Raw genomic sequence first — 53,876 nt, 5'->3', positions numbered from 1 at the left:
GGAACTTTGTCGTCCTTATATCTGTGAACCTTTTATTATTTCTTTGGTATTTATGCTTTAAATCTGTAAGTTGTTGCACATGTTTGAATTTGTAGATTTTTTTTTTTTTTTTTTGGTGCCTTTTGTACTTTCCGACTTGCCATACCATTTATTATATTTACTTTTAACCTAAAGAAATGACTTTACCTACAGAAATTATTTTAGATATTCATGATACTGCAGCGAGCTATACATTCTTGCTGAAATACATTTAGCAGACCCAGAGCGTCCACCTACGATTTATTTTTTTATATAGAACCGGTAGATCTGCTTTGCAAAGACGATGTCCAACCTTTTCTAACCTATTGTGTCCTCTCCACAAATGATCAAGATAATTGTGCCTCTTTGTTCATCATTTTCTACTGTTCCACAAATGGCTGGGTTGCACTTTACCTGGAGCAGTGGCGCATACAAGCAGGTGGCCTTTAGCAGCCGTTCTTCAATGAACAAGTACGGTTTGAAATAACTCTTAATGACACACCGAGGTTTGCATTGTTCAACTTTAGATCTATATTAACCATGGAGCTCCAGGAAACTGCATAAATATTTTTCATTAGAGACCAAGGTAGGCAAGGTTTTAAACATGGCAACCCCTGTATAACACTTAAAGCGATGATAATCTTGAAGTGGTGGGCCTCTGCACATAATCAGTTTCCTTGATTTCTCCAAAGTGGTGCTACCGCACAGTTCCCTTTATATCACCGAAGGTTGAAGGGAGCACTAATTTGAGAGTGAGTTTTAAACAAACAATGCAAACAGCTGATAGGTTGTCACCACTCACCAGCCATGGTGCTGAATCTCAGACGTACTTGAGCTCACTCGAGAGCTGCCTCTCGGCTCCTGTTGCCATGTTTGCACGCTGCTTGGGAGCGTTGCAACTCTTTACCAGTTCCCAGAGAACTTCTCTGGACAGTGACTGATTTGCTTTAAGACCTGCGCTAGCCACTGAGGTATCAGTGCCAATAAGGCCTTGTCCTCAGTAATGGTCACCGACGACCATGTTTGAATTTGATTTGAAGTGGATTGGCCGGTGGTGGTGCTTTTTAATAGGATTATTTTTACTTTGGGAAAGGCATAGAGATCGGTTAGAGTCGCTAGGGCTGCTGGGCAGAGATCTCTCATCCCTGCACTGAAGTGTTGAGGTATGTACTCCTGCATGTGACGCATGCAGACCAATTCAATGATTACCAATGCCGCTGAGAAAATGGGTATAACCCTCTTTCCAAACACCATAAACACATCATATTCACACTGCAATGATATACATTTCCTTCCAAACTTGCCAAATGCATGGAGTGAGAGGGAAATGTACCTAACATTTATTTGTGGTTTTTGTAAGGTTAACTCCAAATTATGTTTGAAAATCCTTACAACTCTTGATGAGTTCTATTTAAAACCCATTCTAAAAACGACACAATTCCTGCCCTTGATGTAATGCTTCTGATGTTGTATGGTATTTAAATTGATAATTTAGCATGTAGTAGTGTGTGTACTCCCCAAGTGTAGAATATTTGTCACAGTAGGAGAGCTGTATGTCAATGCTAAATTCTCTGTAATAGATCTCTTGGTAAGATTCATAAGAAAATCTGCAGAAGTATATCTTGCTGAAACTAACAGTAACTTGATCCTATTAGCAATGTATATTTGTAGTTCAAATACATTATCTTGACAGTTGTCATATGTTTTAAATGTTGTGCTGGGTTTATACTTTTGTCGTACTCTTATTTTTTATTTTTGGAGGCACAAATAGTTGGAGAACTGTTATGGATAATAAGCCTTGAAAATGTACAGATGTGATTTTGGCTAGGTTCAATTGTGAACTGGCAGGGTAGCCTAATATTTAGTGTTGGGCCAGTAACCGGAAGGTTACTGGATCGAATCCCCGAGCTGACAAGGTAAAAAATCTGTTGTTCTGCCCCATAACAAGGCAGTGATCCCCAGGAGGCCGTCATTGTAAATAAGAATTTGTTTTTAACTGACTTGCCTAGTTTAAAAAAAATAAAATTGATTGGAAAATGGGTCTGCTTGTGTAATTGTGCCTCTTTTTTAAAATCTTTTTCACAGGTACCAACTCTGCTCAGAGTTTGTACCACAGTTTTGCGGTTTATGTTAGAGTACAGCTATGGACAGAAATGACGTTACGTAGCAGGTAAGGAGAATTCGGTAAGTGTAAGGGAAAATGCTACAGTTGTCCCCATTGCGACTCGAACATCTCACTTTTGGTCTGTAGCTGTATTCCATCTAGCCACAACCCAGTTTTGCTTGTAACCATGATAGTCTAAATCTACTATTGATTTTAATATAAAAATAATTTTAAAAACCTTTAGAAACCACAATTTGCTTAATGTTTTACAATTGTTTTATTTGTGTGATTGACACTGACGCACAGTCCAGACATCTGCCATAAGATGTTATTGCATAAGCATTGATGTTAGAGGCCGAATCCTAGAAATATAATCGCATTCTAGTTCTGTGGGCTGACTGACCTACTGTACTGACAAATGAGTTCAAATAGCCTGGCAGCTTCACTTTGCATTGTGATTCACATTTCCTTTTTCTGCCACTAACTGTTATGTCGCCTCCTGTATATTTATTTTCCATATTTCTTGTCTTGGATGAATGCCAGTATCATCTCAGATCTTGCTGGGGTGGGTGGAAAGAAAATGTTGCAGTTTTAAAGCTACTTTTCTTGCAATTCTTTACATTTTTCCATGTCTAATGTGTATTCATTTGATAAGAGTGACAAAAACCTACATTCAAAAAAAAGTTAGCTGTTGTGGGCTAGTTGATCTGGACATGTCTGACAAGTAATAAACAGCTCTCTAATGTATACAATGACTAACATGACAAGAGGAACTGATGATGCACTACCCAATTTCGAAATTGCACCTTGTGCATTCTACTATTAAACTTTCAAGAGTAGGTTTGAAGCCGGACTTAGTTTCCTAGGGGGCGCGCCTCACAGCTTGGGAACCACTGACTTAGGTAATTGTATTAGACTTGATTTGTGGTCAACTTACTACAACTCTAAATTTTCAATGAATTTCTTATTTCATGCAATTACATAGATACATGATGAGGCGTGGCTTAACGTGACCACGGCCCCCGAGTAGGGTACAGACGTTGGGTACTCCCATATTAAATTGCCTACTTCACTCAACCAGACAACAGCTGTATTCTTACTTTTAGTCTATAAACATTTTGGATATGCTTGGTTAGTCATTTTTTTAAATTTCCATGTCTTAAATGAAAAATTACATCATACCTAAAAACACTGATTCTAAATGTAAAAATGTTAGCATGAACAGAGACTGTCGCATGGAATGTAGCTACGTCAGCCAACAAGCCGATCCCAAATGACTTTCTTCAGATCGCGAACGTTAGCTAACTAACCCTGCTTTTATAGATAAAATGCAGAGAAGCTGTTGCGTACCATTTTGTTTGAAGAAAAGACCACCAAATCAAGTTTCATCAACTGCCCAGGTTAGACGAACCTCTCATGGTTTCAGGCTATAGGCCGCCATTGATGGAAATCTGTGGGTACCGGATACTCGATACATTTCAAGCACTTAATTCACTGTAAGTGGCTAGCTAACACTTTTATTTATTAATTTTTATTTCACCTTTATTGAACCAGGTAGGCTAGTTGAGAACAAGTTCTCATTTGCAACTGCGACCTGGCCAAGATAAAGCAAAGCAGTTTGACACATACAACAACAGAGTTACACAAGGAATAAACAAACATACAGTGGAAAAAGTCTAAATACAGTATGTGCAAATGAGTTAGGATAAGGGAGGTAAGGCAAAAATCGGCCATGGTGGAGAAGTAATTGCAATATAGCAATTAAACACTGGAATGGTAGATGTGCAGAAGACGAATGTGCAAGTAGAGATACTGGGGTGCATAGGAGCAAAATAAATAAATACAGTATGGGGATGAGGTAGTTGGATGGGCTATTTATAGATGGGCTATGTACAGGTGCAGTGATCTGTGAGCTGCTCTGACAGCTGGTGCTTAAAGCTAGTGAGGGAGATATGAGTCTCCAGCTTCAGTGATTTTTGCTGTTCTTTCCAGTCATTGGCTGCAGAGAACTGGAAGGAAAGGCGGCCAAAGGAAGAATTGGCTTTGGGGGTGACCAGTGAGATATACCTGCTGGAGCGCGTGCAACGGGTGGGTGCTGCTATGGTGACCAGTGAGCTGAGATAAGGCGGGGCTTTGCCTAGCAGAGACTTGTAGATGACCTGGAGCCAGTGGCTTTGGCCATGAATATGAAGCGAGGGCCAGCCAACGAGAGTGTACAGGTCGTAGTGGTGGGTAGTATATGGGGCTTTGGTGACAAAACGGGTGGCACTGTGATAGACTGCATCCAGTTTGTTGAGTAGAGTGTTGGAGGTTATTTTGTAAATGACATCGCTGAAGTCAAGGATCGGTAGGATGGTCAGTTCTTCGAGGGCATGTTTGGCAGCATGAGTGAAGGAGGCTTTGTTGCGAAATAGAAAGCCAATTCTAGATTTAGTTTTGGATTGGAGATGCTTAATGTCAGTCTGAAGGAGAGTTTACAGTCTAACCAGACACCTAGGTATTTGTAATTGTCCACATATTCTAAGTCAGAACCGTCCAGAATAGTGATACTGGACGGGCAGGTTGGTGTGGGCAGCGATCGGTTGAAGAGCATGCATTTAGTTTTACTTGCATTTAAGAGCAGTTGAAGGCCACGGATGGAGAGTTGTGTGGCATTGAAGCTCGTTTGGAGATTAGTTAACACAGTGTCCAAAGAAGGGCCAGAGGTTTACAGAATGGTGTCGTCTGCGCAGAGGTGGATCAGAGAATCACCAGCAGCAAGAGCGACATCATTGATGTATACAGAGAAGAGAGTCGCACCCCATAGAGACTGCCAGAGGTCCAGACAACAGGCCCTCCGATTTGACACACTGAACTCCATCAGAGAAGTAGTTGGTGAAACAGGCGAGGCAGTCATTTGAGAAACGAAGGCTGTTGAGTCTGCCGATAGGAATGTGGTGATTGACAGAGTCGAAAGCCTTGGCCAGGTCGATCAATACGGCTGCACAGTAATGTCTCTTATCGATGGCAGTTATGATGATGTTGTTAAAGAAGCAATAAAACTGACCTTTAGACTTGTTGAGTATCTGGCCAGTCTGAAATATGTATTTTCCTTTGCAACTCTGCCTAGAAGGCCAGCATCCCGGAGTCGCCTCTTCACTGTTGATATTGGCCACATACTCAACTAGTCTAAAGGTCAGTTTTATTGCTTCTTTAACAAAAAACACCCGTCGTTGAGACTGGTGTTTTGTGGGTACTATTTAATGAAGCTGCCAGTTGAGAACTTGTGAGGTGTCGGTTTCTCAAAGTAGACACTCTAATGTACTTGTCCTCTTGCTCAGTTGTGCACTGGGGCCTCCCACTCCTCTTTCTATTCTGGTTAGAGCCTGTTTGCGCTGTTCTGTGAAGGGAGTATTACACAGCGTTGTACGAGATCATCAGTTCCTTGGCAATTTCTCGCATGAAATAGCCTTAATTTCTCAGAACAAGAATAGACTGACGAGTTTCAGAAGAAAGGCTTTGTTTCTGGCCATTTTGAGCCTGTAAATCGAACCCACAAATGATGACGCTCCAGATACTCAACTAGTCTAAAGGACAGTTTTATTGCTTCTTTAATCAGAACAACAGTTTAACTGTGCTAACATAATTGCAAAAGGGTTTTCTAATGATCAATTAGCTAATCCAAGTAGATCATATTAAAAGGCTAACACAGGAGTGATAGTTGCTGATAATGGGCCTCCGTACGCCTATGTAGATATTCCATTAAAAAATTGTCTGTTCCCAGCTACAATAGTCATTTACAACATTAACAATGTGTAAACTGTATTTCTGATAAATTTTATGTTATTTTAATGGACAAAAAGTGTGTTTTTCTTTCAAAAACAAGGACATTTCTAAGTGACCCCAAACTTTTGAACAGTAGTGTAAGAAGGCTGTTCATTGACTATAGCTCAGCCTTCAACACTGTAGTACCCTCCAAGCTCATCATTAAGCTAGGGTACCTGGGTCTGAACCCCACCCTGTGCAACTGGGTCCTGGTCTTCCTGACGGGCCGCCCCCAGGTGGTGAAGGTAGGATGCAACACCTCCACTACGCTCATCCTCAACACAGGGGCCCCTGCGTGCTCAGCCCCCTCCTGTACTCCCTGTTATCCAATAACTGTGAAGCCACGCGCGCTTGCAACTCAATCATCAAGTTTGCAGATGACACAACAGTAGTAGGCCTAATTACCAACACTGACGAGACAGCCTACAGGGAGGAGGTGAGGTTCCTTGGCGAAGTGGTGCCAGGAAAATAACCTCCCCCTCAACGTCAACAAAATGAAGGAGCTGATCGTGGACTTCAGGAGACAGCAGAGGGAGCACGCCCCCATCCACATGGGATGGAAAGAAAGAGATTATGCTCTAAAAATAGCCCTAAGATCCAAATTAGAGCATAACAGACGTAGGTTTACCATGTTGAGAAATAAGGTGATGAAAAAAATCAGACTGGCCAAGGCAAACTTTTTTATTAACATAATTGGTGAAGGGAAATTCTAAATTGATCTGGGGAATCTAAAAAGAGTTAACAGGGAAAGACCATAGTAACACTGCAAAAAGACTAGAAATCATGGTGAATAACAATCTTACACATGATGCAGTCGAAATGGCACTAGCCTTCAATTCCTACTTTATTGACTGTCAGGGTACTGACACAGAACCCCTCCACTGGTTTCTTGGGCTCAGTGCTAGCTCAGCTCAGACGCTCAAACTGTCTTCATCATAAGGGTTCATCATAAGGGAGGTTTCTGAGTCAAAGGTGAACAAGGTGATTAGCTCACTAAATAACTCTAAAGCCAAAGATGTGTTTGGGCTGGACTCTACCTTTCTTAAAAACTACAAAGAGTCACTCATTGACCCCATTACTAAGGTCACCAACACATCTATTGGTCTCGCGGTGTTTCCAAGGGTATGGAAGTCGGCCATAATAACGGCCATCTTTAAATCAGGCAACCCTGCTGACGTGAGTAACTACAGGCCCATTAGTATACTACCTGTGGTGTCAAAGGTTGTTGAAAAGTGTGTAGCAGAACAGCTGATTGCCCACCTCAACAACAGACCCTTCACATTACACTCCATGCAGCTTGGCTTCAGAGCGAAACACTCCACAGAAACAGCCAACTGCTTTCTTCTGGAAAATGTGAAGTCCAAGATGGACAAAGGGGGTTTTGTTGGGGCTGTGTTTCTGGACCTAAGGAAGGCTTTTAATACTGTTAACCATGAGATTCTCATCACAAAAATGTCCAAGTTCAACTTTTCCCCCGATGCCTTGAGATGGAAGAAATCATTCCTTGAAGGCAGAACTCAGTGTGTCAGAGGGAGTAATGAGCTGTCGCCCACTCTTAGCTATGATGTGGGCGTGCCCCAAGGGTCAATACTGGGGCCCCTCCTGTTCAGCCTGTACATTAATGATCTACCTTCTGTCTGTACTGGGTCTGAAGTTAAAATGTATGCATATGATACAGTGATATATGTGCATGCAAAGAGCAAACAACAAGCTGCACAAGAACTCACTGAAAAAACTGTACTTCAAATTTATGATACTCCCCCACTTAACATACTGCTTGACTAGTTGGGCCCAAGCTTGCTGTACAACATTAAAACCTATTCAGTCGGTTTACAAACAGGCTCTCGAAGTGCTTGATAGGAAGCCTAATAGCCATCATCATTGTTACATCCTCAGAAAGCATGAGCTCCGGAGTTGGTAAAATCTTGTGCAATACACCGACGCATGTCTTGTATTCAAGATCCTAAATGGCCTGGCTCCCCCTCCACTCAGTATTTTTGTTAAACAGAAAACCCAAACATATGGCAGCAGATCCACAAGGTCTGCCATGAGAGGTGACTGTATAGTTCCCTTAAGGAAAAGCACCTTTAGTAAATCCGCTTTCTCTGTGAGAGCTTCCCATGTCTGGAATACACTGCCACCAGACACACATAACTGCACCACATATTACACTTTCACAAAATGCATGAAGACATGGCTAAAGGTCAATCAGATTTGTGAACATAATCCTTAGCTGTGTATTGCCACTTTCCATGTTGTCTGTGAGCTTGTGAGGTGTGGAAACACTTTGTTGCTTTTATGAATTTTGTCTTGCTGCTTTTTGTTCTATGTTGCTCTGTCTGTTTGACATCTTGCTTGTCCTATGTTGCTCTGCATGTGCTCACTTCTCAATGATTGTCTATATTGTAATTGTTTTTAAGAACCTGCCCAGAGACTGCGGTTGAAAATTAGCCGGCTGGCTAAAACCAGCACTTTTACAGAAACATTGATTAATGTGCACTGTCCCTGTAAAAACAAAATACACTCAACTCAACATCGACAGGACTGCATTGGGGAAGGTGAAAAGTTTCATGTTCCTCGGTGTACACATCACTGACAATCTGAAATGTTCCACCCTCACAGTGTGGTGAAGAAGGTGCAACAGCGCCTCTTCAACCTCAGGAGGCTGAAGAAATTTGGCTTGGTCCCTAAGACCCTCACACACTTTTACAGATACACCATTGAGAGCATCCTGTCGGGCTGTATCACCACCTGGTATGGCAAATGCACCACCTGCGTCCGCAGGGCTCTCCAGATGGTGGTGCGGTCTGCCCAAAGCATTACCGTTGGCACACTGCCTTTCCTCGAGGACACCTACAGCTCCCAATGTCACAGGAAGGCCAAAAAGATCATCAAGGAAATCAACCACCTGAGCCAAGGGCTGTTCATCCCGTTATCATCCAAAAGGTGAGGTCAGTACAGGTCAGGGTACTGGGACCGAGAGACTGAAAAACAGCTGTTATCTCAAGGCCATCAGACTCTTAAATAGCCATCACTATCCGGCCTCCACCCAGTACCCTGCCCTGAATTTAGTCACTGTCACTAGCCGGCTACCACCTGGTTACTCATCCATGCACCTTAGAGGCTGCTGCCCTATGTACATAGACATGGAATCACTGGTCACTTTAATAATGTTTACATACTGTTTAACTAATTGCACATGAATATACTGTATTCTACTGTATTATAGTCAATGCCACTCCGACATTGCTCGTCCTAATATTGATGTATTTCTTCATTTTATTATTTTACCTTGATTTGTGTGTATTGTTGTGACTTGTTAGATACTACTGCATTGTTGTAGCTAGAAACACAATCATTTCGCTAGACCTGCAATAACATCAGCTTAATATGTGTACGTGACTAATACAATTTGATTTGAAGTAGGTGTAGATATTGACATAGGCTACATTGGGCCATTTGGTAGGGTTGTCTGCACAGCTGGTCTCAGGCAAGTTGAAAGGACATATAGGCAAGTGAACAAGAATCAACTTTTCTAAATACCTAGACCGTTCAAGCTTAGGCAAAAACTGGAAGTAGTTATGCGGCATATCTAAAACTAGCGAAGCAAGCTAGACAGCAAGCTAACTAGGAAAAAGCTTAGGGTTAACAAACAGTGACGTAAGTACACTGCTCAAAAAATAAAGGGAACACTAAAATAACACATCCTAGATCTGAATTAATGAAATATTCTTATTAAATACTTTTTTCTTTACATAGTTGAATGTGCTGACAACAAAATCACACAAAAATGATCAATGGAAATCAAATTTATCAACCCATGGAGGTCTGGATTTGGAGTCACACTCAAAATTAAAGTGGAAAACCACACTACAGGCTGATTCAACTTTGGTGTAATGTCGTTAAAACAAGTCAAAATGAGGCTCAGTAGTGTGTGTGGCCTCCACGTGCTTGTATGACCTCCCTACAACGCCTGGGCATGCTCCTGATGAGGAGGCGGATGGTCTCCTGAGGGATCTCCTCCCAGACCTGGACTAAAGCATCCGCCAACTCCTGTTGGTGGATGGAGCGAGACATGATGTCCCAGATGTGCTCAATTGGATTCAGGTCTGGGGAACGGGCGGGCCAGTCCATAGCATCAATGCCTTCCTCTTGCAGGAACTGCTGACACACTCCAGCCACATGAGGTCTAGCATTGTCTTGCATTAGGAAGAACCCAGGGCCAACCGCACCAGCATATGGTCTCACAAGGGGTCTGAGGACCTCATCTCGGTACCTAATGGCAGTCAGGCTACCTCTGGCGAGCACATGGAGGGCTGTGCGGCCCCCCAAAGAAATGCCACCCCACACCATGACTGACCCACCGCCAAACCGGTCATGCTGGAGGATGTTGCAGGCAGCAGAACGTTCTCCACGGCGTCTCCAGACTCTGTCACGTCTGTCATGTGCTCAGTGTGAACCTGCTTTCATTTGTGAAGAGCACAGGGCACCAGTGGCGAATTTGCCAATCTTGGTGTTCTCTGGCAAATGCCAAACGTCCTGCACGGTGTTGGGCTGTAAGCACAACCCCCACCTGTGGTCGTCGGGCCCTCATACCACCCTCATGGAGTCTGTTTTTGACCTTTTGAGCAGACACATGCACATTTGTGGCCTGCAGGAGGTCATTTTGCAGGGCTCTGGCAGTGCTCCTCCTTGCACAAAGGCGGAGGTAGCGGTCCTGCTGCTGGGTTGTTGCCCTCCACGTCTCCTGATGTACTGGCCTGTCTCCTGGTAGCGCCTCCATGCTCTGGACACTACGCTGACAGACACAGCAAACCTTATTTTCTCAGCTCGCATTGATGTGCCATCCTGGATGAGCTGCACTACCTGAGCCACTTGTGTTGGTTGTGGACTCCGTCTCATGCTACCACTAGAGTGAAAGCACCGCCAGCATTCAAGTGACCAAAACATCAGCCAGGAAGCATAGGAACTGAGAAGTGGTCGGTGGTCCCCACCTGCAGAACCACTCCTTTATTGGGGGTGTCTTGCTAATTGCCTATAATTTCCACCTGTTGTCTTTTCCATTTGCACAACAGCATGTGAAATGTATTGTCAATCAGTGTTGCTTCCTAAGTGGACAGTTTGATTTCACAGAAGTGTGATTGAATTGGAGTTACATTGTGTTGTTTAAGTGTTCCCTTTATTTTTTTGAGCAGTGTATAATGTAGCAGCTTTACTAGCTTTATGGCACATTCATAACTACTCGGAACTGGGAAATCTCCGACTTCCTTTCTTTCAAAACTGGGAACTCGGGAATAAAACAAGCTCCAAATGGAAAAAAATATTTTGAACGGTCATCCAACTCGGAATTCAAACTCAGGACTCTTTCTAGAGCTCCGACTTGAAGATCACTCACAGTACCAGTCAAAAGTTTGGACACACCTACTCAAGCAAGGGTTTTTCTTTATTTGGACTATTTTCTACATTGTAGAATAATAGTGAAGACATCAAAACTATGAAATAACACATATGGAATCATGTACAGTAGTAACAGAAAAGTAACTAAACAAATCAGAATATACTTTTATATTTGAGATTATTCAAAGTAGCCACCCTTGACAGCCTTGACAGCTTTGCACACTCTTAGCATTCTCTCAACCAGCTTCATGAGGTAGTCACCTGGAATGCATTTCAAATTTGAGATTTTTGGTTCCAACCTCCATGTCTTTGTGAGATGCAGAGTAGGTGAACGGATAATCTTCAAGACTATTGGAAAAGCATTCCAGGTGAAGCTGGTTGAGAGAATGCCAAGAGTGTGCAAAGCTGTCATCAGGGCAAAGGGTGGCTACTTTTAATAATCTCAAATATGAAAATATATTCTGATTTGTTTAATTACTTTTCTGTTACTACATGATTCCATATGTGTTATTTCATAGTGTTGATGTCGTCACTATTATTCTACAATCTCGAAAATAGTAAAAATAAAGAAAAACTATTGAATGAGTAGGTGTGTCCAAATTTTTGACTGGTACTGTACGTCATGATCTTGATCTATTTTTCTGAATTCCCAGTTGTTTTGAACATAGCATTACTGTCAGTGTTAGCAGGTCGGGTAACACATTAGTGGAAATATGTATCATGCCAATAATTTGTTGTTGTGAGAGCCAAGTATGTTAATAAAGACACGCGAGGCTGATGAAAACGTTTGTTGAAACGACAGTGTCAGTAGTTTGCTTAGGATGACGCCAAAGATAGGCTAATTACATGGGAGTACCCTACCTAAAACACTGGCCAAAATAACAATTTTAATAGGATATCTGTGTCTAGTTTGCTAACGTTATTTGTGATCACTCAAATAAGCACCTTTTCATATATAGGCTATGCACTATATTATGCTATATATTATTTATTAGATGTGTCCATTAGTTATTTTGTCCGATTTATAGTGAATGATCACGGTCAACGTTTTCATAAAACAACGCGCTTCAAGTATTGCGCGATTTTTGGATTAGTGGTTTCGCCGTACAACAACAACAGAAATGGCGTCTTCCCAGGATGTCCACGTCCGTATTTGTGGACAAGAAATAATCAAATATGATCTCGAAATTAAAGCTCTCATTCAGGTACACCCATCTTAACAACTTTTAACTTATTTTTATTTATTAGGTTTACCTTGTGTAATTTCAATATGCGGTTGTGAGCCAAGATAGTGTACATTTGTCCAGCTGTCTAATCTAGCCTAGTTAATTTGGCTGGCTAGCTAACTAGCTAATTGCGGAGAGCAAGCGATGCAATATAGCCTGTTTCACGAATGTGTATTATATTGAATGGACAGTTACATAAAACTATATTCTCTTGATTAGGACATTAGAGAATGTCCGGGGCCACAAAGTGTGCTGATGGATTTCAACTCCAAAGTAAAAGAGAAATTAAATCAACTGCGACTGAGAATCCAGGTAGTTATGTAAATCAATGCTAATTTATTTTAGATCGCATTTATTGTGATTAGATAGCTAGGAAAAACTCATCTGAACTATACATTACATTCACAGAATATGGAACAAATGGCTAAGGAACAAGACAGAGAGACAGACAAACAAGCCATCCTGAGTGAGACAGAGAGTCATCGCAGACAGAATCTGAGGTGAGAGATTGGGATCCAGATTCCTATTTAACATGCCATTGACCTCACACCTTTTGGAATTCCCTGACTGAATATTTTCATATTATTATCTACAGTAACCAGACAGCTTGGAGGAAGGCAAACTTGGCATGTAAACTGTCCATTGACAACCTTGAGAAAGATCAACTTCTGAATGGTGGAGACTCTACTGTGAGACAGCGGTGAGTAGTGCTCTTCTCACCAGGCACAGCTGTTAGCTATTTTATTAATGCTCTATGTCCAGTTTCTTATTCCTACAATCATTATTCTTCACAGCCTGAAAAATCCTATTTTCAACACACCCTAATGTACAGGCTAAAAGATACCCCCTCTAACAGGGTGACAGGGACAGAAAGTTGAGATTGCATTGAATTTAGTTCTAGTGTGTCATCCCCTCTCTGTGTGCGTGTGTGTTCTCAGGAAAGCAACTAAGGAGAGTCTGGTCCAGACGTCTGGTGACATCACAGAGAGCCTGATGAGCATCAGTCGTATGATGGCCCAGTCGGTGTCTCAGAGCGAGGAGACCATCGGCACTCTGGGTAAGAGACTACTCATTCAGGAAGGGAGAACAGTCACAAAATGGGTGCCAGTGGTTAGTGCTTGAAGACACGATAACTTTGTCCATTCACATTTTTAAAAAAAAGTTAGCATACAAAATACACAATCAATACACCATAATACAAATAATGCAATACAAAAATGGCTGGAAAGTGAGAACACATTCACATAGCCTAGTCCCTTTGGCATACTGTCCTCAGTGTCCCTGGGTGGTTAGAGACTTCGTCCATTAGGCTAGAACACTTTGCATTTCCAGCACCTATTCTAATTCATGCAAGCCACTCTCTTATTAAGCTATGATAAATTACTGTAAAACTTTAATTAAACGCTGAGTCTCAAATAGTCGCCTGTGCCTTTTAATTAACCAGGCAACGGCACACATTTCAGCTAATAAACGCCGGTTTCAAATAAATGAATTCTAAATTACTTGTTTACGAGGTACCTATGAATTAACAATAATTGTTTCCGAGGTTTAATCTTTGATTTTTTACATTGCCATAATTTGAGTCACTTCTGAATTATTTAATCTGTTTTTATCGGCAGTAAGAAACTGCTACCTAAGTGGCAAGCACAAAAACAGAACTTCAGGGGAACAGACCCCCAGAAATCGTCAGATCGCCCACTAGTGGCGGAAGTAAGAATTGCCCGAAAATGCAGTCGAGAAGAATAATTATGTCCAGGAAAATATTTTTTTTTCCATAGAGGCCTTTTTGCCTTTATACAGATTACAACTTTTAATTTCCGACTAATTGAAAATGAAACTTTGTTTAAAGTATCACCCTTTCTTAAACAAGCCGTACAAAGCTGGTTACAATTTCATCCTCCAGAACAAATATTATGGTTAAACTTTTTAAATTATATGAACAAAAAAATTTCAATTTTATTTGGAATGGCAAGCCAGACAAAATTAAAAGGGCCTATTTATATCATGAATATGAATTTGTGGGGCAGAAATTATTAAAGCATTAGACCTCTCACTAAAAGGTATCAGTCATACAAAAGTAATATTTAAATCCAAAATGGTTCTCTAGTAAATTGGTAGGAATGTCTCACCCCATGTTCAAGAACGGCCTTTTTCCCTTTATTCAGATTACAACTGCTCACTTTCGGTTGTTTGAAAACAGAATCATCTCCAAAATATAGTTCTTTAAACAAGCCTTAAAGGTTGGTTGCAATTTTAGTTTAATCCACCTGAAAAAAACTGAACAAATATTGTGGTTAAACTCAAACATACTAATGGATAAAAATAACTTATTTTTCGATAAATTAAATAAATAAATATATTTTGTTGTAAATTATATCATAAATAGGACTGGTGGAGTTAGGTCACATGCAGCCAACACAGACATATGGAAATGTCTGCTCTACCCAAAAAGTAAGGAACTTGTCTGTCGGCCCTGCATTAAAGACCATAAATGGTTAAAGAAAATTGTGATAAATAAAAACCATATACAAATTTCATTTAAGGACCAAAACATTGACAGCTGTGCCATATAAATTGCAAAATAGTTAGGAAGAGTTTTTCGGTGTACCTATTCCATGGCACATGGTTTATGAATTGACACGCAAAACAACGGCAGATTCAAAACTTCGAATTTTTCAATTTAAATGATTATACAAAATTTTTGAAATTAATAGAATGTTATATAATTTATTTATTTTGGTACTATCCATATGTATCTCATTTTTGGTCACAGGTCCAAGAATGGCTGAAGAATTGCAGCATTTGCCTAGAACTAACGCTGCAGATAGCAATACTGGGTGATTTGAAAAGTCAGTCAGTCAATCAATCAATAATATAATTATTATTTCAGCAAAAAATGAGAAGCTATGAGAATAGAAAGGTTTAGTACTTCTGTGAAGCATCACAGCACAGTTGAAACATATATGGCAAATATAAATCCAAAAATGGATGGTGTTAAGAGATAGATGGGAGGGGTTGAATGGAGCTGAAGGGTGGGACTAATAACAAGATAACCAATGTAAAACATACGGGGTCTGTAAAATGTATACAGGTTCAGAAATGTTGTTAAGTAGCACAGTTACAAATAGAAATCAAACTGGATGGACATCAGAAATAGAGGAAGGACTAAAAACAAACAAAATATAACTATTGTAAAATGTGTGTAAACTGAAGGTAGAAGCCTAAGTGTTATTGTTTATTAGTTTACTCCAATTGGGGGAGGGTTTGCAAGGAATAATAAAGGTATATTCTAAAAAAAAGTATATGTATCTATGAATGTTTATGTGTATATATGTACAGTTGAAGTCAGAAGTTTACATACACTTAGGTTGGAGTCATTAAAACTAGTTTTTCAACCACTCCACAAATTTCTTGTTAACAAACTATAGTTTTGGCAAGTCGGTTAGGACATCTACTTTATGCATGATACAAGTAATTTTTCCAACAATTTTTTACAGATAGATTATTTCACTGTATCACAATTCCAGTGGGTCAGAAGTTTACATACGCTAAGTTGAATGCGCCTTTAAACAGCTTGGGTGGGGGGGGGGGGCTTTAGAAGCTTCTGATAGGCTAATTGGCATCATTTGAGTTAATTGGAGGTGTACCTGTGGATGTATTTCAAGGCCTACCTTCAAACTCAGTGCCTCTTTGCTTGACATCGTGGGAAAATAAAAAATCAGGCAAGACCCCAGAAAAAAATTGTAGACCTCCACAAGTCTGGTTCATCCTTGGGAGCAATTTCCAAACGCCTGAAGGTACCACGTTCATCTGTACAAACAATAGTACGCAAGTCTAAACACCATGGGACCACACAGCCAACATACCGTTCAGGAAGGAGACACATTCTGTCTCCTAGAGATGAACGTACTTTGGTGCGAAAAGTGCAAATCAATCCCAGAACAGCAAATGACGTTGTGAAGATGCTGGAGGAAACAGGTACAAAAGTATCTATATCCACAGTATAACGAGTCCTATATCCACATAACCTGAAAGGCCGCTCAGCAAGGAAGAAGCCACTGCTTCAAAACCGCCATAAAAAAGCCAGACTACGGTTTGCAACTGCACATGGGGACAAAGATCGTACTTTTTGGAGAAATGTCCTCTGGTCTGATGAAACAAAAATAGAACTGTTTGGAGGAAAAAGGGGGAGGCTTGCAAGCCGAAGAACAGCATCCCAACCGTGAAGCATGGGGGTGGCAGCATCATGTTTTGGCGGTGCTTTGCTGCAGGAGGGACTGGTGCACGTCACAAAATAGATGGCATCATGAGGGAGGAAAATTGTGGCTATATTGAAGCAACATCTCAAAACATTAGTCAATAAGTTAAAGCTTGGTCACAAATGCATCTTCCAAATGGACAAGACCCCAAGCATACTTCCAAAGTTGTGGCAAAATGGCTTAAGGACAGCAATTTCAAGGTATTAGAGTGGCCATCACAAAGCCCTGACCTCAATCCTATAGAACATTTGTGGACAGAACTGAGAAAGCGTGTGCGAGGAAGGAGGCCAACAAACCAGGCTCAGTTACTCCAGCTCTGTCAGGAGGAATGGGCCAAAATTTACCCAACTTGTGGGAAGCTAAAAAAAAAGCCTGTGGATACTATGCTATTAGAAAGGTTCAAAATTAATGTAGAACAGCACAATTTGAAAATATATGGCACAGGGAAACCAAACGAGGGTGGTCTATGTTGATGGGCAGAGACTGCCTAAGCGGTGGGATTAAAGAGTTTATGTATTATGTGATTGCTTTATATAAAAGTACCATGTATATAAAATGTATGTAGCAGAAAAGCTGTAAAAAAATAGATGTCCTCCGAAGAGGTGGATGAATGAATAAAAAAATAAATAAACACATTACTGCAGGAAATGTATTAATATGCTGGAATTAACTATGCAAATGAGCAAAAGCTGTGTCCGTTATGGAAATAGACACCTGGCTCATAAGCGCCTGTTGTGTTCAGTGATTTCAGCAAATAAACGCCCAAGCTATTTTTGAAATTTTACAGTAGTCATGCTTTGTAGAAATGCACATTCACTCATACAGTACTTGTCCTCTATATAGCTACATCTTCAAGAACAGTCCTGGAAACGGATGAAGAGTTCAAATCCATGACAGGAACCATACATTTGGGAAGGAAACTGATCTCGAAGTATAATCGACGAGAATTGACTGACAAACTACTCATCTTTCTAGCAGTAGCTTTGTTTTTAGCCACTGTCTTGTACATTTTGAAAAAAAGGCTGTTCCCATTCATTTAGAGGAAATTGTAAGCAATTGCCAGTTTTGTCCTTTGATATTACTCCCCAAAACGACATCTGTAATGTCACTGCAGTCATGCTGCATTTCTAACCTTTCAATGTCTTTCTTTCCCTACTACAGCCTTGTGCATGGCCATTTTGCATCTTCAAAACTGTCTGACATGCATTATCTATACCACAGAGGAATGACCTTTAATGGTAAACTCACCGCAGATGTTGAGATGAAAGGACTGCTCTGAGTATCTTGTGCACAGGTGCGCTTCACGCTGCTACAAAATGGAAGCTACAGGACCAAAACAGAGAAGTTTAGCCTTGCGGAAATTGATTCACTTTCGTGCATGCAACATCTCGTTGAGTATCTTTACTGGCAGGAATTCTTTTTTATTCCATTACCTTATTTTTACTGTATAGTATACCTCAAATGTACACCCTGGTGTTAGTCCATACGAGGACATGACAATGGTTACTGTACATCTGAAACAGTATAATAAAGTTTGGACGTAATGTCTGCCAATGGTTTTTGGATAGAGAACATTACATATGGCCTAAACGCACCAAAGGAGACTGTGCGTGTGTGTAATTTGAGAATACATTTTTGAATTATGACTCAATTGAAGCCGAGCGTGCGGGTTTTCCACTTTAACTCCTCGCTCAATTAAGTCTATTGTAAAGTTATTGCTGGTGCTGTTAGTCACAACAAAATGTGGTCAATTTCACTTTTTTTTTGGAAGAGGTAGCTAAGGGTTGAGGCTTTACCATACATGGTAAATTAGACCAATTCATCCACTTATGGAAACATAGCAATCCTGCTCTGCCTGTCCCGTCCTTTTCTGCTTGCTCCACCTTGTTCTGGTAAGTTCTTTGCATTAGTGTAGGAAATTGAGTTTACATTGAAGTTGAAAAACTATTGAATAAACAAATATTTCGTGTCTTATTGCTAGGTAGCGGAAAGATCTCTCCAATACGACTTCTAGTCTGTCCATTTTGGATTCCTCCAATACATGTTCTACATATTACCAGTAGATGGCAGTAAGCATCCAATGTATCATGGCCAGATTTGCCAGTTTTGTTTTAAAGAGCAGACCCTTTTTTCCCCCAAAATTTGCACCCGAAAGGACATATCCTTGCTATAGACAGTAAGATTGGGGTATGCATTCTTGGTACCATTTGAAAACACATTTAAGTGAGGAAATGTGAGAGGAACGTAGGATAATAACACACTGATTTGGTAAAAAGAAACGTTTTGTACCATCATCTTTGAAGGCCATAATGTATTATTCCAGCCCAGGTGGCCACTAGATGGCAGTGTACGTGAAGTTTTAGGCAAAGAACCATTGCGTTTGTTCAAAATGTTGTATGAAGACTGCCCAATTTGTTCAAAACTGTACATAGCATGGTATTCTTTCACTGTACAGTTGGATTAAATTCTTAAGTTTTGACAATAGATGTCTGTCCTGGGAAATTCTCGTTACTTACCATCTGTACGTCAGGGTATCCACCGATCCTGAAGACGTTCCAGTTGAAGTGGATTTAAATAAAATCAATTGTATGGAGGTCAATGGGAGTATGTCAAAATAAATGTCTATAATTTGCTGTGTGAGGTTTACTGACAAAATTTTGCAATGTTTAGGTTGGCTAGAATGTCCCGCCTTTGTGGTAATATATTTACACTGTTAAGGCATTGAGTCCTGTCTCGTCATTATCGAGATCTTTGGAGATGGCTTGTCTAATTTCGCAATCGCATTAACGCTTTATTTTCACGCTGACCTTTGAGTGGAGTCGGCCCTCTCCCTTCGCCTTCCTCTGGGATTACGATGTAATTGACAACTTTTGCGCAGTCGTAAATTGACTTCGCTCACTTCAAATTGTACACGTGGGAGTTATTTAAATCAAGTCTCAATTAGTCAATTTGCACTCAAACATTTCAATAAATGGTCAAAATAGCAACAAAGTATGTGAAAATGTTTAATGTCCAAAAGTACAGAACAAAAGAGATGTATAAAATGGTTTGCTTGCATCAAGGTCTAAGCTTAGCATAGCTTATTAAAAACAAAAGACATTGAATCAGAGTACAAACAAACTTCATAAGAAATAAGTTGTCTTTAAGTACAGACCTTCATTTTCCAATAGGTAAAAGTGAATGTCATTCATTTGATTACAATTAGGTGATAATACTGACACAGAAGTTGTCAGTACTAGCATATAAACCAACCTGTACAAAATGCATGTAAAAATGAATGTGTGAGATAGCGGAGTTGTATTCATACCAGTTCAATGTCCTCAATGTGTCCAGTATGAAACATCTCTAGAGCTGGCATGGTGTGAGGTAGGTTCCTTGGAGTACTAATGATGAAGTTAGAACAAGCATTTGATGTACAGTAGCTAGCCATTTGCATCAAAAGCTAGTAAAATGTTGAACCGTCAGTGGCAAAATGTTCTGATATGACACTAGTCATCCTGTGACAAACACTTTGTAGTTGAAAAATACATTGCAGTAGACCCTATTTGATACATACGTATTATCCAAGACCTCTGAGAATAGTCCAAGGCCCATAATATTTTGAGTGAATATACATAACCATGTTGCAGAGTTGTTACCATTGTGAGATTTGTTACAAACTTTCCTGATTGTGGTAGGCCACTTGTTCCTTGTAATTAGTGATCATGTACCAGAGATGTACTTCCCTTGTGGAGTTGATGTGCAATTACTGAGTTGAAGGGGAACGTAAACCTGTCTTAGACATACAAATGAAAATAGTAGAAAAATGTTTCCACAGAAACGTTGAACTTGCAATAGCACTAATCTCTATACAAATGTTTTTCAGTAGTGACAGTATAAATGGGTCGAGCGAATGCAGTATTACCTATTTTATAGAATGTAAAGCGTAGTATCAGAGGGACAGTTTACTTAAATTATATTTACCTCATCTTCTGGATACCTTGAAATCTATGACCTGGAGTCAGCCATCCAAAATGTGGGTGTTTAAGTATATTAGGAGATGTACTTGAGACATCATAGTATCTCAAAAGCAATAGCTCACAGTCTCAATACATTGTATGTACCAAGTTAGTGTCCAGCTAAAACTACATTACAGCCACAATTAAGAAATGGGAAACATCCAACCTTCTGCAAGAGTCCTTGCTATGACAAGCACTTGTACAGCTTCACTGAACCTATATAAAATGTTCATACTGTAAATTGTATATACAGTGGGGCAAAAAAGTATTTAGTCAGCCACCAATTGTGCAAATTCTCCCACTTAAAAAGATGAGGCCTGTAATTTATCATAGGTACACTTCAACTATGACAGACAAAATGAGAAGAAAAAAAAAATCCAGAAAAATCACATTGTAGGATTTTTTATGAATTGATTTGCAAATGATGGTGGAAAATAAGTATTTGGTCACCTACAACAAATTTCTGGCTCTCACAGACCTGTTCTTTAAGAGGCTCCTCTGTCCTCCACTCGTTACCTGTATTAATGGCACCTGTTTGAACTTGTTATCAGTATAAAAGACACCTGTCCACAACCTCAAACAGTCACACTCCAAACTCCACTATGGCCAAGACCAAAGAGCTGTCAAAGGACACCAGAAACAAAATTGTAGACCTGCACCAGGCTGGGAAGACTGAATCTGCAATAGGTAAGCAGCTTGGTTTGAAGAAATCAACTGTGGGAGCAATTATCAGGAAATGGAAGACATACAAGACCACTGATAATCTCCCTCAATCAATCTGGGGCTCCACGCAAGATCTCACCCCGTGGGGTCAAAATGATCACAAGAACGGTGAGCAAAAAATCCCAGAACCACAGGGGGACCTAGTGAATGACCTGCAGAGAGCTGGGACCAAAGTAACAAAGCCTACCATCAGTAACACACTACGCCGCCAGGGACTCAAATCCTGCAGTGACAGACGTGTCCCCCTGCTTAAGCCAGTACATGTCCAAGCCCGTCTGAAGTTTGCTGGAGAGCATTTGGATGATCCAGAAGAAGATTGGGAGAATGTCATATGGTCAGATGAAACCAAAATATAACTTTTTGGTAAAAACTCAACTCGTCGTGTTTGGAGGACAAAGAATGCCGAGTTGCATCCAAAGAACACCATACCTACTGTGAAGCATGGGGGTGGAAACATCATGCTTTGGAGCTGTTTTTCTGCAAAGGGACCAGGACGACTGATCCGTGTAAAGGAAAGAATGGGGCCATGTATCGTGAGATTGAGTGAAAACCTCCTTCCATCAGCAAGGGCATTGAAGATGAAACGTGGCTGGGTCTTTCAGCATGACAATGATCCCAAACACCGCCCGGGCAACGAAGTGGCTTCGTAAGAAGCATTCAAGGTCCTGGAATGGCCTAGCCAGTCTCCAGATCTCAACCCCATAGAAAATATTTGGAGGGAGTTGAAAGTCCATGTTGCCCAGCAACAGCCCCAAAACATCACTGCTCTAAAGCAGATCTGCATGGAGGAATGGGCCAAAATACCAGCAACAGTGTGTGAAAACCTTGTGAAGACTTACAGAAAACGTTTGACCTCGGTCATTGCCAAAGGGTATATAACGAAGTATTGAGATACACTTTTGTTATTGACCAAATACTTATTTTCCACCATAATTTGCAAATAAATTCATTAAAAATCCTACAATGTGATTTTCTCCCTCATTTTGTCTGTCATAGTTGAAGTGTACCTATGATGAAAATTACAGGCCTCATCTTTTTAAGTGGGAGAACTTGCAGAATTGGTGGCTGACTAAATACTTTTTTGCCCCACTGTACCCATTTACTTCTAAAAGGAATCAAATGAAAGCTATTTTACAATACAATGTTTTACATTGCACCTGTAATTAAAACAAAAGGAACTACTACTACTGAAAAACAAGTGCATGGCCTCAAATCTACATTTGACCACACATACCCTGTCACCTTTACAATTTAGGACAGTATGAATGGAGGAGCATGGTACAGGACCATTACTCATCCTTTGTCATTGTTTGTAACCACTGAGGTTATCAGTAGTAGGGCTGTTTGAGGGGGAAAAGGGGTTAGGGGCAGCTATGTTGTGTGTCAACAGGCTAAAGACATTGCACTCAACGTTTCACCCCTGGATGGCGGTATTGGGTGGTTGACTGGCCACAGCGAGCCCAAGGTCTGTGGCATTGTCCAGGGGCTCCTGACTGAGACTCACAGAGGGGTGGAGGTAGCCCCTGTCTAGCTGGCCCGTCTTAGGTTTCTCCTGTTCAATGTCTGGGAGGAAGAGCTGTCCAGCAGGATGCAGAGAGGCGGGAGGGACGGTGATGTGTTGAGGGTCATCTGAACGACCGAGGGAGCACGGGCTTAGGCTGTCACACAGGGCCCCCCAGTTCTGCTCACACTGCATCCTCACTCTCTGTGCTATGGCCGTCTTCACCTCCTCACCACAACCCAGCAGGATGTTCACCAGCTCCACATGAGTCCTGAGGTAGGAGGAAAAATTATATTTCTGAATGCAGACTACTACAGTATTTGAATATCAGATAATGTGGAGTCTGGAAACACCCTACAGAGTTAAAATGAAATGGAAAAAGGCCTCATGCTCACCCTTTGTGGAAGAGGTCCTGGAAGTGGATCATCTCCACCATGACATTGATGTTCTCCTGGATGGCGGAACAAAGGTTGTGTTTGACGTAGCACTCTCTCTGCAGGTGGATCATCATCTCCTTCACTGCCAGGCACTTCCTGCTCACACAGCTGAACCGGTGCCTCAGGCTGTGGGCCATGCACTTCAGGGCATCCTTGATGAAGGACTTCCCCTACAGAGTTCAACATAACAGCTGACACGTCATCTCAGGGCTGGCACAATAATTGTATCATGTAACCTACAATTATGGACAAAAAAAAAAAGTCACTACATTTTAGGAGGGAGGTGTTCAACTTTATTTTCAAGTAGATTTAGTTTACCCAATAGCAGTTTCATATTTACATGAAGACGGTAAAGTTGGTAATCATTTTACGATCAGAACGTTTGGGAGGAGAATCTTAATTTACAAAAGTTCCAAGCAGTCAAAACTGTTTGAGACAGAACAGAACTTTGGCAGCACCCCTACTAATTAGATACAGTTGAAGTCAAAAGTTCACTTATGTTGGTGTCATTAAAACACATTTTTCAACCACTCCACAAATTTCTTGTTAATTAACAAAACTATAGTTTTGACAAGTCATTTTTCCAACAAATTGTTTAGTGGGTCAGAAGATTACATACACCAAGTTGACTGTGTCTTTAAACAGCTTGGAAAAACCAGAAAATGATGTCATGGCTTCAGAACCTTCTGATAGGCTAATTGACATAATTTGAGTCAATTGGAGGTGTACCTGTGGATGTATTTCAAGACCTACCTTCAAACTCTGTGCCTCTTTGCTTAACATCATGGGGAAAAAAAGAAAAAAAAAGATCAGCCAAGACCTCAAAATAAAATTGTAGACCTCCACAAGTCTGGTTCATCCTTGGGAGCAATTTGCAAACGCCTGAAGGTACCACATGCATCAGTAATAACAATAGTACAGAAGTATAAACACCATGGGACCACGCAGCAGTCATACCACTCAGTAAGGAAACACGTTCTGTCTCCTAGAGATGGTGTGAAAAGTGCAAAATCAATCCCAGAACAGCAAAGGCCCTTGGTCTGGATGCTGGAGGAAACGGGTACAAAAGTATCTGCAGCCACAGTAAAACGAGTCCTATATTGAAATGACCTGAAAGGCCGCTCAGCAAGGAAGAAGCCACTTCTCCAAAACCACCATAAAAAAGCCAGACTACGGTTTGCAATTGCACATGGGGACAAAGATTGTACTATTTGGAGAAATGTCCTCTGGTCTGATGAAACAAAAATAAAACTATTTAGCCATAATGACCATCGTTATGTTTGGAGGAGAAAGGGGGATGCTTGCAAGCCGAACACCATCCCAACCGTGAAGCACCGGGGTGGCAGGCTTTGCTGCAGGAGGGACTGGTGCACTTCACAAAAGAGATGGGATAATGAAGGAAAATGTGGCTATATTGAAGCAACATCTCAAGACATCAGTCAGGAAGTTTAAACTTGGTCGCAAGTGGGTCTTCCAAATGGACAATGACCCCAAGCATACTTCCAAAGTTGTAGCAAAATGGCTTAAGGACAACAAAGTCAAGGTATTGGAGTGGCCGTCACAAAGCCCTGACCTCAATCCCATAGAACATTTGTGGGCAGAACTGAAAAAGTGTGTGCGAGCAAGGAGGCCTACAAACCTGACTCAGTTACACCAGCTCTGTCAGGAGGAATGGGCCACATTTCACCAAACTTATTGTGGGAAGCATGTGGAAGGCTACCTGAAACGTTTGACCCAAGTTAAACAATTTAAAGGCAACGCTACCAAATACTAATTGAGTGCATGTAAAATTCTGACCCACTGGGAATGTAATGAAAGAAATAAAAGCTAAAATAGATCATTCTCTCCACTATTATTTTGACACATTCTTAAAATCAAGTGGTGATCCTAATTTTTTTACTAGGATTAAATGTCAGGAATTGTGAGAATGACTTCAATTGCATGTTGTAGCTAATTTGCAAAGATGCATTATGATAAGCTACAAATATATTTTTACAAAGATGTAAATTGTTACACCAAATTCCAGAATAGTCACATCATAGGTATCATTTTCCAAGTTGTTCTATAACATACTAAACATGTTCATACAGTTACATAAAGGATGTACTGGCTGTAGTACACTCTTAACACCTTTTTTCTATCTAGAACCTTAAGAGGTTCTTCAGCTGTCCCCATAGGAGAACCTTTTCTATAGCGGGTTCAATGTGGACCCCAAATTGTATTTATTTTTTCCTACGGGGACAGATGAAAAAAACCTTCTGGACCCCTTTTTCTAAGAGTGGAGAGCATTTGTGGAAAACCCTCTATGACAGCAGCACAACGGTTTAGGAGAAGTGGAATACCTTGGAGTCAAACTTGCCGGCATTGTGCAGAAATGTCACGCAGATCTCATGTAGGCCTCGTATTTCACAGGAGTTGTTGTTGAAGCATTCGAACATGCCACAGCCCACATCCCCAGCATTCACCAGACAGTGCTGGATCTCCGCTGATGGAGGGAACATGTTACTAAACAGGAGGGTGGCAAGCATGTTTGTGGTCTCTTCAGAAGAGAACAGTAGCTTGTTAATAATAATGCAACAGTCGATCTTGTGTCAATGTGCTGGTTCCTAGGGAATCATTGAAAAGTCCTCCAAATATGACTGCTGCTTTTTCAGTAAAGAACAATCCTCTTACAAATTATACAACCAACTGTGGAGACGTAATATTGTAAAAGTATTTAAAATGTTTCAGGGTTAGACTAGTGCCGTCAGGACTCGTCCTGGTCGTTCTGCCGCCCTAGAGACAAAGAAAAATGGGTCCCTCCTATACAGTGGCGATCCGTCATTCAGGGCAGGCACATTTTTTGCAAAAAAATAAAAATAAAATAAAGGGTGGCTTGCCTGTTTTGCATGTAATTTTGGCATTAATACATTTTATTACATTTATTTAACCAGGTTGGCCAGAACAATCTCGTTTACAACTGCGACCTGGCCAAGATAGCGCAACAAACAAACAGAGTTACACATGGGATAAACAAATGTACAGTCAATAATAGAAAAATCTATATAGACTGTGCAAGTGTAGTAAGATCAGGCAATAAATAGGCCAGTGGTGAAATAATTACAATTTAGCAATTAAACACTGGAGTGATAGATGTGCAAGTAGAGATACTGGGGTGCAAAACACCAAGATAAATAATATGGGGATCAGGTAGTTGGGTGTGCTATTTACAGATGGGCTGTGTACAGGTACAGTGATCGGCAAGCTGCTCTGACAGCTGATGCTTAAAGTTAGACTTTTGCAATTCATTCCAGTCATTGGCAGCAGAAAACTGGAAGGAAAGGCAGCCAAAGGAGGAGTTGGCTTTGGGGGTGACCAGTGAAATATACCTGCTGGAGCGTGTGCTACAGGTGGGCGTTGCTATGGTGACCAGTGAGCTGAGATAAGGTGGAGCTTCACCTAGCAAAAGACTTAAATGACCTGGTGCCAGTGGGTCTGACAACGAATATGTAGCGAGGGCCAGCCAACGAGAGCATACAGGCCGAAGTGGTGGGTAGTATATGGGGCTTTGGTGACAAAGCAGATGGCACCGTGATAGACTAACATCCAATTTGCTGAGTAGTGTTGGAGGCTATTTTGTAAATGACGTAGCCAAAGATCAGTAGGATAGTCAGTTTTACGAGGGTATGTTTGGCAGCATGAGTGAAGGATGCTTTGTTTTGCGAAATAGGAAGCCAATTCTATATTTAATTTGGGATTGGAGATGCTTAATGTGAGTCTGGAAGAAGAGTTTAGTCTAACCAGACACAGGCATTTATCCACATAATCAAAGTCAGAACCGTCCAGAGTAGTGACGCTAGTCGGGCAGGCAGCAATCAGTTGAAGAGCATACATTTAGTTTTACTAGCATTTAAAAGCAGTTGGAGGCCATGGAAGGAGTGTTTGGCATTGAAACTCTTTGGAGGTTTGTAAACAGTGTCCAAAGGGCCAGATGTATACAGAATGGTGTCGTCTGCGTAGAGGTGGATCAGAGAAACACCAGCAGCAAGAGCGACATCACTGATGTATACAGAGGAGTCAGCCCGAGAATTGAACCCTGTGGCACCCCCATAGAGACTGGCAGAGGTCCAGACAACAGGCCCTCCGATTTGACACACTGAACTCTGTCTGAGAAGTAGTTGGTGAACCAGGCGGGGCAGTCATTTGAGAAACCAAGGCTATTGAGTCTGCCGATAAGAATGAGGTGATTGACAGTGTCGAAAGCATTGGCCAGGTCGATGAAGACTGCTGCACAGTACTCTTATCGATGGCGGTTATGATATCCTTTAGGACCTTGAGCGTGGCTGAGGTGCACCCATGACCAGCTCAGAAACCAGATTGCATAGTGGAGAAGGTATGGTGGGATTTGAAATGGTCGGTGATCTGTTAATTTGGCTTTCGAAGATTTTAGAAAGGTAGGGCGGATATAGGTCTAACATTGGGGCTAGATTGTCTTTCCCTTTGAAGAAGGGGATGACCGCTTTCTAATCTATGGGGATCTCAGACGATACGAAAGAGGTCAATCGTAGAGGTCAATCGTAGAGGTATCGGTGGTGACAGTGTCTCCTAGCCTCAGTGCAGTGGGCAGCTGGGAGGAGGTGCTCTTATTCTCCATGGACTTTAGTGTCGCAAAACTTTTTGGAATTAGTGCTACAGGATGCAAATTTGTTTGAAAAACACTAGTCTTAGCTCTCCTAACTGACATTGTATATTGGTCCCTGACTTGCCTGAAAAGTTACATATCGCGGGGGCTATTCGATGCTAATGCAGAACGCCACAGGATGTTTTTGTGCTGGTCAAGGGCAGTCAAGTCTGAGGTAAACCAAGGGCCATATCTCTTAGTGCTACATTTTTTGAATGCATGTCACATCAGTTTGTTAACGTAAAAAATATATATAATTGAGTTAATAAAGCTGCTTAAAAAACAGGCAGCTCCAAAATGCAGGTGTTTCAGCCTAGCTCATTGCTTTGTCGTGGTGGGGCAGGCCAGCAGAAAATAGGAGCACCAAGATTTACATGCTAAAAATCGCCACTGCGCCTATACCCTGCAAAAACTAAATAAACACTGCAGACTAGGCACGTGGAACCATGATTACATTGATGGATTACATAAACCCAGGGTATTAAAAAAAACGTCGTCGTCAACATATTCACGGTGGTGTGTGGCTGCGCCGGGGGTAAGAACAGCTTGCTGTCAGAGCTTGTGTTGGCATTTCAACGGGAATGTGCTTGGATAAGAGTTGGTCACTTGGCGCATTGAATTACAGTGAAGTGACAGAACTAGAGATCACTGCGTACCTGCGTAGGACGACACTATAAAACCAAATTCTACCACAGGTCATTTCGGGGGACATCATTTTGTAAACTTTAATTCACAGTGAAATAGTTTCATGTGGCCTAAAAAGAATACGACCGGAGAGTCACAAGGGCATTGTGCAGACCATTTTATGAAAACGTGTGAAACTTTAGACTATCTGGTGAACGTATAATCCGCATTTCAGACATACAAGTACGAGGCAGTAGCTATAGCCTACAAGCAACATTTAGCCAACATACCTGTGTTTTGCAGTGAGAGTCGTCTTTTCTGATGGTTCAATTGTTTCTCTTGAGGGGTTTCGTGAAGTTCGTTTGGGTCTGTCGCCTTTACTTGCTGAAAGGCTATACAAAGAAAGACCGCCAAAGAAAATTTAAGTAGCATCTCCATTCGCACTAATACACTCCAAAAAGAAAATACCATTCTAAATATATATATATTTTTTAAATGTACTAAATTCAACTAAATGGATAACTTTCCAGTAGAGACGTGAATCAAAACGAGCATTGCGGGGGAATGGATGCTGCCTATATTTCCCTCAACTCTTATGTCAGTTTTAATGAAGGCGCTAAACAGGTGCTGTCGTTTGTGGCTGCCGACCAATCACATGTCAGGCATCCACGGCCAAAGTTTAAATGGCCTGCGTTCAATAACATTTCGCCATACTGTACTAAAGAATTGGAGGAAGTATTGAAGTCAAAGGCTGTAATATATTTCATATTACAACGCAGTGATGCATTTATGTTTTTGAATTTTGTGATGGGAAACTACAATGTAAGGGTGGAGTTGGGTTTTTAACAGATGCTGAGTTGTTTGTTATAACAATGGAGGCTAGTAGTTACTGCTGTTGAGGTGGCATTTAAAAAAGACCGAATAAAATGTTGAAATGTAGTTTCTTGAAGAGTGTGCATGCACATAGACATGGATAACAAAGGCTTGTGGACTACTAGGACACATGATATTGCCATTGCCTGAATGTATACAGTGGCACAGGAAAGCAATGTCCCTTACCCCCAAAGAACCTAAGCACATTGTAAATCAGTCACACTGATGGGATTATCACTTCTAGCCTCAATTATTCTGGCAGCTAACGGGGTGAGATAATGTCAGTGTGCCCGTGACAGCCAGTGTGGCGGTAGGCAACTGCAAAGTAGTAGCCTTCATGAGGGACATGCTCGAGGGATCAGTTTTGCAATACTCCAGAAAAATGTCACTTAGTTTTGAGTCTTTAACGGAGAGATAGTCAATGGGGGGGGGGGGGGGGGGGGGGGGGGGGGGGGGGGGGGGGGGGGGGGGGGGGTATACTGTGAAGTGGTGCTATTCAAAATAGTTGAGTGGAAGTCAGGAGCCTTAGTTCCCATAGGCTGGGCAGTGATTTGTGGGAAATATCTTGCTGTCTTGCCTAAAGGTTACAACTGCATGAGAGGCATAGTACATACCATGGAAAACAGAATGTGACAAAGTGGCCTATAGTGCCAAAGGATCCCAAAGGAACATGAGGTGAGAGAGAATCCGATGCCATTACCAGGGCTCAGTGCCAAGCCAAACATATCCCTGTCATCCTTATATTGGCACTGTGTGTCAGAGGCACACTTCAGGAGGCCATCAGAAAGTATTCACACACCTTTGTTGTGTTACAAAGTGGGATTAAAATGGGTTTACAACCCCAAAAAATACTCTGTCAGTGGCAGACAAATTCTAACATTTGTAGTTATTGTCCTGCTGAAAGGTGAATTAATCTCCCATTATCTGGTGGAAAGCAGACTGAACCAGGTTTTCACTCTAGGATTTGACCTGTGCTTAGCTGCATTCTGTTTCTTTTTTATCCTGATAAACGCCCCAGTCATTAACAATTACAAGCATACCCATAACATGATGCAGCGACCACTACGCTTGAAAATATGGAGAGTGGTTCTCGGCAATGTGTTGTATTGGATTTGTCCCAAACATAACACTTTGTATTCAGGACAAAAATGGAATTGCTATGCAATTTCTTTTGCAGTATTACTTTAGTGCCTTGTTGTACAGGCTTCCTTCATTTCAGGCTGTCAATTAGGTTAGTATTGTGGAGTAACTACAATGTTGTGGATCCATCCTCAGTTTTCTCTTATCACAGCCGTTAAACTCTGTGACTGTTTTAAAGTCACCATTAGCCTCATTGTGAAATCCCTGAGCAGTTTCCTTATTTTCTGGCAACTGAGTATCTGTATCTTTGTAGTGACTGGGTGTATCGATAAACCATCCAAAAAGTAATTAATAACTTCACCATGCTCAAGGAGATATTCAATATCTGCTTTTTTTTTACCCATCTACCAATAGGTGCCCTTCTTTCCAGCACTGGAAAACCTCACTGGTTTCTGTGGTTGAATCTGTGTTTGAAATGCACTCTTGGACCTTACAGATAATTGTATGTGTGGGTGTACAGAGATTAGGTAGTCATTCAAAATGAATGTTAAACACTATTATTGTACACATTGAGCCCCTACAACTTATGATGTGAGTTGTTAAGCACATGTTTACTCCTGAACATATTTAGGCTTGCCATAACAAAGGGGTTGAATACCTATTGACTCAAGACATTTCAGCTTTTTATTTTTGGTATTAATTAGGAACATTTTCGAAAAACATAATTCCACTTTGAATGAGGAATTATAGGGTATTGTGTGTAGGCCAGTGGCAAAAGACAAACAAATATCAATCTAAGTCAAGGGGTGTGAATACTTGCTGAAACCACTGTACCTTAAAGCGGACTCTTGAAGTCACTTGAGTGACAATTCAATCTCTTCCGGTACAGTTTAGAAATGTGTATATACAGTATATACGGAATAAAAATATAAAGGCAACAGGTAAGTGTTAGTCCCATGTTTCATGAGCTAAAATAAAATATCCCAGAAATTGTCCATACGCACAAAAAACCTATTTCTCACAAATTCTGTACACAAATTTGGTTACATCCCTGTTCGTGAGCATTTCTCCTTTGCCAAGATAATCCATCCACCTGACAGGTGTGACATATCAAGAAGCTGATTAAACAGGATGACCATTGCACAGGTGCACCTTGTGGTGGGAATAATTAAAGGCCACTTTAAAATGTGCAGTTTTGACACACAACACAATGCCACAGATGTCTCAAGTTTTGAGGGAGTGTGCAATTGGAATTGGAATGCAGATGGCAGACAGTGTGTATGGTGTTGTGTGGGTGAGCGGTTTGCTGATGTCAACGTTGTGAACAGAGTGCCCCATGGTGGCAGTGGGGTTATGATATGGGCAGGCATAAGCTATGCACAATGAACACAATTGCATTTTATCGGTGGCAATTTGAATGCACAGAGATATCGTGATGAGATCCTGAGGCCCATTGTCGTGCTATTCATCCGCCGCCATCACCTCATGTTTCAGCAATGATAATGCATGGCCCCATGTCGCACGGATCTGTACACAATTCCTGAAAGCTGAAAATTCCCCAGTTCTTCCATGGATCTGCATACTCATCCGACATGTTACCCATTGAGCATGTTTGGGATGCTCTGAATCGACGTGTTCAACAGCGTGTTCCAGTTCCTGCCCATATCCAGCAACTTTGCACGGCCATTGAAGAGGAGTAGGACAACATTCCACAGGCCACAATCAACAGCCTGATCAACTCTATGCGAAGGAGATGTCATGCTGCATGAGACAAATGGTGGTCACACCAGATACGGACTGTTTTTCTGATCCACGCCCCTAGTTTTTTTTTAAAGGTATCTGTGACCAACACTAGATGCATATCTGTATTCCGAGTCGTGAAATCCATAGATTAGGGCCTAATTAATTGTTTTCAATTGGCTGGTTGCCATACATGAACTGTAACTCAGTAAAATCTTTAAAATGGTTGCTTTTATATTTTCACATTCAGCAGACGCTTTCATCCAAAGCGACGTAGTCATTCATGCATACATTTTATGTATGGGTGGTCCTGGGAATCGAACCCACTATCTTGGCGCTGCCAACTGAGGTACAGGGGACCACAGAAATGCCCACAACCAGCATCTTCAACTCAGACGTCATAGACACATTTCAAAACAATTTGTCTTTGCTTTCAGTAGTAAGGTGCTTAATTTGAGACGTCCAATGTGTTTGTTTGGAGAAGTCCAATTGGCTTAGTTAATATCATTAGCATTACTCCCAGCTGCCTGGTAAGGGGTGGGGGTGGGGGGGGGGATCTGAGGTTTACAAAGCATCTATCATTCACGGCTGTGTACTGAGGTCGGGGAATAATGGCATACTTCCCTCAGTAGTAGCAGGGACCTAGGGGTGGCCCCAGTGTTTAGTTAGGCTAATATTCATGTTACAGAATGGGTGAGATCCAGTAATGGGACTGGATCAAATGTTGGCCCTCTGAAATGGCTGTAAATGGTTTAGGGTTGAAAGAATTTCGCAAGCTGATTACACAACTCCAGTTAAGCCGAGTTTAATTCATTCCCTCAATAGCGTGGGTGCTGAATGTTTCGGCTGTTGAATATACCGATATTTACTTTATTAACAACAGCTCAAGTGTTTACATAGCATAGACATATCACTCTCTAAACTTCCTTAGTGAAAGTGTTCAGTGCCACAATGGCGCCAGGAACATAAGTGACACTGAAGAACAGTCAAATAGGGACATACGGAAAGTATTCAGACACAATTACTTTTTCCACATTTAGTTACATTTCAGCCTTATTCTAAAATTGATTAAAATAAAAAAACACAATCATCACTCTACATACAATACAGCATAATGACAAAGCGAAAACAGGTTTTGCAAATGTATATAAAAACATAGATATATTTTTTTATTTACATAAGTATTCAGACCCTTTGCTATGAGACACAAAATTGAGCTCAGGTGCATCCTGTTTACATTGATCATCTTTGAGATGTTTCTACAATTTTATTGGAGTTGTAGTAAATTCAATTGATTGGTCATGATTTGGAAAGGTACGTTTATATGTTTATATAATGTCAGAGCAAAAACCAAGCCATGAGGTCGATGGAATTGTCTGTAGAGCTCTGAGACAGGATTGTGTCCAGGCACAAATCTGGGGAAGGGTACCAAAACATTTCTGGAGCATTGAAGGTCCCCAAGAACACAGTGGCCTCCATCATTCTTAAATGGAAGAAGTTTGGAACCACCAAGACTCTTCCTAGAGCTGGGGAGAAAGGCCTTGGTCAGGGAGGTGACCAAGAACCCGATGGTCACTCTGATAGAGCTCCAGAGTTCCTCTGTGAAGATGGGAGAACCTTCCAGAAGGACAACCATCTCTGAAGCGCTCCACCAATCATGCCTTTATGGTCGAAAGCCTGACGGAAGCCACTCCTCAGTAAAAGACACATGACAGCCCACTTGGAGTCTGCTAAAAGGCACCAGAAGGACTCAGACCATGAGAAACAAGATTCACTGGTCTGATGAAACCAAGATTAAACTATTTGGCCAGAATGAAGGAAACCTGGCACCATCCCTACGGTGAGGCATGGTGGTGGCAGCATCGTGCTGTGGGTATGTTTTTCAGCGGCAGGGACTGGGAGACTAGTCAGGATTGAGGGAAAGATGAACGGAGCAAAGCACAGAGAGATCCTTGATCAAAACCTGCTCCAGAGTGCTCAGGACCTCAGACTGGGGTGAAGGTTCACCTTCCAACAGGACAACAATTCTAAGCACACAGCCAAGACAAAGCAGGAGTGGCTTAGGGACAAGTCTCTGAACGTCCTTGAGTGGCACAGCCAGAGCCCGGACTTGAACCCGATCGAACATCTCTGGAGAGACCTTAAAATTGTTGTGCAGCGACACTCCCCATCCTACCTGACAGAACATGAGAGGATCTGCAGAGAAGAATGGGAGAAACTCCCCAAATACAAGTGTGGCAAACTTGTTGCGTCCTACCCAAGAAGATTTGAGGCTGTAATCACTGCCAAAGGTGCTTAAACAAAGTAATGAGTAAAGGGTCTGAATACTTATGTAAATGTGACATTTCAGTTTTTTAAACGTTTTTAAAAAAAACATTTGCAAACATTTCTGGTTTTGTTTTGTCATTACCGGGTATTATGTGTAGATTGATGAGAAAAACAAACAATATAATCGTAACAAAATGTGGAAAAAGTCAAGGGGTCTGAATACTTTCCGGATGCACTCTATATACTGCATGTCAGGCAGGGGTGATGACAATCAACCATGAAGTGGACTACAATTTACCACATAATCATAGCTATGCGTTGTCATGGAATGTGGTTGGTTGTTCCTTACTTTGAGACAATAGAACCCTACAATGGATGAGATATGAGCAGGGAGTTGGAAGAATACAATGTTTGGTTTATCAACAAGTAAAAGTTGTAACATTCTAAAGGGATTGACCATGTTGGTGGCTAATTACTACCCTAGTGTTCTGTTTTTCTAAGACCTCTGCTTGAAATCAGGGTTTTTATCTGAAATGTTGGAAGAGAGAATATCTGAAACCTCTGGTTTTGCTCAGCCACAGTTTTTCCCACAATAATATTTCTCTGTGTGCAATCATGATTGTGAAATAGTCCAATTCCTTTTTTCCCATATGCAGGTAACCGATACAGGGATACTGGCCGTACTCTGTTGTTCGGTAGTAAATGTATGCTGTTTACCCTTCTGACTTTCACCCAACACATCCAAAGAATGTGGTCCTCAAAACAGTCGACATCATATGTCTCTTGTGTAATACCGATACCACCACATGTAAAACTTGTGTAACCACTCTGGAGTCAGATTAAACAAAATGACTTCATGAAAACAGTTGTCATCAATAAAATTGGCTATTGCTGACTGGTGGAAGGTATTGAATAGCCTGCTTTTCCAGACCTACACGCACAAGTCCTCATTAACTGTGGCAACACAATCACATAGGATTAACCACACTGTTGACGGTGTGGTTAAGGGGTGGTGTTCTCTGGGTGTGCTGTGGGTGTGCTGCTCTCAGGCAGCGGGCCTAATGGAGCCGGTCTCGGGTCTCTGGTGGCAGCAGATGCTGACTCTGCAGAGTGAATCTGAACTGTCAGAGGAAAGCAGCGATGGTCTCACGTCAGGGCACATTTAACAGACCCCGCCTGCTGCCAAGAAAAGGAGCAGGCTTCTCAGGAGGGCAGTAAGTTTGGGTTTAGGAGGGTTGCTGCCGCTGTTCAAATAAACTCACTTTACCAGGCTGAGAAAAGAGTTCAGGCTGCAGGGCCAGGCAGGCCTTCCCCAGGGCCCAACGCAGGGCAGGACTACCGCATTTGGGCCCCTGGAAAACGTTATTTAATTATTTTATTTTTTTTTACTCATTTGTACACACCTTCTGTGCAGTTTTATAATGCTATTCTTCAAATTTCCTCACGAGTCTATGAGAAAATGTTGCCGTTTTAAAGCAAGTTTCCTGCTATTCTACAGGGGTCTGTGCAGGCCAGTCAAGTTCTTCCACACTGATCTCGACAAACCATTTCTGTATGGACCTCGCTTTGTGCACAGGGTATTGTCATGCTGGAACAGGAAAGGGCCTTCTCCAAACTGTTGCCACAAAGTTGGAAGCACAGAGTCATCTAGAATGTCATTGTAAGCTGTAGTCTTAAGATTTCCCTTCACTGGAACTAAGGGGCCTAGCCTGAACCATGAAAAACAGCCCCAGACCATTATTCCTCCTCCACCAAACTTTACAGTTGTCAGTATACATTGGGGCAGGTAGCGTTCTCTTGGCATCCACCAAACCCAGATTCGTCCGTCAGACTGCCAGATGGTGAAGCGTGATTCATCACTCCAGAGAACGCGTTTCCACTGCTCCAGAGTCCAATGGCAGCGAGCTTTACACCACTCCAGCCGACGCTTGGCATTGAGCATGGTGATCTTAGGCTTGTGTGCGGCTGCTCGGCCATGGAAACCCATTTCATAAAGCTCCCGACGAACAGTTCTCGTGCTGACATTGCTTCCCGAGGCAGTTTGGAACTTGGTAGTGAGTGTAGCAACTGAGAACAGACAATGTTTACACGCTATGCGCTTCAGCACACACCAGTCCCATTCTGTGAGCTTGTGTTTCCTACCACTTTGCGGCTGAGCCGTTGTTGCTCATAGACATTTCCTTTTCACAATAACAGCACTTACAGTTGACTGGGGCAGCTATAGCAGTGCAGAAATTTGATGAACTGACTTGTTGGAAAGGTGGCATCGTATGACGGTGCCATGTTGAAAGTCACTGAGCTTTTCAGTAAGGCCATTCTACTGCCAATGTTTGTCTATGGAGATTGCATGGCAGTGTGCCCAATTGTATACACCTGTCAGCCACTAGTGTGGCTGAAATAGCCGAATCCACTCATTTGAACGGGTGTCCAAATACCTTTATGTATATGTAGTGTATTTGCAGGGTCACAAAACCAAGCTTTGGCACACACATCCATGATCTCACATGATCTCTCTGAGTTGGGACTAACAATGAACTTGGAAAAGAGCTCTCTGGTCCCAACTCAGTGTGTGCACTTCCTGGCCTTGACACTGTAAGCTCAAATCATGCGAGCAACAGTCTCCAGAAAGAGTGGTATATCTTTGAGAAATTGTCTTTTGACATTCAAACTGAAAAAAACAGGTGTTAGCACTATAGAGTCAGAGGCTCCTAGGCCTCCAAGCTACTGCAGTCCATGTTGTACCATTGGGCTTGCTCCACATGTGGCCAATACAATGCTGGTACAACAGACATACTCTATGTCCCAAAAGGGCCAAACACAAAAAGCTGACAATTTCAATGAGTCACTGGAGAGCAATACAATGGTGGTGCCTAGCACATCAAACTCCCAGTGGATTTCTCCTATGCCCAGTTCACAACCGGGTCTTTGAACACAGAGCCTCCCTACAGGGATGGGTAGTAGTCTGGGGTCCATGGTGTATGGTCAGCACTATGGACAACGGCTCACATCAATGTACTGGAGCTCAAGGTGGTTCACCTTGCACTCTGGCACTTCCTCCCAGTATTGAGAAGACAACATGCACTGATATGGACAGACAACACAACCGTGGTTGCACACATCAACCACCCGGGAAGGATTGAGGTCAATGACACTGCACTAGCAAAGGAGCTACTGCTTTGGGCAAACAGACACCTGAGAGCAATACACCTGCCAGGGGTGGAGAATCAGGCAGCAGAACATCTTCTCCAGAGGAGGCCTTCTTCCTCTGTAGTGGAGAGGATCTGGGCGCGATTCAGAATGGACGTCACCGATCTGTTTGCATCGCAAGATTCAACCCATTGTCCTATGCAGTTCTCCAAGGGTCCTGGAGGCCCACTTGGGGCGATGCCATATCACACAGATGGCCAAGGGGGCTGCTGTATGCGTTTCCACCAATTTCCTTGCTCCCTCGGGTCTTGAAGAAGATCAGTCTTGAGAGTGTGTAAGTTATGCTTGTTGCTTCACATAGGCCACAACATCACTCGTTTTCAGACCTTGTACAGCTGACAACCTCCCAACCATGGGAACTCCCGCTTCGAGCGGACCTCATGTCACAAGCGAACGGCAAGCGTTGGCACCCCAAACCAGCATACTGAAGTTGTGGATGTGGCCCCTGAAAGTAACTGCCTTGTAGCTGCAGGGTTGCTCTCTTTGGTAATGGATACAATTTAGGCAGCCAAGGCATCCTCTACGCAAACCCTGTATTCCTACAAGGGAAATGTGTTCAGGAAGTGGTGTGTCGACCATGCAGAATTGTTAACTTCCTGCCCAATTTCTGTCATTTTGACTTTCCTCCAGGAGCTTATGGCTGCAGGGAAGTTCCATCTACATTGAAAGTGTGTACGGCAGCCATCTCTATGGATCATGACCAGATTGCGGATGCATTACTACAGGCACACCCTCTAGTATCACAATTCATGAAAGGTGCTCTCAGGCTACGGCCACCCAAGGCTCCTTTAGTACCCTCGTGGGAGTTAGATGTTGTCCTACGATCATTTATGAGTCCACCATTTGAGCCCCTGTCGTCACTTGAGCTATGGGAGCTCTCAGTCAAGACTGCCATTCTATTGTCTATGGTTTCAGCCAAGCGAGTTAGAGAATTACAGTACATGCGCTTTCTACCCAACCTTCATTACTCACTTTAGCAGAAGATGGATCTAAGGCAGTGCTTTGGCCAAATCCAGCATTCTTACCTAAGGTCCTTTCATCATCACATGTTAACCAGCCCTTAATCATAGCAGCATTTCACCTGCCTCCCTACTCATCACAGGAGAGTCGTGAGTTGCATACACTTTGCCCGGTTAGGGCATTGAGTGCCTATCTTGCTGCGAGAAGAACTGTTCGTCGAACAGAACAGCTTCTTGTGTGTTATGGGGGAAAATCCAAAGGGCGTGCTGTCTTGAAGCAGAGACTGGCACATTGGATGAAAGTCCCAGGGTGCATAACCTGTTTTTGTGAACGATCCCCCTGGACTTTGTGACAGTTTAGTAAAGCCCAAGGGCAGCATGATCATGTGCAGCACGCCATGATGACATCACAGGGTCCCAGTGGAGTAGCGCCACACAGACATGGTGATCTCCGGTCTCCTCCCCCTGGCCCTGGGCGATTGAAGATGGGAGGGGGAGCTGTTGTTTTGTTTTGGGAAGGGGGCGAAGAGGCCGTGTGTGTGTGTGTGTGTGTGTGTGTGTGTGTGTGTGTGTGTGTGTGTGTGTGTGTGTGTGTGTGTGTGTGTGTGTGTGTGTGTGTGTGTGTGTGTGTGTGTGTGTGTGTGTGTGTGTGTGTGTGTGTGTGTGGGTGGTTTTACACATAGTGGGCCCCATGTTCGGACTGGTGACTGTCCAGCTCTCTTTCATCCTCGCAGAGAGCTTTCAAAACAACCAAAGAGAACAGTTCCAACTTCAGGCAACCTCTGTGTTGATCCCCCACTGAATGACCCCTGCCCTAGAAACATATGCCTGCCTACACATTGTCTCAAACACACAACGTTCATGTGCATTCTTGTACCCCTGTCTCTCACATGATGATGTTGTGAAAAATGCAAAACGTAAAACTGGTTTTATGAGTTGTAAAATGCAAGTCTTGTGCGTGCATGTTGTATGAACACAATTTGAGTAGCTTTTAAATGATGATGGATTAAACACAAAAGAAAAGGTCATGCAGGTGTAGTATAAGCATTCCAGAGACTGTATTTTGATATTGGGGTCATTCTTGAATTACGGTGGCATTTGGGAATGGCATTTTGGAAATAATTTACTTAAATGTAAATGTATCTGGGTACATTTTCCCCATTCTAAATCAACTAATATGGTGGCAAAATTATTGGAGTGAAGAGATGGAAGATGTGGGTTGAGAATGAACTCTGTGAGACACTCAAATAAAATGTTCTGATAGTGTTGAAGGCACCTGGTTTGTGTTCCACTGTGATACAGTAGGTCATGACAATGCATACAGAGAGAGTATTTGTCCTGTCCCCTACTAGCGGCCCCTAAGCACGTGGGAAAAGACAACAGGGCCCACTACACACAACGTCTACTCAAATCTGCACATTGCCTGACATTAAACATGTGAGTTGCATACACTTTGCCCTGTTAGGGCATTGTGCTTCAGACTCATGCCAAAAACAAGTGGATAAATCAATGAAATTACATCAGCGCTGACATCTGCAGATGAATAGAATAGCCAAGCTGTGCTCATGTTACGATCTTACTTTCTTCTTTCTCACTCTGAAAAACAGCAGAATGTGCTTGTAATGGCCGAATTCATAATATTTTTTAAAAATAAAATGTACTATGAATACAATTGCCTAATATGTATATAGGCCTGCTAATAATTCTCTCTGTGTCATGAATTGATTCTCTTCTCTTTTTTTTTTTACAAATAAACTGTAGCCAGCCGCTATCCTCTGTCCTTATTGAGTCCTTATTCCGCAACTAATTACTTCAAAATATAACTTTCCAAATATGATATAAATCAGAAATTTGCTAAGAAAATTTGCTAACATATTCACCATGCATACAGTCAGGTCCAAAATGATTGGCAACGTTGATGAAGATGTGCAAAAAAGACTGTAGGCCTGTAAAATAAATCATACAAATACTGTTATATTGTATGCAAAACATTTTTTGGAAGATTATATTATTTTCTGCTAATACATTTGCTCAGAGAAAGAGGTTTGGTTTAACAAGCAATAAAAACAAATCTAAAGAAGATGGGGGTCAAAATGATTGGCACCGCTGAATTCAATACTAGAGCACGATACTGAGCCTTTTTCTAAAATGTCTAAAACACACACCAGGGGTGGGTTTGGTGTCGAAAAACGGAAGCATATGCAGAAAAGTATCTCATACCTACTGTAAAATATGATGGTGGATGTTTGATGTTCTGGGGCTATTTTGCTTCCACTGGTCCTGGGGCCCTTAAGATCAACGGCATCATCAACTTTTAGCCAAAAACCTGGTTGCCTCTGCCAGGAGGCTGATAATTGGCTGCAAGTGGATCTTCCAGCAAGACAATAACCTCAAGCACATCAAAATCAATAAAGAAATGGTTAATTGACCACTAAATCTACATTTTGCAATGGCAATCTCAGAAACCTGTGGTTTGAATTGAAGAGAGCAGTCCATAAACGCAGACGATGGATATCAAGGATCTGGAAAGATTCTGTATGGAGCAATGGTCTAAGATCCCTCCCAATGTGTTCTCCAACTCATAAAACAATTTAGAAAAAGGCTTTTTATTTATCCTCGCGAGGGGAGAGTGTTTGAGTACTGAAAACAGGGGTGCCAATAATTGTGTATTATACCTGTTAAACAAAATCTCTTTCTCTGAGCAATTGTATTAGTATAAAATAATGCAATTTCAACAAAATAAATGTGAATGCAATATACGGGTAACTGACAAAATACAGGAAACACCAATATAAAGTTTCTTAATTAATTGGGTGTTGGGCCATCACAAGCCAGAGCAGCTTCAACCTTGGCATATATTCTGCAAGTGTCTGGAACTCTATTGGAAGAATGCAGCACCATTCTTCCATGAGAAATTCCATAATTTGGTGTTTTGTTGATGGTGGTGGAAAACGCTGTCTCAGGCACCACTCTAGTGTTCAGTTGGGTTGAGATCTGGTAACTGAGACAGCCTTGGCATATGGTTTACATTGTTTTCATGCTCATCAAACCATTCAGTGACCACTTGCGCCCTGTGGATGGGGACAATGTCATCCTATGGGGGCATGGCCATGGTAGCCAAAATAATTGCCTGCCCAGCATTTTTAAACATGACCCTAACCATGATGGGATGTTAATTAACTCATGGACCTCACCTGTGTGGAAGCACCTGCTTTCAATATACTTTGTATCCCTCATTTACTCAAGTGTTTCCTTTATTTTGTCAGTTAACTATAGCTCAGTATTTTGTATTATTTATTTTCTACAGTTTTTTTGCTCCCTAATCACTACACCACAGATTTGAATACACATTATGTCTGCATATTCCCTGGCTGAAGTGGAGAGAAGAGACTGAGGAACTTGTGCCTAGTGGTAAAAGTGACCTTGCCTGGATCGGGCAACCTCAGTGTGCCACTTTATGTAATGAATCCCCCTACTGATGTGTGATAAAAATCTGAGGGGCAATAAAATGAACAGATGCACTAAGGCTTTGCAGAGGAACGGGGATTTAATTGTTGTGGCTTGGGCCTCTGAGAGCCAACTCTGGGACCAACGTGCAGCTGTGCTCTAATGGGGGTAAGGGGAGGGGCGTGGGGGGGTGACTTTATCCCCCCTCTGTCCTCTTTCAATAATATCTCTGGTGATTTATAATGTCCAGAAGACAAATGCAACGACAACTGAGACTTCCCAACCCAAGATGTGCAGTGAACAAACAAGTTCACATTACCTGTGCCCCCCAAGGACCCCAAATTGAATTGCTGCAGATCTAAGGCTAAATGTGCTGTGTCACTTGGTTGCTTACACAATGCACTGTTCAACCATGTGTGTCATTTGCATTTGACATTTTAGTCATTTAGCAGATGCTCTTATTTGTATTTGTACTGGTGTCCTCTCTCATCAGTGAGTAATTGGGTACATCTGTGGATTTGAGTTTTTTACACTTGATGATAAATGATTTACTTGCTATGTCCTACAAATATGATAAAAACCTTTGAATTTATTGTTATCATTATGCGATATGAAAAATTACAATTAGGGAGTCATGATTGCGTGTCATGATTTGTTGCCGAAGTATAGACAAAACAGTGGGAGTAGCCAGTGCCAGAGCCGAGGCACACAAATGAACCCCACAGGTGACCAGATATCTCCCAATTAATACCCCTTCCTGTTGTATTGGTTGCATACATTGTTCTTCGCCAGAAATGATACATCATACTTTGTCAGCTATGTCAAGCCAGACTCAAGAGACACGGCTAGAGGATGATGTCCCTTAGCTAGTTTGGATCACTATGCCCCCTTTGTGGGTTTTGTCTTACATTTGAGATACTGCCAAAGCATCTGCTTCAGCACGGCCTTGTGTTGCCCTGTACACTGCACAGTACTCCTCCATTGTGTGGGAGGAATATGCAGTTGTTGTGAGAGCTCTGAAACACAACTTGGTCACCACTTGACCTTTACTATTCAGGATAAAAAAACGAGTGTGTTCAGACCATCTGGTCGTAAGTTGCCATGGCTTTTAACTGAGTTACTGGTATTATGCGTGTGTAATAAGTGGCTTTACTTGACTTGATGCAAAGAGTGTTAGTCGATAATCCCAACCACATACAATGACCTGCATAACAGGTACGGACTAGAGGGAGTGAGGACGAGAGACTTCCAGCTAGAGTGCAACGGAGCCAGGTCGTTCAATTCCTCACCCTGCTTTCTGATTACTCCCGCCAGACAGCTGACAATTGTGGTGTTAAAATCAGGACAAGATCGGCTTTCACTAGGTGTCACTTCTCTTAGCAACCAACCAAATGAGCTATATTCAATGTCCAATATGTCAATAGTAACCACTTTCCACTTGCCCTTATCGATCTACTACACTCCCCAATGTGTTTTTTCGGACAGTGAAGCTAAAGCTTTTCACTTGGCGCTACAGTGCCTTGCGAAAGTATTCGGCCCCCTTGAACTTTGCCACATTTCAGGCTTCAAACATAAAGATATAAAACTGTATTTTTTTGTGAAGAATCACCACCAAGTGGGACACAATCATGAAGTGGAACGACATTTATTGGATATTTCAAACTTTTTTAACAAATCAAAAACTGAAAAATTGGGCGTGCAAAATTATTCAGCCCCTTTACTTTCAGTGCAGCAAACTCTCTCCAGAAGTTCAGTGAGGATCTCTGAATGATCCAATGTTGACCTAAATGACTAATGATGATAAATACAATCCACCTGTGTGTAATCAAGTCTCCGTATAAATGCACCTGCACTGTGATAGTCTCAGAGGTCCGTTAAAAGCGCAGAGAGCATCATGAAGAACAAGGAACACACCAGGCAGGTCCGAGATACTGTTGTGAAGAAGTTTAAAGCCGGATTTGGAAACAAAAAGATTTCCCAAGCTTTAAACATCCCAAGGAGCACTGTGCAAGCGATAATATTGAAATGGAAGGAGTATCAGACCACTGCAAATCTACCAAGACCTGGCCGTCCCTCTAAACTTTCAGCTCATACAAGGAGAAGACTGATCAGAGATGCAGCCAAGAGGCCCATGATCACTCTGGATGAACTGCAGAGGTGGGAGACTCTGTCCATAGGACAACAATCAGTCGTATATTGCACAAATCTGGCCTTTATGGAAGAGTGGCAAGAAGAAAGCCATTTCTTAAAGATATCCATAAAAAGTGTAGTTTAAAGTTTGCCACAAGCCACCTGGGAGACACACCAAACATGTGGAAGAAGATGCTCTGGTCAGATGAAACCAAAATTGAACTTTTTGGCAACAATGCAAAACGTTATGTTTGGTGTAAAAGCAACACAGCTGAACACACCATCCCCACTGTCAAACATGGTGGTGGCAGCATCATGGTTTGGGCCTGCTTTTCTTCAGCAGGGACAGGGAAGATGGTTAAAATTGATGGGAAGATGGATGGAGCCAAATACAGGACCATTCTGGAAGAAAACCTGATGGAGTCTGCAAAAGACCTGAGACTGGGATGGAGATTTGTCTTCCAACAAGACAATGATCCAAAACATAAAGCAAAATCTACAATGGAATGGTTCAAAAATAAACATATCCAGGTGTTAGAATGGCCAAGTCAAAGTCCAGACCTGAATCCAAAAGTGTAGTATTTGGTCCCCTAGCACGCAATTACTACATCAAGCTTGTGACTCTACAAACGTGGATGTGTTTGCAGTTTGTTTTGGTTGTGTTTCAGATTATGTTGTGCCTAATAGAAATAAATGGTAAATAATTTTGGAGTCACTTTTGTGGTAAATAAGAATAGAATATGTTTCTGAACACTTCCACACTAATGTGGATGCTCCCATGATTACAGATAATCATGAATGAAACGTGAATAATGTTGAGTGAGAAAGTTAGAGGTATAAATATCATACCCCCCCCCCCCCAAAAAAGGCTAACCTCCACTGTTATTGGTAAAATTGAGTGGTTAGCATGTCTCGGGGGTATGATCTTTGTGCCCATGCATCTACATATGCAAATTTGTAAAAAAAAAAATGTATGCCAGACACCTTCAAATGGGGGGACTAGATACACAACGTGCTTTCATTTCTAAACGGTAAAACATATGTATGAAAATACCCTCAAATAAAAGGTAACATTCTGTAGTCATGAAACATTTGATCTCAAATCCAAAATACTGGATTATAGAGCCAAGATAAATGTTTTAGCTTCACTGTCCAAATACACAGAGTGTATATATAATTTCCTTCTGACTTTTCTCCTACTACTTGTACAAAGACCAGGAGAGCGAAGAAAACTCATTATGTTGTGTCGGGTGTGTGGAAGTATCTGATATTTTAAAAAAAGACAACAGAAAGGCCTGCTTGCCAGTTCTCAATGATGCAGCATAGAGGGCCTGCTAAGTCTGCACATCCTCAAAGGCGAGGTGGTGAAAGACAAAAGCAGCTCTATCAATTTAACCTTTGTCCCAGCCAGGTGGGAACACTCTGCACAGCTCATCCAGAGCCCCTCGTCCCCTTCCTGGGGGCTGCATCTTAGGGCCATTGAGCTAAGCCTCTCCTACACGGCCAAGGGTAGCAAGAGAAATATAGCATGGATGTGGAGACAGCAACATGCCGTGCCAATCACCTTGCACCCTGTCTGCCCAGAGAAATGCCAACAAACCTGTCAGAGGCAGCCTGTTGGATCCCCCCTGGGAGCTAGTTTCATATCCTGGGCTGTACTCCAGATGTCAAGTCTCAAATTGGCAAAGACTGTAACACCCTTTTATGGCTAAGGTTTTGCCCAGGACTGTGTGCTCTATAAGGAACACATTGCACCTCCCTCCCCTCAAGAGATCTCACTGATTTTGCTCTGGATGGCTCCAAATTGTATAATAATGCTGAGATCATTCTAATCTAATAAGAATATAGTCAGATGTAGCAGAGGTATGGATCATTTAATCTAGGCTAACTCAGCAATGAAGTCTTACCATGGCCAGTACAGCACATTTTCTATTGACCCAGTTTAAAAATGAAAGGGCGGTGTAAACATTTCTACCAAATCATTTATTGTTGAAAACATTTATTTACAAAATTCACAAAAAAAAAAGTGGCAAAACATTGGGGGATAAAATCAGTTAGCAAACATTACGAAATGACTACTTCTGGCTTTTAAGAAATAAAAGTGACCATTCTATTGTTAATTCAATAACCACAAATGCAATTTAAATCAGAGCAATTCATACAACTTTATCTGGAAGTAAAAGATGGTATATTTAGCCAATTGTGCTAGCTACACAATAATGTGTCATTTTGCACGATTCCTCCTGTGACTTGGTAGTTGGTAGGCATGTCCAGCATTGACAGCTAAAATCCATGGCTTGGTTTCTCCACATGAAGAATGACTAAGAGTTGTGGAAACCTCCACACTAGTTTTTAAAGTTGGAGTTCCTTGTCCAGTCTGATGGAGCTCTAGAAAAGTCTACCTTTAGCAGAAGACGTTTCTCTGCACCTGAAATAAAGATAAATTACAAACTGAGAACCTGAAACATTCTGAGGAGATTATAGTTCAATACCTTTCCCATGATTTGTATGTTTATGTTGATTTCAGCAATCTTGACCACAGGTGTGACACACTGACCTCATGGTGTTTTGGGTCCAGTGTGGCTTGGAGCCTCTTGCTGTTCTGTCTCTGATGGAGTGTTGGATGGACCCTCCTCCTTCTTCTCAGCAGACAGGAAGTCGTGAATGGCTTCCTCAATGTGGGGCCTGAAGGTGTGGTTAAGCTTGGGATCCACCACCTGGGTGATGATTCTGTCCACTCCGGACTCCAGCATGCCGGACCTGATACACCACAGAGACAATACATATGACTGTCACATATACCCTAAATTTGTAAACATTGGCACCCTCATAGATATTATCCTGACCAACTTGCATTCCAAATGCACCTCTGCTGTTTTCAACCAGAATCTCAGCCTCATTGTCTGCATCTGCTATCGGTCCACGGTCAAACGACCACCCCTCATTACTGTCAAACGCTCCCTAAAACACTTCTGCGAGCAGGCCTTTCTAATCGACCTGGCCCGGGTATCCTGAAAGGATATTGACCTCATCCCGTCAGTCGAGGATGCCTGGTCGTTCTTTAAAAGTAATTTTCTCACCATCTTAAATAAACATGCCCCTTTCAAAAAATGTAGAACTAAGAACAGATATATCCCTTGGTTCACTCCAGACCTGACTGCCCTTGACGAGCACAAAAACATCCTGTGGCGGACTGCAATAGCATCAAATAGCCCCTGCAACATGTAGCTGTTCAGGGAAGTCAGGAACCAATACACAGAGTCAGTCAGGAAAGCAAAGCTTTTTCAAACAGGATTTTGCATCCTGTAGCTCTAACTCCAAAAAGTTTTGGGACACTGTAAAGTCCATGGAGAACAAGAGCACCTCCTCCCAGCTGTCCACTGTACTGAGGCTAGGTAACACGGTCACCACCGATAAATCCATGATAATCGAAAATTTCAATAACCATCTCTACGGCTGGCCATGCTTTCCTCCTAGCTACCCCAACCCCGGTCAACAGCTCCGCCCCCGCAGCTACTTGCCTGAGCCTCCCCAGCTTCTCCTTCACCCAAATCCAGATAGCAGCTGTTCTGAAAGAGCAGCAAAACCTGGACCCGCACAAATCAGCTGGGCAAGACAATCTGGACCCTCTCTTTCTAAAACTATCCACCGCCATTGTTGCAACCTCTATTACCAGTCTGTTCAACCTCTCTTTCATATCGTCCGAGATCCCTAATGATTGGAAAGCTGCCGCAGTTATCCCCCTCTTCAAAGGGGGTGACACTCTAGACCCAAACTGTTATAGACCTATATCCTTCCTGCCCTGCCTCTCTAAAGTCTTCGAAAGCCAAGTTAATAAACAGATCACTGACCATTTCGAATCCCACCGTACCTTCTCCGCTGTGCAATCCGGTTTCCAAGCTGGTCACGGGTGCACCTCAGCCACGCTCAAGGTACTAAACGATATCATAACCGCCATCGATAAGACAGTACTGTGCAGCCGTCTTCATCGACTCTGTCAATCACCGCATTCTTATCGGCAGACTCAATAGCCTTGGTTTCTCAAATGACTGCCTCGCCTGGTTCACCAACTACTTCGCAGACAGAGTCCAGTGTGTCAAATTGGAGGGCCTGTTGTCCGGACCTCTGGCAGTCTCTATGGGGGTACCACAGGGTTCAATTCTCAGGCTGACTCTTTTCTCTGTATACATATCAATGATATATCCACCTCTACGCAGACGACACCATTCTGTATACATCTGGCCCGTCTTTGGACACTGTGTTAACTAACCTCCAAACAAGCTTCGATGCCATAAAACACTCCTTCTGTGGCATGCTTTACAACCTTTCGCTGCCCGCACACGCCCGCCCGACTAGCATCACTACCCTGGACGGTTCTGACCTAGAATATGTGGACAACTACAAATACCTAGGTGTCTGGCTAGACTGTAAACTCTCCTTCCAGACTCATATTAAACATCTCCAATCCAAAATCAAATCTAGAATCGGCTTCCTATTTCGCAATAAAGCCTCCTTCACTCACGCCGCCAAACTTACCCTAGTAAAACTGACTATCCTACCGATCCTCGACTTTGGCGATGTCATCTACAAAATAGCTTCCAATACTCTACTCAGCAAACTGGATGTAGTCTTTCACAGTGCCATTCCTTTTGTTACCAAAACCCCTTACACCACCCATCACTGCGACCTGGATGCTCTAGTCGGCTGGCCCTCGCTACATATTCGTCGCCAGACCCACTGGCTCCAGGCCATCTATAAGTATATGCTAGGTAAAGCTCCGTCTTATCTCAGCTCACTGGTCACGATAACAACACCCACCCGTAGCATACGCTCCAGCAGGTATATCTCACTGGTCATCCCCAAAGCCAACACCTCCTTTGGCCACCTTTCCTTACAGTTCTCTGCTGCCAGTGACTGGAACTAATTGCAAAAATCGCTGAAGCTGGAGACTTATATTTCCCTCACTAACTTTAAACATCAGCTATCTGAGCAGCTAACCGATCGCTGCAGCTGTACATAGCCCATCTGTAAATAGCCCACCCAATCACCATATTGTTTTTATTTACTTTCCTGCTCTTTTGCACACCAGTATCTCTACTTGCACATAATCATCTGCTCATGTATCACTCCAGTGTTAATCTGCTAAATTGTAATTACTTCGCTACTATGGCCCATTTATTGCCTACCTCCTCACGCCATTTGCACACACTGTATATAGACTTTATTTTTTCCTATTGTGTTATTGACTGTATGCTTGTTTATTCCATGTGTAACTTTGTGTTGCTGTTTGTGTCGCACTGCTTTGCTTTATCTTGGCCAGGTCGCAGTTGTAAATGAGAACTTGTTCTCAACTAGCTTACCTGGTTAAATAAAGGTGAAATAAAAAAAATACTGGCATTAGCAGGAACACCTGATTGCAATCCAGACTGGGTACATGATCTTAACCATTCATGTGCAGATGGCACTGTTTTTGGCTTGAAAACGTGATTTAATTGTTATGTACTGTCAACAATTACAATGCATTAGACATTTACAAGCAGAATTATAATCATATATATAGTAGCTACTCACTGCACGACGCTTTGTCTTAGCACATTCCGCACTTGATTTTTGTTGATTGATGGGTTCCAGTCTTGAGTGTTCAAATGAGTAGAGACGAAGTTGTCAACTTTCTGTCGTAGATTCTGGTAGGCAGGCTGATGACAACAATGACAGAAGCACGTCATTTACGTTACCCATTGATCAATAGCCGCAACATTTCCAACAGCTGGCTAGCTAGTTAGCTAAGCTAAAAACAACAACGTGGGACAAATAAAGCGGAAACTATTTGCTAGCTAACGTTAAATAGCAGGTTTAAAGGAACGTTGATAGCTAGTCAGAAAAAGTTGAAAGCTAGATTAGCTACCTTTGTATCCACATCTGCCAGGCAGTCTCTGCGGAACTCGTCGAACAGGCCTCGGTTCTTGAGATGTTCCACGATGAGCCCGATGAGCTGCGGATCTCCGGGGGGAAGATTCACTGCGTTACCGACAGCCTCCACCATACCGGTGTTTGTTGAAATTCAGCCCGTCAATTAGTTTTGTACATATAGAAGTGTATATAATTTCAAGAAATGACACAAAATAACTGCTGGTGGCTCTAAAACCTAGCTACATTATTTAGCAGTGTACACAAGTACCAACATGCTATGCAATAGGAAGTCTCTTACGTTGGGTGCGTTCGTAAATTAATCAGTTATTCTGCTCGCTGCAGACTCGTACGGGAGTGATCGGAGTAGATAGCCAGAGCGAATCTACGAACGTGCCCATTGCGTCTTCTTCTTTAACATTCTATGTTACGGGCATGATGGTAGACTACACATATTGGTGCATTTCCGCCACCCACTGTACGGGTTATTAAAACATTTATTACATTGCGGGAAGAGGCACATTGTATATTGGGATATGTAGTATTTACTTAGCTAGTTTTACATTTAGTTTTGGTTTACAGAGGGAATGAACTGTATTATATTTTCATGGTTACACACAGTTCTGCCTAAAAACGCCCAAATATGCTAATGACAGTGAGTATGACCAGATAATTTGCATGATCATTTTTGAGGAAACAGGTGATATAGAGTACCACAGTATGAGTCATAATACCCATAACACCTAGCAGTCAAACAGGGAAATTGTTCCAATCGTTTTTCCACCATTCATTTTTCCCATATGAGATTTTAGAAACACTTTTGTGTAGGTTACCCTGGTGTGACGTTTTGATAACTGTGTAAATCTCTCTAGGACAAGGTGACGTTTATCAATATTGGGTTCTTCAGAGGGTGGTGGGGTCTGCCTAACGCATCACCGGGGGCACACTACCTGGCCTCCAGGACATCTACAGCACCCGGTGTCACAGGAAGGCCAAGAAGATCATCAAGGACCTCAGCCACCCAAACCACAGCCTATTCACCCCGCTACCACCCAGAAGGCGGGTGGTGTCGCTCTTGCTGCTGGTGATTTTCTGATCCACCTCGACACAGACATCAACATTCGGTATACATCTGGCCCTTCTTTGGACACTGTGTTAACTAACCTCCAGACGAGCTTCAATGCCAAGTAAAACTTGCTTTAAATGCAAGTAAAACTAAATGCATGCTCTTCAACCGATCGCTGCCCACACCTGCCCGCCCGTCCAGCATCACTACTCTGGACGGTTCTGACTTAGAATATGTGGACAACTACAAATACCTAGGTGTCGGGTTAGACTGTAAACTCTCCTTCCAGACTCACATCAAGCATCTCCAATCCAAAAATTAAATCTAGAATCGGCTTCCTATTTCGCAACAAAGCATCCTTCACTCATGCTGCCAAACATACCCTCGTAAAACTGACTATCCTACCTACAAAATAGCCTCCAACACTCTACTCAGCAAATTGGATGCAGTCTATCACAGTGCCATCCGTTTTGTCACCAAAGCCCCATATACTACCCACCACTGCGACCTGTATGCTCTCGTTGGTTGGCCTTCGCTTCATATTCGTCGCCAGACCCACTGGCTCCAGGTCATCTATAAGTCTTTGCTAGGTAAAGCCCCGCCTTATCTCAGCTCACTGGTCACCATAGCAGCACCCACCCGTAGCACGCACTCCAGCAGGTATATTTCACTGGTCACCCCCAAAGCCAATTCCTCCTTTGGCTGCCTTTCCTTACAGTTCTCTGATACCAATGACTGGAACGAACTGCAAAAATCACTGAAGCTGGAGACTCATATCACCCCTACTAACTTTAAGCACCAGCTGTCAGAGCAGCTCACAGATCACTGCACCTGTACATAGCCCATCCAACTACCTCATCCCCATACTGTTATTAATTGTATTTATTTTGCTCCTTTGCACACCAGTATCTCTACTTGCACACTCATTTTCTGCACATCTATCACTCCAGTGTTTAATTGCTATATTGTACTTATTTCACAACCATGGCTTATGTATTGCCTTATCTTCCTTATCCTACCTCATTTGCACACACTGTATATAGACTTTTTATATTGTATTATTGACTGTATGTTTGCTTATTCCATGTGTTACTCTGTGTTGTTGTTTGTGTCTCACTACTTTGCTTATTTTGGACAGGTCCCAGTTGTAAATGAGAACTTGTTCTCAACTTGCCTACCTGGTTAAATAAAAAAATATATATACAAAAAAAGGTGAGGTCGTCACTTTAGAGGCTTCTGCCCTATGTACATAGTCATGGAATACTGGTCACTTTTAACAATGTTTACATTCTGTTTTACCCACGTTATATGTGTATACTGTATTCTAGTCAAGGCCTATCCTTTTTAACTGTTGCTGCACATGTTCTATTATTCAGGTATACTACATATTGTATTCATATAGTGTCCATATTGTATATACATCCCATCACATATACAGTGCCAGTCAAAAGTTTGGACACACCTAATCATTCAAGGGTTTTTCTTTATTTTGACTATTTTCTACATTGCACTTTGCACACTCACTTTGCACATTCTCAATTATGTCTGACTCATATTGTCAGACAGCATTTTCTGTTTATTTGAATATTAATTCCAAATGCCTCTTTTAAAAACCATTGAGGCAATTGTTGGTTGGAAAACTATTGGCCAAGTTGATGATTTATAAAGAACTTGAACGTGAATGTGTTTGCAAGGCCTAGTTGTAAAATAAACTACAGAGACATGATTTGGCCTTGCAATTATTTTCTCTAATAAATGTAGTTATTGTAAAGTGTGGGCGTGGTCTTTAATTATGAAGTCAACTGTAGTCTCAATTTCCAGGAGGAGCTGGTTGCCAGGCAACTAGGGAGAGGAACCATGGTGACCCTGAGGGAGGGGGGGGGACAAGAGGACCTGATGAGGAAGGCCGTGACAAGTATATCAAATGTATTGTAGCATTGGGTCTATTTAAGTACACAATGTCCTTGTAGGCCTTGCCCCAACTCATGCTTTCTGTCATCTGGGGCGACGAGGCAAATGGCCCAGGTACACAAGGATAATACCAGCCAGTCAGCCCTTCCCCCGTCAAGAGGTCAAAATGCCCCTCTCACTCTCACACACAGTTCCCAGAGGACTGAATGCTAAAATGCATGTGTGTTAGAGTAATATTATGGCATCCATGTTTGGTATCTATCTGAAACGTTTTCCCTGCAGAGAACGTCGATGCCATCTATATGGATGTATGATCTCTGTGGTAACTTGTATCCATTCAGAGTGAACTCTAAACTACTGTGAGCAAGAGAGTTGATTGTCTTTTCAGGAATTCTACCTTATCTGTGTTTCTCTCTCCAACCCTCCAATCGTGACACCTCTGGGACCAGATTCTGCTGGTCCTGTAGGTCTGAGGCTGAGTTACACTAATGCTATTGGTCAAAAACTCAGATTTTGAATCCAAACAGTCAGCGCAGA

The 53,876-nt window shown here is 42.1% G+C and overlaps 2 protein-coding genes across 3 annotated transcripts; one reads left to right on the top strand and one right to left on the bottom strand.

The window, feature by feature from the left end:
• The first annotated feature begins 12,421 nt into the window (after window positions 1–12,421).
• On the top strand, window positions 12,422–19,903 carry LOC139420824 (vesicle transport protein SEC20-like). 2 transcript variants are annotated; one of them, XM_071171143.1, is made up of 6 exons: window positions 12,422–12,528; window positions 12,769–12,861; window positions 12,958–13,049; window positions 13,145–13,249; window positions 13,488–13,606; window positions 17,652–19,903. In XM_071171143.1, exons 1-6 carry the CDS (start codon window positions 12,445–12,447, stop codon window positions 17,846–17,848), a joined length of 690 nt encoding a protein of 229 aa, XP_071027244.1. In that variant the 5' UTR covers window positions 12,422–12,444; the 3' UTR covers window positions 17,849–19,903. The 2 variants fall into 2 exon arrangements, with proteins under 2 accessions (XP_071027244.1, XP_071027245.1); XM_071171144.1 differs by lacking the exon at window positions 17,652–19,903 and adding an exon at window positions 15,323–15,730 and having other exon boundaries at window positions 12,426–12,528.
• On the bottom strand, window positions 19,801–50,655 carry LOC139422482 (uncharacterized). Its single transcript, XM_071173647.1, has 8 exons — window positions 50,361–50,655; window positions 50,027–50,151; window positions 47,017–47,215; window positions 29,042–29,261; window positions 25,810–25,952; window positions 23,426–23,637; window positions 22,537–23,301; window positions 19,801–21,150 (listed from the first exon to the last, which is right to left on the bottom strand). The coding sequence occupies exons 1-7, from the start codon at window positions 50,496–50,498 to the stop codon at window positions 22,944–22,946; spliced, it is 1,395 nt and encodes a 464-aa protein (XP_071029748.1). The 5' UTR covers window positions 50,499–50,655; the 3' UTR covers window positions 19,801–21,150; window positions 22,537–22,943.
• Between the last annotated feature and the right edge of the window lie 3,221 nt (window positions 50,656–53,876).

Source organism: Oncorhynchus clarkii, chromosome 12, assembly GCF_045791955.1.
Source record: "Oncorhynchus clarkii lewisi isolate Uvic-CL-2024 chromosome 12, UVic_Ocla_1.0, whole genome shotgun sequence".
Lineage (NCBI taxonomy): Eukaryota > Metazoa > Chordata > Actinopteri > Salmoniformes > Salmonidae > Oncorhynchus > Oncorhynchus clarkii.
The sequence above is the reverse complement of the archived record's forward strand: the minus strand, read 5'-3'. Positions and strand labels throughout refer to the sequence as shown.

Coding starts and splice junctions, on each gene's coding strand:
- LOC139420824 (XM_071171143.1), top strand. CDS start 12,445: ATGGCGTCTTCCCAGGATGTCCACGTCCGTATTTGTGGACAAGAAATA. Junction 12,529..12,768: donor AAATTAAAGCTCTCATTCAG/GTACACCCATCT, acceptor TCTCTTGATTAG/GACATTAGAGAATGTCCGGG. Junction 13,250..13,487: donor GACTCTACTGTGAGACAGCG/GTGAGTAGTGCT, acceptor GTGTGTTCTCAG/GAAAGCAACTAAGGAGAGTC.
- LOC139422482 (XM_071173647.1), bottom strand. CDS start 50,498: ATGGTGGAGGCTGTCGGTAACGCAGTGAATCTTCCCCCCGGAGATCCG. Junction 50,152..50,360: donor TGGCAGATGTGGATACAAAG/GTAGCTAATCTA, acceptor TGTTGTCATCAG/CCTGCCTACCAGAATCTACG. Junction 23,638..25,809: donor CCGGCAAGTTTGACTCCAAG/GTATTCCACTTC, acceptor TGAACTCTGTAG/GGGAAGTCCTTCATCAAGGA.